This window comes from Cinclus cinclus, unplaced genomic scaffold (assembly GCF_963662255.1).
Source record: "Cinclus cinclus unplaced genomic scaffold, bCinCin1.1 SCAFFOLD_32, whole genome shotgun sequence".
In the NCBI taxonomy this organism is placed as follows: Eukaryota; Metazoa; Chordata; class Aves; order Passeriformes; family Cinclidae; genus Cinclus; species Cinclus cinclus.
In genome coordinates, this window is record NW_026912098.1 from 3,269,562 (window position 1) to 3,340,261 (window position 70,700).

A 70,700-nucleotide genomic window follows, 5' to 3' on the forward strand; every position below is an offset into this window, starting at 1 on the left:
TTTGCTCTGGCCCCAGACTCTGTCCAGGACGGGCTCTGTTCTCTGTAGCTTTAAATTAACTAAAGGATCTCCCATTTTTTATTTTTTTTTTCTGGAGATCTCCTTTCTTTGAAGATTCCTTCTGCTCCCTTCTCTAGAGCTGCAGCAGCAATATCTGTGTGCAGAGGTGGGGGCAGGTCAGGGGTGGCACAGCAGCTCGGCTCCTGATGGCCACACCATTCCTCATACATTAATATTTTTACAACAACAAAAAAAACTTTACACTGCTCTTAAAAAAAACCAACTATATATATATACAAATCATACCAAAATTACACAAAATACCATAACAAAACTACAAAAAAATTCAAAAAAACAAATCCCAAAAAACCCAACAAAATTAATATAAATCATAGTTTAACCATTCCCCATAACCATACCCCACCCTCTTATCATCTCTTACCAAACTAATAATATTACTAATTTTAAATTATCATTTAAACCATATATTCTTAACAAAATAATTACTATTCTAAAAATCCACCTAAAAACTACCCATTTAATACTCACCCAAACTAAATATAAACCAACAAAAAACCCCCAATCTTAACTAAAACTCGAATTCTAGATCATCAAAAATTACAACAGTTCAATAAACAAAATAAAAATAATAAAACGAAGTACAGTCAATATTTATTCACCAAACCTAATTAACAACAACCAAAAAGCCCAAAATATACATTTCCCAAAATTTAACTACAAATATAAAACCTAACTACAAACATGAAATCTAACTACAACCATCCAATATAATAAAAAAAAATTAAAAATCCTAAAAATTATATAAGAAATATATAAAAATTCATCAAAACACCAAAATAATAAAAAGCCTTCATCTTCACAACGACTAGAAAACAAAAAAAAAAAACCCTAACAACACACCACATATACACAAAACACAAGAAAAAAGATACATGACACAAAAAATTAAAAAATATATAAATCAAAACTATCAAATAAAAAATCATGAACCATTAATAAAACAAAAATTCCCCAATCACCCAACACTCTTTTACTTACTACCACTTATTAAATAAATTATACTAAATCTAATCAAATTTATTTCTATCAATTCCAATAACTCACTTATAACACAGGCCAGGTGCCATTGCCCACCTGGGCACACTGCTGGCTCATGTCCACCCTGCTGTCCATCACTGCCCCCAGGTCCCTTTCTGCCTGGCCCCTCTCCAGCCACTCTGTCCCCAGCCTGGAGCACTGCAGGGGTTGTTGTGGTCAAGGGGCAGGACCCAGCTCTTGGTCTTGTTAAACCTCACCCTGTTGGATTTGGGCCCTGGATCCAGCCTGTCCAGGTCCCTCTGCAGAGCTCTCCTACCCTCCAGCACATCCACACTCACACCCAGCTTGGTGCCATCTGCACATTTGCTGATGGTGCACTGTGCTCCCTTCTCCACATCATCAATAAAGATGTTAAACAGGACTGGGCCCACACTGATCCCTGCAGGACACCACTGCACACACGCTGCATGTGGCACCATTCCCCACCACTCTCTGGGCCCCGATGTCCATCCAGTTCTTAGCCCAGGGAGGGGTGAACCGCTCCAAGCCACAGGCTTCAGCTTTTCCAGGGAATGCTGTGGGATATGCTGTCAAAGGCTAAAGTTCAAGTAGACAACATCCCCAGCCCTCCCTGTATCCACCAGGCCCTGTCAGAAAACTCCTGGTGGGCAGGAGCTGGGCAGGAGGCAGCCGTGTGCCCTGGCAGCGAGGCAGGGCAGGAGCACCCAGGGCTGTGGGACCAGGACATCAAGGACATGGATTATCCAGGGCACTGGGGCCTGGTTTGGGTTGCCCAGGGCAGGAAAGATGTCTGGCAGCTGGAGCAGGGTGAGGGAAGGGCCTCCAAGGTGGGGCTGGAGCCCTTTGGCTGTGAGCAGAGGCTGAGGGAGCTGGGCTTGTCCAGCCCGGAGCAGGGAAGGCTGAGGGGCTCCTCATCCCAGCCTGGCAGTGCCAGCCAGGAGCTGATGGAGAACACAGAGCCAGGATCTTCACCGGGGGGCCTGGGGGGAGACAAAAGACAATGGGTGGAAAGGGGGAAAGAGGGGAGATCAGACAGGACATGTGGAAAACTCTTGTTCTCATGGGCTCAGACAGGTTCTGAAATGATGCTCTGGCTCTGTCTTTTGGGATTTCCAGTTTCAGACCAAATCCAGACTTGAACCACTTGGTCTGACCCAGTTTCTGCAGACTCGACAAAATATTTTCCATGCTAATCCCAATTTTGGAATGGGCCAGAGCAGATGTTTATGGGACAGGAACCCTCTGGGGATGTTGGGGACCTGCATGTTGCGAGGTGCGTGAGCACATGTCATTAGGAGGTGTATTTGAGTACTTGAAGAAATGTGAGAATTTTCCCACCAGGAGAGAAGAGAAATTTCCTGGAAGTGTACTGATGGCAAGAACAGAAATCCTGCTCTTTCCCTCTACTTGTGTTACACTGTACTGTCTATTATTTCATATCCCTCTTCATTTGGATGTTTCCACCACTCCTGTTTAAATGGCCGTGTCTGAGGATGTCTCTTCACTAGACCAGATGGTTCTATGGCCTTCCCATTGCCTCTGTGCCTCTGAGTCTCAGCAGTTCCTGACCCCCAAAGGACACAAACCTGATGAGCTCTGGTGCCCACTGCACTGGTGGCTCTTGCACCTCCCTCCACAGGCACAGCAGAGCTCCCTTGTCCCACAAAGTCCCTGGCAATGCAGGGATGAAGGAAACAGGACAGGCTGTGGGGATCAGGGGCAGGGCACGGCCAGGGATTTGGGGTGGTTGTGAGCCCAGGGCAGGAGCCGGCCCTTGGCCTTGCTGAAGCTCATCCAATTGTCCTGGGCCCATGGCTCCAGCCTGGCCAGATCCCTGTGCAGAGCTTGCTGCCCTGCAGCACAGCCACACTCCCAGCCAGCTTGGGCTCCCCTGGACACTGACTCAGGGTGCCCTCCATGGCCTGGTCCACATCAGCAAGGAACACATTGAACTGCCCTGGCCCCAGTCCTGAGCCCTGGGGACACCCCTGCATGTGGCTCCATTGCCCAGCACTCCTTGGGCTGCACTTGTGTTTGCCATGGAGCTGGGCCTGCCTTGGCTTCTGTTTGCTGACCCCAAATGAACATCCCTCTGTGTCTGGGGCAGCTCCTTCTCCAAGGAAAGCAGCTGGGACTTGGTGCCAAGGAGCTGAAAGCTGCAGGCACAGCCTGGACTGGAGGAAGCTCAGATTTGCACTGGGCTGCTCTGAGTGCCAGGGCTTGGATGAGGGAAATGGTGGGATGGGGGTAGGGGCAGAGTGTGATTGATTGTCAGCCATAAAGGGTCTGGATGTTCATATCTGTTCAGAGTGCATGAGGAGGTGCTGGGGATCAATATCAACTGGAGATTGCTGATATCAGTTTATAAATATGAAAATAAAAAATATGAAAAATTATCTTCTCTCTTTTTATTTTGAAATGAAATCTATTTTGATTTGAGTGAAAGCTTAGACAAGTCCTGGCTCATGCTCCCATTTTTGGCAGTAGCTCTGTTTCAGGATACCTGATCCCCAAATTCCTCTTGCTCACAAGTTCTGGAGAATGGAAATTTATTAACAGACAAGAGACTTTAAAAGGACTACTTACTGCCCAGGATAAACAAAAGAAGTTCAGTTAGATACAAACCCAGTGCACAATAAAGTTACCTATATTACAGCCAGTGAAGAAATAGCAGAGATCAGGAGTCAATGTAACTTACCACTGAACTGATGAGGGAGTGCACATGGAGCCCTTTCACTCAGCTTCCAGAAAAGGAACCACAAAGATTCATCCAGACTTGGGAGTGAAGCCCTACCTGTTTCCAGGGACTATGCTCAAGAGTTTTGTATAGTGAAAATTTTGTTCATATTTAATAGTTTTTAAAGTGAAGTGTGTGTCACTGAGAAATTCAAGGCTTATCTCCCTTCAGTCTGCTCTCAAGGCAGGATGTTCATGGTCAGCTGGGAATTCCACCTCCCTGGCACCAGAGATAACTCAGCACAGGACAGATGTCCAGCCTGGGTTATGTCAGCAATTGCTGAGAGGGGGAAGATGCCCTGAGTGATGGCCCAGCTGATGGACAGAACAGATGAGCTGTGCTGTGCCACAGGGGAAGTCCTGCTGCAGGAACCTCATGGAACCAGGGGGCTGTTGTGACATTGTGATGGCTCCTGGAACCAAGGAGAGAGACCATGGTGACACCAATGAACCTCCTGGAACCAGGGAGAGAGACCATGGTGACACCAATGAACCTCCTGGAACCAAGGAGTTCAAAGGTCTCAAACATTCTTTCCAGGGTTCTGCCTTGGGGAAGGGGAACCTCCTTGGTGGCACCTTGGGCTGGCACACACCTGAGGAGTGACTCTGTTTTTATATCTGGAAAGTTAGGAATTCTACGTTCTTCTAAAAAAAGTAAAGGAAAATCCTGTCTCTGTCTGAGTGCAGCCAGTTCTGCAAGCAAAGCTGGTCGCAGATGAGGGAGGACAGACAGGATGGAGTTGGGGAATATGGAGCAAGGTTGTCCACACTGGGTCAGACCTCAAGTCACAGCTCCTCTGAGCAGGCCAGACCTCCTGAGGAGAGACCCTGGATCAATATCAGTCACAGAGTGCTGCAGTCAACTCTGCTCTAAACAGAGCAGTATTAAAAACCATTCATTCAAAATAGGAATGGATATTTCTTAGAAGCTCTTTGAAATATTTCTCCCTAAGTGGATTTGAAAACCTTCCTGATGAACTGCACCAGGCCAGAGGGAAATCAAGGCAGAGCCATGGTTTGTCAGGAGTTCCTTGATCACAATGAGCTCCGTGGTGCATTTGGTGCTGCGCCCTTGAACCTCAGAGCCTGACAGGACATTGCACAAACCTTTCTAGGAGTCCAAGTCAGAATAAATGCCAAGAAAATAATGCTAAAAAAAAAATAATGCCAGAAAAAAACCCCAAAGTGTCTCAAAGCATTAATGGGTCCCACAAAGGTCTATCTCTAACACAGGATCCTCATGGACACCTTGGAAGGGAGAACTGGAGGCCATGATTCTCCAAAAACCTCCCAGACTCAGAGAAGAAAGGACAAAGGAAATTACCTCAAAAAAATGAAGTACCTTCAAGCATTAATGAGCGCCACTGAGTGTTGTTACTGAGAAAGGCTCTCAAGAGACTAATTACAGCAGAGAATTGGAGGCCATGATTGCACAAAGCTCTCAGAGACTCCAAGGCAAGAACAAAACCCCAAGTTCATGGAAAAACCTGCAGTCCCTGGGAGCATGAAGGAGCCCCCAGGGCCATTCCTGACCAAGGCTCCCCAGGGACTGGTCCCAGCAGATCCCTGAGGACACTGGCATGTGGGGGGATGATGAAGGCGGGACAAGGGCTGACATGCTGTTGGGTTGGTCAAATGATCAACAGCAGTCCTTGGTTACAATTGTGGTGCTGGACTCTGGTGGATCCATCTCCTCTCAGCAGTACCTGGTGGTTTTTAAGGGAAACATGGGAGGATAATCACCCTCCACCTGAACAAGTTTAAAGCCTAGAGAAACTCTGAACTGGTCAGAATGCTGGACCATCTTCCTGCTCCCTCCACTCATCACTCTGCCTCACAGAACATGCTCTGGTCTCCCTGAGGGGAGCAGAACTGGTGAGATTTCAGATATCCAGAAATACCAGGAGAGATATGGGGGAAGTTTACAAATCTACTCTTAAACTCTTAAAATGTAAATTGTGTCTATGTGTGTGTTAGAGGAGAGGATGTCAGGGAAATGGTTTCGATTTCAGTTACAGGTGTGTCCTCTATCTCTTCACTGTCCCTTTCTCCATGACAGAACCCAATGCCCAGAGTGCAGAAATGTCCAACAGCAGCTCCATCAGGCACTTCCTCCTGCTGGCATTGGCAGACACGCGGCAGCTGCAGCTCCTGCACTTCTGCCTCTTCCTGGGCATCTCCCTGGCTGCCCTCCTGGCCAACGGCCTCATCATCAGCGCCGTAGCCTGCGGCCACCACCTGCACACCCCCATGTTCTTCTTCCTGCTCAACCTGGCCCTCACTGACCTGGGCTCCATCTGCACCACTGTCCCCAAAGCCATGCACAATTCCCTCTGGCACACCAACAACATCTCCTACTCTGCATGTGCTGCTCAGCTGTTTCTGGTTTTCTTCTTTCTTGGAACAGAATTTTCCCTCCTGACCATCATGTGCTACGACCGCTACGTGTCCATCTGCAAACCCCTGCACTACGGGACCCTCCTGGGCAGCAGAGCTTGTGCCCACATGGCAGCAGCTGCCTGGGCCAGTGCCTTTCTCAATGCTCTGCTGCACACAGCCAATACATTTTCCCTGCCGCTGTGCCATGGCAATGCCCTGGGCCAGTTCTTCTGTGAAATCCCACAGATCCTCAAGCTCTCCTGCTCACACTCCTACCTCAGGGAACTTGGGCTCATTGCTGTTAGTCTATATTTGGTGTTTTGCTGTTTTGTGTTCATTGTTTTCTCCTATGTGCAGATCTTCAGGGTTGTGCTGAGGATCCCCTCTGAGCAGGGAAGGCACAAGGCCTTTTCCACCTGCCTCCCTCACCTGGCTGTGATCTCCCTTTTTGTTATTACTGCCACATTTACCCACATGAAGCCCCCCTCCATCTCCTCCCCAACCCTAGACATGGTGGTTTCTGTTCTGTACTCAGTGGTGCCTCCAGCCACGAACCCCCTCATCTACAGCCTGAGGAACCAGGAGCTCAAGGCTGCAGTGTGGACACTGATGACTAGATGGCGTATGAAACAGTAAGCTTCTTGGCACTTTCTGCTAATCACTTGCAATAAAAATCATATTTCATACTTCTTGCGGGTTTCATATTGGGCAATCTTTGTGTTTATTTTATAGTTGCAATATAGTCCACAAAGAAAAGCCATTCTCTCTGCAATTTCTCATTTTGATTCTCTCCACCTTCATTGTGGCCCACAGACCACATCAATGAGGGCAAGCACTTTTGGTGGTTTTAAACGAACTAATGGATCTCTCTCCCAGCAGAGTTTTCAACAGAGATCCCCCTTTTGTTCCCTTCTCTGGAGCTGCAGCAGCAATGTCTGTGCGCAGAGCTGGGGCAGATCAGTGCTGACACAGCAGCTGTGCCCAGCAGCAGCAGCAGCAGCACTTGGTGTTGCCAGTGCTGCTCCCGTGCCACTGCCCCGCTGCCCTCCTGCCCCTGGTGTTGCTGCAGGGCCTGAGTGCTCTCGGGGCCAGGCACAGCCCTGGGGGTGGCAGTGCCAGGGCTGCAGCAGGGACAGGCCATGGGCACTGCTGGGGCAGCGCTGACACCTCAGGGCAGGGCCTGGGGGCTGGAGGCTCCTTGCCCAGGCTCTCTCCAGAACACCTGGCCAGGCCAACGCTGAGCACAGAAAAGCCCCGGGAGCAGCCCCAGGCTGGCCGTGGGCAGGCTGGGCCCAAACAGCATGGCTGGTGCTCTGCAAGGTCCCTGCAAGGGGAGAGCCTGGCAAGGAGCAGCAGAGCAGGGGCTGATCCATCCCCAGTGCGCTGGACACCCCAGGGCAGCGTCCCAGAGCGTCCTCGTGCACCTGCCAACAACATCCCCCCTCTGCAGCCCTGGCCTCTCCCCCAGCTCACACAGGTGCCCCATCCTTGCAGGCACACACACGGCAGCACTGGCTCAGGAGCCCCTGTTTGCATTGCACAGAGCAGGCGTCAGCACCGCCATGGTGCTGCTGTGGGCAGAGGGACCTGAGGGAGCACAAATGCCATCAGCCCCTGGGGCCAGCAAGGGCTGCGGGACCAGAGGGAAACCACTCAGGTTTGTCGTGGCCTCTGAAGTCAGCCAGAAAGTTTGTTCCCATGAGCTGTGACTTTCCTGTCCCACTGCAGACGTTGCTGCTCAGAGCCAGGGCTGCCTGGCAGCCACCCCCAAACTGCCCTGAGCATTTCCTTTGCTTCACATTTCCTTTCTTTAGTCTTTCCTTATCCAGATTTCTTCCTCTTGCCCTCCCTGTGCCGGCCCATGCAATCAGTCCATCCCTGTTTGCCCTTTCCTCTCTGGCCCCACTCCCCATTTCAGTTCCTGAGCTAGCTCAATAGGAACATCCCTTAAGGAGCAGAATCAACCTCCAAGTGCTTCAGGAATTGTCTGCAGGGTCCTGCAGTGCCTGGTGCTGCTCTTTCCAGAGGCACCCCAGGCGAGGGGGGCACATCTGGGCTGGTGTGTCTGGCTGTGGGGCTCCCTGTTGTGGGCAATGAGGAGGGGCTGGAGAGGCTCTGCAGGACTGACAGGATGGGCTTTGGGGGCTGTGAGGAGAAGCTGAGGGACCTGAGCTGCTGCACCTTCTGAGGAGGAGGCCCAGGGCTCATCCTGCAACTGCTGCAGGGGTGGTTTCAGACAATCACAGAATGAGGAAGGCTGGAAAAGACCTTGGAGATCATCAAGTCCAACCTGTTCCCTGACACCGCCTTGTCTCCTCTGAGCCTCCTGTTGTCCAGGATAAAGGATAGCAGCTCCTTCAGCTGCTCCTCCCAGGACTTGTGTTCCAGAGCCCTCACCAGCCTTGTTGCCCCCCTCTGTTACTGCTCCAGCCCCTCCATGTCCTTCCTATAGTGGGGGGCTCAGAACTGGACACAGCACTCCAGGTGCTGCCCAACCAGTGCTGAGTACAGGTGAAGAATCACTGTCCTACTCCTGCTGGCTAGGAGCAGGGCAGTGCCAACATTCCCCCCTCTGGGACACCACAGCTGTGGCAGACCCAACATTCCATCCCTGGAAATGCTCCATGAGAAGCTTCCAGTCAACGCAACTGACTGGCCACTGAGCACCCCCAGCCTGGCCTGATGTGGATTCCTCTGCACGCAGCTCAGGCAAGATCCCCTTGGAGAACTTCACTTTTCCACAGACAAGTGCCCCCAGGTCCCTTTCTGCCTGGCCCTCTCCAGCCACTCTGTCCCCAGCCTGGAGCACTGCAGGGGTTGTTGTGGTCAAGGTGCAGGGCTCTGCACTTGCTCTTGTTAAACCACACCTTGTTGGATTTGGGCCCTGGATCCAGCCTGTCCAGGTCCCTCTGCAGAGCTCTCCCACCCTCCAGCACATCCACACTCACATCCAGCTTGGTGCCATCTGCACATTTGCTGATGGTGCACTCAGTGCCCTCATCCAGATCATCAATGCACATATTGAAATCCACGCTGGCTGGCTCTGATCCCTCAGCCATCCTGGAGGTGCCCTGTGATGGCACTCAAGGTGATCTGTTCCATCACCTCACCAGGCACCCAGCTCAGGCTGACAGGCCTGGAGTTCCCCAGATCCTCCTTCCAGCCCTTCCTGTGGATGGGGTCACATTGGCACCTCCAGTCCTCTGGGACCTCCCTGCTGAGCCAGGACTGATGAGAAATGATGGACAGCAGCTTGGGGAGCTCATTCACCAGCTGCCTCATCCCCCTAGCATGGATCCCATCTGCTCCCAGAGACACCTGTGAGCATCTGAGTGGCTCAGCAGGTCCCCAGCTGCTTCCTCCTGGATTACAGGGCTCTGTTCTGCTCCCTGTCCCCATCCACCAGCTCAGGAGAGCACTGGTCCTGAGAACAACCTGTCTTATTGTTGAAAACTGAGGCAACAAAGGTGTCAAGTACTTCAAACCTTTCCTCATCTTCAGTTTGTATATTCACCACTGTAGCCAATAAGGAGATAAGGTTCTCCTTGTCCCTTCTTTTGCTGTTAATGTATTTATAAAAATATTTTACATTATTTTTCACTGCCCTTAGCAGGTTAAGCTCTACTGGAGCTTTCACCTCTCTGCTTTTCTTTCTGCATGACCTAAAGACATCTTTAAACACTACATGAGCTTCCTTCCCCTCTGTCCAAAAGTGACGCACCTTCTTTTTCCCCTGAGTTCCTGGAAAAAGCTCCATGCCCAACCAGGCCACTCATTTCCCTAACTAGCTCACATTTTGAAAGACAGGGACGGTGTGCTCCTGCTCCTTCAATATTTCTTCCTTGAATTGTGGCCATCCTTCCTGGACCACTTTTTTCGTAAGAACCGTTCCCCTTAAAAAATCAGTACCTGAATTTTTTACTCCCAAAATCTGCATCCTGAACAGGCTAAAGGCTGTTCTCAATAATTCCTCTGTAAAAGTTTTGTTGATGTCCCTCTTTCTTTCACAGAGTATTTAAAAACTCAATAATTCCATGCTCCCTGTACCCCAAACAGACTCTCACCACCACATCACATAACCTCCCACCAGCCCTTCTCCCTTTGTGAACAGCAGCAGACAGAGCTTTCCTTGGCAGAGGGAAGAGAAGGAATCCTCCCCAAAGTGCAGCCTGGAAGGTTCACCCTGGAGCTGAGGGAACACAGAAGTCCCTCCCAGGACAGAATGTCGGTGGCCGAGGTGTCCCAGCGTGAGGCCGGGCCACGGCACGGCTCTGTGTGCCAGGAGCCGGCAGCGCCGGGTGCAGGGAGCCCAGGGAGGGCACAGAAATGCTGGGCTGAGAAATGCTGGGGGGGACAGCGAGATGGGCGAGCGCAGCCGGCCAGGGCAGAGGAGCAGCACGCACAGGGGGCACAGGCTGCAGGAGAGATGGCCGAGGGCTGGGCAGGGCTGGCAGGGCCAGAGGCACCCAGGCCTTTGTCCCCTGGGCTCAGGCAGGGCCTCTGCAGGCCCCACAGAAGGAACTTTCCTGGCAGGGGCCGCACTTTGCTTCTGCCTCGGCCCTCCCTGAGGAGGCTGGCAGGGCTTGCAGGCTGATGCCATTTGCCCTTGCTGCCCCTGCCATCCCACTGCCCCAGCAACAGCCCCGAGCCACCCGTGAGGGACAGGCCCTGCTGTCCCAGGCCTGGGCTCAGCCTTGGCCTTTCTGCTTCCTCCAGCCAGCCCAGGCCTTGCTCAGCATTGCAGTTCCCTGCTCACAGCCTTTGGCTCCTGCAATCCTGCCCTCAAGGATCTGCTCTCCCCAGGCCCTGGGGAGCCTTGGGCACTCCCTGCCCTCACTCATGGCGGCCACTGATGCTCCAAGGCACTTGCAGTTTTGCTGCTGACTCCTGCAGCAGCTTCTTCAACCTTCTCTCAGTGCCTCAGGCTCCTGCCATCAGCCCCAAATCCCCAAATCTGGGCATCATTAAAATACACAAAGGCCTTGGGAGCTCTTTGTCTTCCTTCCATTGTCTTCAAGTCTCCAGGGCTTGTGCAGCTGCTTGCAGTCACTTTGGAGTTCTGTTAAGGAGGGGGATTTCAAAGTGCACCTCATGATTTTTGGTTTTAATCAAGGGCATATTATTTTTATTTTTCAGTTCATAGCAGAGGTGACTGAAACATTTCCCAGGTGATCCTGATTCTGAATGTCTCCCTAGGAGTTCTGGGCACAGAGAAGAATGATCCCTTTCAGGGCTGACCCTGTTTGGACAACCTGCTCCTCACCTCCACCCTCACCGTGTCTGACATTGCCCACCTGGGACTGATATCCTGAAACATAAAGTAATCCCTCTATATTTATTATATTAAATAAAGTAAATAATTAAATTATAAATATTTTCCTCTATAAAAGGAAATTTTATTAATTTTATAAAATTAAAAATAATTAAATCTAATAAAAATAATTTTTCTAAGAAGTCATACTATTTTTATCACCTAGTTTTTTTTGTATTTATATTAAAATATATCCATTTTCAGCAACCAGAGATATTACCAGTCACAGACTGTAAGTAACACAATTCCCTTAATTATTGGCTCTTGAGATCTCCCTCCTTATGCTAATTAGTCTTTTTATCAGTCTTTTTGTAAACCTTTTTACAATTTTGTCATTCAAGGCAAATTGAGCCACTCTGGGGTCCATGGAGACATTTCTGGGTTACATTTGGGATGATTTGGGTCTATGGAAGCAATTCAGAGATAACTTGAGGGTCTGGAGGACAATTCAGGGAGCCGGGTGGGCACTGGGCAGGGCACTGAGGGATTCTGACGGACACCTCGGCGTCCGGGGGAGCTCTTGGGGGTCCAGGGGGAAAACTTGGAGGTCAGGGAGGGGAATGTGGAGCCCTTCGGGGTCCGGGCGGGCACTTGGGGGGCTCGAACGGGGCTCTCTGGGGCGCGGGGCATCATGGGAGTTGTAGGCGCGGGCAGAATACAGTTCAAAGGAGCCGTGGAGCATCACGGGAGTTGAAGGCGCAGCTGCAATGTCTCTCTGTCGGGCGCGGTGCATGACGGGAGATGACGTCACGGCTGCAATAGCACTCTACGGGAACAGCCGGGCATGATGGGAGCTGTAGTCCCGGAAGTTGCTCGGATGGAGCATTTGGGGTCCGGGAAGGCTCCTGGGGGACGCTTTTGAGTCCGAGCTGTGACTTGAGGTGCTCAGGGTGGAACGTGTACGGTTCGGGAGCATTTGGGGGGAGCTTGGGGAGTTCCAACGGGGCCCTTTAGGGCGCGGTGCACGGCAGGAGTTTTAAGCGGGAACCTGTGTTATGAGGTGCTGCGGGGCCGCGGGAGGTGACAGATGAATTCACAAAAGTGATTGTAACGGGAATCTGTGGGGCTGGGAGCATTCAGGGAATCCGGAGCCGCTTTGGGGTGCTTCTGAGAGGATGGAGAGGGGGCACTTCGGGATCCTGGAGAGTGTGGGGGACGCTTATGGGACATGAGGGGAGGGGGGCAGATAGCGGAGTTCTGTGGAGCGCGGGGCATGATGGACGTTGTAGTCCCAGCTCCAATGGGGCTCTATCGGGCCGCGGTGCATGATGGGAGTTAGAGGCCATAAGGAAAGATGGCGCCGTCGCCAGGCACCGCCCCCAGTCCCCGATCCCCGGCGCTGATTGGCTGCGGACAGTGATGGGCGGGAGCGGGAGCAGCCCATTGAACCCCTCCAGTCCCTCCCAGTACAGCCCAGTTCATCCCTAGCAGAGTTCAATACAACCCCAGCGCCCCTCCAGGCGCTCTCAATACACCTGAGATCATTTGTATTCTCTTCCAGTTCTCCCCAGTGTCATCCATAGTGCGCCCCAGTGTCCCCCATCATCCCCACACTATTCAGAGTGTTCCCAGTTTGTCTCAGTATAACCCAGTATCACTCAACGTATTCAATCTTTGCTCCAGTATTCCCCAGTATCTGTCCCAGTATGTCCCAGTGTGTCTCTGTGTACACCCACAGTCCATCCCAGTACACCCAGATTCCCCCTCAACATTCACAGTGTTCCCCAGTATGTCCCAGTCCTCCCCAATATTTCCAAGAAAATTTGAGCTTCTCATGGTTTCCATGGCACCCAAACCCAGCAGTGGGGTCAGTGCAGTGTCCATGGCCACAGCCCCTGGCAGTGCCCAGTGCAGGTTGGGATGATGATCCACCCTCACAGCTGGCCCAGGGCAGCTCTGCAGTGGTTTTGGTGGCACCCTGGGCTGGCACACACCTGAGGAGTGTGTCTGTTTGCAGTGGGGGAAATGAGGAGTTCCATAAGTAGAGTTGAAGCTTTCTTCATGAAGTGCAGCAGACCAGTGGGAAATCAAGGCAGAGCTGTGGTTTGTTAGGAAACCTCTCAAGAACTCCAAGCCAGAATCAAAGTCCAAAGTTTCTTTCACTTTTAATGGGTCCCACTGAGGGACACAACTGAGAAAGTGTGCCCAGGTTGCAGTCAGAGTAGGAAATTGGAGGCAGTGATGACAGGAGGGGACAAAGAGAAGCCAAGTCTTGGTGGCCTGGGGCACAGCAGGGTCTGTGCCACCAAGGGCTGTGAGCAGACACCTTGTCCTGAGCCACTGGGGCCTCCTGGCACAGCCCCAGCAAGGCTGGGCACTGTCAGCCCTTGTCCTGCCCTCAGCATCCCCCCACATGCCAGTGGCCTCAGGGATCTGCTGGGTCCAGTCCCTGGGGAGCCTTGGTCAGGAATGGCCCTGGGGGCTCCTTCATGCTCCCAGGGACTGCAGGTTTTTCCATGGACTTTGGGGTTTTGCTTTTGCCTTGGAGTCTCTGAGAGCTTTGTGCAATCATGGCCTCCCATTCTCTGCTTTAATTAATCTCTTGAGAGCCTTTCTCAGTAACAACACTCAGTGGGGCTCATGGGATCTTTAAGGTACTTCAATTTTTGAGGTGCTTTCCTTTGTCCTTTCATCTCTCAGTCTCTGAGATGTTTTTGGACATTTGCGGCCCCCAGTTCTCTCCTCGAAGGAGTCAAAGAGAATCCTGTTAGGGATGGACCTCAGTGGAACCCATTAAGGCTTTGAGACACTTTGGGTTTTTCTTCTGACTCTCACTCTTGGAAAGATAACTGCAATCTCCTGTCAGGCCCTGAGGTTCAAGGGCTCAGCACCAAATGCACCACGGGGCTCATTGGGATCAAGCAAGTCCTGACAAACCACGGCTCTGCCTTGATTTCCCTCTGGTCTGGTGCAGTTCATCAGGAAGGTTTTCAAATGCACTTAGGGAGAAATATTTCAAAGAGCTTTTAAGAAATATCCATTCCTATTTTGAATGAATGGTTTTTAATACTGCTCTGTTTAGAGCAGAGTTGACTGCAGCACTCTGTGACTGATATTGATCCAGGGTCTCTCTTCAGGAGCTCTGGCCTCCTCAGAGGAGCTGTGACTTGAAGTCTGACCCAGTGTGGATAACCTTGCTCCATATTCCCCAACTCCATCCTGTCTGTCCTCCCTCATCTGGGACCAGCTTTGCTTGCAGAACTGGCTGCACTCAGACAGAGACAGGATTTTCCTTTACTTTTTTTAGAAGAATCTAGAATTCCTAACTTTCCAGATATAAAAACAGAGTCACTCCTCAGGTGTGTGCCAGCCCAAGGTGCCACCAAGGAGGTTCCCCCTTCCCCAAGGCAGAAACCTGGAAAGAATGTTTGAGACCTTTGAACTCCTTGGTTCCCTGAGGCCTTGCAGTGTCACAAAGGTCCCTTGGTTCCATGAGGTTCATTGGTGTCACCATGGTCTCTCTCCTTGGTTCCAGTAGGTTCATTGGTGTCACCATGGTCTCTCTCCTTGGCTCCAGGACCCATCACAATGTCACAACGGCCCCCTGGTTCCATGAGGTTCCTGCAGCAGGACTTCCCCTGTGGCACAGCAGAGCTCATCTGTTCTGTCCATCAGCTGGGCCATCACTCAGGGCATCTTCCCCCTCTCAGCAATTGCTGAGATAACCCAGGCTGGACATCTGTCCTGTGCTGAGTTATCTCTGGTGCCAGGGAGGTGGAATTCCCAGCTGTCCATGAACATCCTGCCTTGAGAGCAGACTGAAGGGAGGGAGATAAGCCTTGAATTTCTGAGTGACACACACTTCACTTTACAAACTATAAAATATACACAGAACTTTCTCCATACAAAACTCTTCTGCATAGTCCCTGGAAACTGGCAGGGCTTCACTCCCAAGTCTGGATGCATCTTCGTGGTTCCTTTTCTGGAAGCTGAGTGAAAGGGCTCCATGTGCACTCCCTCATCAGTTCAGTGGTAAGTTCCATTGACTCCTGATCTCTGCTATTTCTTCACTGGCTGTAATATAGGTAACTTTGTTGTGCACTGCGTTTGTATCTACCTGTACTTCTTTGGTTTATCCTTTGCACTAAGTATTTGATTTAAAGTCTCTTGTCTGTTAATCTTGAGTCCATTCAAAATATATAATTCATTTTATACTAGACATAATTTGCCATTAGAAGGAACTTGTGAGCAAAGGCAATTTGGGGTTCAGGTACTTGAATCAGAGCTACTTCCAGAAACCTGAGCATAAGGCAGAACTTGTCTAAGCTTTCACTGAATTTGTAACATGTCATTTAAAAACAATGAGCAAGAATATATCGTTTTCCCATTTATTCTTTTCCAGGTTATAGATGGATATTGCCAATCTCCAGCTGATATTGATCCCCAGCACCTCCTCATGCTCTCTGACCCTTTATGGCTGACAATCAATCACACTCTGTCCCTACCCCCACCCCACCATTTCCCTCATCCAAGCCCTGGCACTCAGAGCAGCCCAGTGCAAATCTGAGCTTCCTCCAGTCCAGGCTGTGCCTGCAGCTTTCAGCTCCTTGGCACCAAGTCCCAGCTGCTTTCCTTGGAGAAGGAGCTGCCCCAGACACAGAGGGATGTTCATTTGGGGTCAGCAAACAGAAGCAAAGGCAGGCCCAGCTCCATGGCAAACACAAGTGCAGCCCAAGGAGTGCTGGGCAATGGAGCCACATGCAGGGGTGTCCCCAGGGCTCAGGACTGGGGCCAGGGCAGTTCAATGTGTTCCTTGCTGATCTGCACCAGGCCATGGAGGGCACCCTGAGTCAGTGTCCAGGGGAGCCCAAGCTGGCTGGGAGTGTGGCTGTGCTGCAGGGCAGCAAGCTCTGCACAGGGATCTGGCCAGGCTGGAGCCATGGGCCCAGGACAATTGGATGAGCTTCAGCAAGGCCAAGGGCCGGCTCCTGCCCTGGGCTCACAACCACCCCAAATCCCTGGCCGTGCCCTGCCCCTGATCCCCACAGCCTGTCCTGTTTCCTTCATCCCTGCCTTGCCAGGGACTTTGAGGGACAAGGGAGCTCTGCTGTGCCTGTGGAGGGAGGTGCAAGAGGCCCCAGTGCAGTGGGCACCAGAGCTCATCAGGTTTGTGTCCTTTGGGGGTCAGGAACTGCAGAGACTCAGAGGCACAGAAAGGTTTCCCTTGAGGGCCAATATAAGAAACATAGCAATGATATAATTTATTAAACATCAAAATTCATCCCTCAGCTCTGTGCAATGTCAAAGCAGTATCTGATGTGTCCACCATGCTCAAGGAATTTCAATGCAGGGACAGTTTTTGACAAAGATTAGAAAGGGTGGTTCTATGACGAATGAAAATATTACTAAGATGCTGATTGGTGTGGAATGACCAGAGAAAAACTGCAGGGGGAAATCTGGGAGCAATGGGAAGCACATGGAATCATCTGGTCTAGTGAGGAGATGTCCTTAGACGAGGCCATTTAAACAGGAGAGCTGGAAATTCCCAAATGACGAGGGACATAAAATTAAGGAGAGTAGAGTGGTTACACCAGTAGAGGGGAAGAGCAGGATTTCTTCTCCTGTCATCAGTGAAGTTCTAGGAATTTTTTTTCTCTTCTGGTGGGAAAACTTGGATGTTTCTTCAAGTACTGAAATGCCCCAACTAATGAGATGTGCTTATGAACCTCATAAGCATCAGGTCCCCTACAGCCCCAGAGGGTTCCTGTCCCATAAACATCTGCTCTGGCCCATTCCAAAATTGAGAGAAGCATTATCCTGGGAATATCAGGGAGCCGAGGTTGGAAGGGACCTCAGCAAGTCTGCAGCCCAAGCTGTCACAAACTGGGTAAGACCAAGTGGTTCAAGGCATGATTTGGTCTGAATTTGCAAATCCCAAAGGACAGAGACAAGGCAGCATCTCAGAACCTGTGTGAGCCCATGGGAACAAAGCTTTTCCACATGTCCTGTCTGAGCTCCCCTTATTCCCCTTGCCTGGGATAAGATCTGGCTTGACATCTGGGCTCAGAGAGTGGTGGGGAATGGTGCCACATCCAGTATGTTTGCAGGGGTGTCCCCCCAGGATCAGTCTGAGCCCAGTGCTGTTTAACATCTTTATTGATGATTTTGAGAAGGGAACCTAGTCTACCATCAGCAAATGTGCAGATGGCACCAAGCTGGGTGTGAGTGTGGATGTGCTGGAGGGCAGGAGAGCTCTGCAGAGGGACCTGGACAGGCTGGATCCAGGGAACAAATCCAACAGGGTGAGGTTTAACAAGACCAAGAGCTGGGTCCTGCACCTTGACCACAACAACCCCTGCAGTGCTCCAGGATGGGGACAGAGTGGCTGGAGAGGGGCCAGGCAGAAAGGGACCTGGGGGCAGTGATGGACAGCAGGGTGGACATGAGCCAGCAGTGTGCCCAGGTGGGCAATGGCACCTGGCCTGGATCAGGAATGGTGTGGCCAGCTGTGCCATCACTGATCTGTCCCTAGCTCTGCACACAGACATTGCTGCTGCAGCTCCAGGGAAGGGAACACAAGGGGCATCTGTAATGAAAAGGCTTTTGGGATAGGCTTTATTTAATTTAAAATGATCAAGAGCTCAGCTCTGAAGTCACACAATCCATAGGTCACAGTAAATTTGGAGGGGAAATTAAAGGGAGAGATGGCAGAAATATTTGGCATAGTTCATGAACAATATTAAAAAATTAAAACAAAGGGATAAAAACCCTCAGATCAAGAGAATTGTCAAAGAAGACTTTTAGTACAAGAGACACACAGTAATTGGCAACCACTTAAAAATTTCTGAAATCCTCCAGTCATCAGTGTCCACACGGCAGCCTTGAGCTCCTGGTTCCTCAGGCTGTAGATGAGGGGGTTCAGGGCTGGAGGCACCACTGAGTACAGAACTGACAGGGCCAGATCCAGGGATGGGGAGGAGATGGAGGGGGGCTTCAGGTAGGCAAATACACCAGTGCTGACAAACAAGCAGAGCACAGCCAGGTGAGGGAGGCAGGTGGAAAAGGCTTTGTGCCGTCCCTGCTCAGAGGGGATCCTCAGCACAGCCCTGAAGATCTGCACATAGGAGAAAACAATGAACAAAAAACAACCAAGTCCTAAACAGGCACTAACTGCAATGAGCCCAAGTTCCCTGAGGTAGGAGTGTGAGCAGGAGAGTTTGAGGATCTGTGGGATTTCACAGAAGAACTGGCCCAGGGCATTGCCCTGGCACAGGGGCAGGGAAAATGTATTGGCTGTGTGCAGCAGGGAATAGAGAAAGGCACTGGCCCAGGCAGCTGCTGCCATGTGGGCACAAGCTCTGCTGCCCAGGAGGGTCCCGTAGTGCAGGGGTTTGCAGATGGACACGTAGCGGTCGTAGCACATGATGGTCAGGAGGGAAAACTCTGCTGACATGAAGAATGTAAAGAAAAACACCTGAGCAGCACATGCAGAGTAGGAGATGTTGTTGGTGTGCCAGAGGGAATTGTGCATGGCTTTGGGGACAGTGGTGCAGATGGAGCCCAGGTCAGTGAGGGCCAGGTTGAGCAGGAAGAAGAACATGGGGGTGTGCAGGTGGTGGCCGCAGGCTACGGCGCTGATGATGAGGCCGTTGGCCAGGAGGGCAGCCAGGGAGATGCCCAGGAAGAGGCAGAAGTGCAGGAGCTGCAGCTGCCGCGTGTCTGCCAATGCCAGCAGGAGGAAGTGCCTGATGGAGCTGCTGTTGGACATTTGCTGTGTCTTGGCATGGGGACCTGTAAAATAAAAAGAAATCATGGAATAGTTTGGTTTGGAGATGACTTGAAATATCCCAGCCCAGCTTGGTGTCACTTTCCCCCCACTGCCTGCCCAGGGCTCTGCTGCCTGGAGCTCTCCCTGCCAGCTGCTGCTTCCCTGTGCCCAGGGCTGGGCCCTGCCAGTGCTGCCAGAGCCCAGCCCAGCCCTGGGGGCTCAGCTCTGCCCTGCAGACCCCTCCCAGCACAGGGCACTGCCAGGGCCAACTCTGCCTCTGCAGGCTCTGATGGCAAAGTCAGAGCAACCCTGAGGAGGCTGGAAAAGCAACACTGATGCTGCCTGTAAGGGACCCTGTGCTGATTTCCTTCTTTGCCTGGTTTATTCAGAAATGAGAGAAATTGTTTTTATGGTTCTCAACCTGAACAGACATGTGAATATCAATGTTCACTTTTCCATCTAGGTGACCCTGAGCAGTAGATTATAAAATCAGGATTTTCCCTTTTATGCAGCCCCTGACTTGGTGTGCTCCCTTTATAATCTATTTGGAAATGTTCTGTAGTTAAATGTCGTGCTGGGATCAGTCCTGATCAATGCACCATCCACACCACAAAAGGAGAACACTTCCAAGTCTCAGCAGCTGTCTCCCTCCACCCAGACCTTGTCCCCCAGTGCTGTCAGCAGCTCCCAGGGCTGGCTGAGAGCTGTCCCTGGCAGGCAGCAGAGTCCCTGCCCAGCACAGCACCCTGGGCTGCAGGACCCTGCTCTGCAGGACAGCCCTGGGCACCCCTGGCTGCTCTACAGGAGAGAGAATCAGAGAATGTACTCACAGAGTCTGTGGGCATTGGGATGTTCCAGCTTTAGGAGATCCCTGCAGGAGCTGCAGCTGCATTGTCCTGCAGCCAGAGGCTTCCTGTGTCCAGGGCTGGGAGTGATTCTGCCCCAGGCACTTGTGAGCTTCTTCCCAGCCCTGACTGATTGAAGCTCTCTGTGCCTCTGTGCTGTGCCTGGGGTGGCTGCAGGCAGTGCCCTCAGCCCTGCTGGGCTGGGAGAAGAGCTGCAAAACAGCAGAAAGTTCTTTTTGAAGATCTTCTTGTTTGCCAGGATCTCCCTCTGTGCCATGAGACACAGCACAGGGAGGTTTATTACCCTATTTGGGGTTTGTTATTGTTTAATTAAGACTCAGTCCCAGAGAAAATGTTTTCAAAAAAATACATCCCATGCACTCAAAGTGAGATTTAAAGTTGGAAGTTTTTTTTAACTTTTAATGGATTCCACTGAGGAATATGACTGTGAAAGTTTCCCCAGTTTCCAGGTACAGCAGAACACTGGAGGCAGTGATGACAGGTGGGGACAAAAAGAGAAAGGTGTCTGTGATGCTGATCGAACCTGGATGTGTCTCAGCAATGCCAAGGGCCAAGGGCTGAGCCCCAGCCCCTGGCAAGGCAGATCCTGTCCCTCCCTCCTTGCTCAGGGCTCTTCCCGGGGCACTGGGCTCTGGGGATGTGCAATGCCAAGGGCAGCACCATGGGGCGGCCCCTGCCAGGCTGCTGAGCAGGGACAAGGAGGCAATGAGGCCCCAGCACAGCAAGGCTCACTTGTCCCCTGCTGGCCAAGGGCCCAGGGCCAGCAGCCATGGCCAAAGTGCTGCAGCACTTGGCTCTGGCAGGGCCTTTCAGCTGCTGCCCATCCCTGTGCCCTCTGCAGCCCAGGCTGTCCTACGGTGTCCATGGCCTGCCCCTCTGTCCCTGCAGGCTGTCCTCATCCCCCGGCTGCCCCACCTGGCTGGCCCCTTCCTTTGCTGACAGCTCTGCGTCCTGCCTGCCTCTGCCTGCACACACAAAGCCTTGGGCTGCTCCAGATTCCTTCTGGGGGACGTGCTGCACTCAGCCCTACTCTGGGAGGGAAATTCTTTTCTCCTTGGGTCCTGTCTGGGCTCTCCTCTGTTCTTCTCAGTTTCAACTCCATCGTGCATAGAGCTCCTTTGTCTCTATATTGTGGTCATGTGCCCAAAGCCTCCAAAACCAACCTTGGGTGATTTCTGGGCCCTCTTAGAGGTGTTTGCAATTGAAAACATTCTGTTCATAGTCTACTGAAAAAAACAGAGGACCAAGGCAGCCAGATCTCTCTGTTCTGCCTAATATTTTCTAGGAGCTATGCTTGGATACATGGAATTTTGGAGGCCAATTTTAGCCATTGCCTCTGGACAAGAAGCTAGGTTTTTTTCCATAGAAAGGAAGGAAGTATGCACCAGTGTTTCAGGGGCGAATGAGCATTCACCACCGGAGGCCAAGCCCAGCTGGAGCGGTCTGGTCTTGTATCTTTTGCCTTAGAGTAACCCTTTTATATATGGAAGTATTAGGGGGAGCTCCAGTTTCAGCTATGGGTTACAGGAAACGCAGATGGTTCTTTTCCATAGGAAGGAAATCACAAAGTCTCAGTGCTCCAGGGCAGATGAGAGGCAGCCCTTGACATGCTAAATTCAGCCAGACCTGCCAGGTAATCTGTGGGAGTCCCAGTCACCAGAGCTATTCCATGACACCTTGGTTCCATGGGACCCCACAGTGTCACAGTGGTCTCCATGATTCCATGGGGCCTTGCAATGCCACAATGTTCTCCATGGATCCACAGTGCCCTGCAGGATCACAGTTCCCCTTTGGCTGCACGAGGCCCTGTAATGCAACAATGGCTTCTTGGTTCCACACAGCCCTGCTGCTTCACACCAGCCCTTGGCACCATGCAGCCCAGCAGTGCCTCAGTGATGAACTTGGTTCCAAGGGATTTTGATGGTGTCACAAAGTGTCATTTCACAAGTCCTGAATGTATCACATTTGTCTCCATGGTTCCATGGGACCCCTCAATATCACAATGGTCTGCACAGAAAGGAAACCACAGAGCCCCAGTGTTTCAGGGACTGATAAACTGCAGTCAGCAGAGGCCAAGACCAGACAGACCTATCTGTGCTAGCAGCATTTTTGTGGGAGAAATCCTTGAGGATAGGAATCTGGGAGGAAAAGTTCCCATTTTGGCCATCGTGCTTGTACAGGAGGGATGGTTCTTTTCCTTAGGAAGGAAAGCACTGAGCCACAGGGTTTGAAGGAAGGTGAGAGCTGGCTCTAAGGAAGACAAGGACAGCCAGACGTGTGGGTAATGGCAGCTTTTATATGGTAGCAATCCCTGGATATTGGGAATTCTGGAAGTGGAATCTCATTTTGGCCATGGATTCTTGAATAGGAAGGACAGTCCTTTTCCATTTGAAGGAAATCCCAGAGCCCCAGTGTTTCAGGGCAACATGAGAAGAGACCCTTGACCAGCCAAGGACAGTTGGACCAGTCAGGTCAATCCAACCAGACCTGTTCCCTGTTCCCTTGGATTCACGGGGCCCTGCAGTGTCACAGAGGTCTCCTTGGTGCCTTGTGCCACCAAAAGGAACCCTTGGTTCCATGGGGACTCACAGTGTCACAAGGTTCTCCTTGGTTCCATGAATCCCTTCAGAGCCCCTCGATTCAACGAGGCCTCAAAGTCTCCTCATGGCCTCCAGGATTCCATGAGGCCCCAGTGTCACAATGGACTTTTGGTTCCATGGGGTCCCACACTGTTCCATGAATCCTTAGTTCCATGGGGCCCTGCAGTGTCACAATGGACTCCTTGGTTTCGTGGGGCTGCAAAGTGTCACAGTGGCCCCTTGGTTCAGTGACAACTGTGATGCCTTAAGCTTTCAGCCTTGACATTTTTCAAATCCTGTACTGCATCAGTGCATATCTCTAAATGCCATAGAAAATGTCAGTTTACCATCTTCACATTTTGATCAGGGAAAAAATTCCTCCTGGCCTGAAACTCAAGGACACCCTACAGCCGCAGGGTCTGAAAATATACATAAACGTGAATTTGGGGGAGCAAACTGGGGTAACATGGCTTCATTACCTGAAGCTGCAAAGGGAGAATTAACCACTGATATTGAGACAGACCAAACTTACATTTTTTTTAAAATTTAATGTGGACCATCATTTTTGTATGTAGGCGCTGGCCAAGAATTGTGCCCAGACAAAAGTATCCAGGACACAACTGTTTGGCTGCCTTGCCCTCTGTTGATTTGGTTAGATTATGAGAAGAATGTTTTAATTTGCCAGCAACTTTGAGAGGGCCCAAAAATCTCTCAAGATGGTGTTTGGAGGCTACAAGCAAACGACCACTATATAGGGACAAAGGAGCTTTGTGCCCAGAGGAGTGGAGACTGAAGAGAGCAGAGGAGAGCACAGACAGGACACGAGGAGAAAGGAATTTCCATCCCATGGCAGGGCTGGGGCCTCATTGCCTCCTTGTCCCTGCTCAGCAGCCTGGCAGGGGCCGCCCCATGGTGCTGCCCTTGGCATTGCACATCCCCAGAGCCCAGTGCCCTGGGAAGAGCCCTGAGCAAGGAGGGAGGGACAGGATCTGCCTGGCCAGGGGCTGGGGCTCAGCCCTTGGCCCTTGGCATTGCTGAGACACATCCAGGTTTGCTCAGCATCACAGACACCTTTCCCTTGTTTGTCACCTCCTGTCATCACTGTGCCACCAGTGTTCTGCTCTAACTGGAACCTGGGACACTTAGTGGGGTCCCTCAGTGGCATCCATTAAAACTTCAAGAAACTTTGGAGTTTGAATATGACTTTGAGCTCTTGACAAGTTTTCTTTCAGCTCCCTCTCAGGGTCTGATGTCCAGGGACTCAGCACTGTTGAAATCTCCCAGCTCTACAGAGATGGGACAACTGTGAGGCATTTTTTTGCAAGATATTATTACATTACCAGTCTTGTAAAGAGTGAAACAAAAGTAATGTAAAAGTAAATGCCAGTCAATCAGAAGCCAACTTATTTCCTGGTTACAAGAACTTATAAATATTTTTCAGCCTACTGGCTTTTGGCACTCTGTGGTGCTAATATTTCTAACACCAATCACCTATTATTTTATCCCGTGTAGTCTTGCCACAATGCATCTTTCACAGTTCTAATTCTCCAAAATATCTGGTCTTTTTGCAAGCCCATCATTTGAGACTTGTTCAATCTCTCTCTCTTCAATGTCTTTTCTATTCCATGGCCTTTCTAAGTCAGCACACCTTATCTCAGAGTTTGCATACACATGTACAAGACTGTGGGAGCTTTCAGTCACACTTTGAGAATCCTTTACAAATCCATTTCTCACACATATCAATTACACAATGCTGTGATCACCTCTGCTCTAGAGAGAACTCCATTGAAATTCAGCCTTGAAAATTGTAATGGAGATTTCTAAGAAGGTCTTTGACATATTTCTCCATAACTGGAGTTGAAATCCTTCCTGATGAACTGTACCACAACAGAGGGACATCAAGGCAGAACTGTGGTTTGATAGGAAACCTCTCAAGAATTCAGTCATAATCAAATTCCAAAGTTTCTGATACTGTTCATGTGTTCCACTGAGGGACACAACTGAGAAAGTGTGCCCAGGTTCCAGTCAGAGCAGGAAATTGGAGGCAGAGATGACAGGTGGTGTGGGAAATGCAGGCATGGAGAGCTCCCAGGGCCTTGTGCATACAGGCTGAGAGATAGAGATGGATCCAAGGCTTGACCTAAGACCTTGAAGAAGAATTGGAGAGTTAGAGCATAAAAATTAAAATCGACATAAAACAAGAATATAAGTCTGTAGTTTACATAGAAATATGTTTTAAGCAAACAGAGATATCTATTATGTGAGCAAAGCAGTATGTTACGTAAGATAGTAAAATATTTTAAAATTTAGGAATGGAATCTATTATAAATTTAGTTAGAAGTTAAAGATGTACAAGTTAAAGTTTGTTATATGTTATATGATTGGTTGAGAAATGACGCATTGTGGCAGAGCCATGGGAAGCAAAGCAATTAATGATTGGTGTAAAAAGATGCTAGCAAACTTGTAGAGATATTGTATTGGCTAAAAAACTGACATAAGGCATTGTAACTGAGAATTGGGCATCCTCTGATATTATGGCCTTGGATGTGTTACATTTAATATCTCAGCATTCAATGAGATGGATGCAATCAACCCATAAACCACCTTTTACAGTGTCTCTCAGTTGCCCTGTCCTTTGTAATATTAATCTCCTGATTGGTATTTTCTAAACATCTGGAATACTCTTTAAAATCAATAGGGGTGTAGGAACACCAGGTCTACCCCATTGAAGTCAATGAGGATTTAGGGAAACCAGGTCTACCAGTTAAAATCAGTGGTGATTTTGCAGAAAATTGGAGCTCAAATGGAGAAATATGTGTAAATTACAGAGAAATCATGGGCTGAATTCTGGGAATTTCTGCTCCAGGAAAGTGGTGCTGATGATCTGGAAGTCCTGGATGAATTCCTGAAAGCTACTCCCGGATCCCTGATCCCACAGCTGCAGCCTGTGCTGGAGCTGTTCCTCCAGGTAAGCCCAAAAATCTCCATTTTCAGCCCAAAATGTGGAAATTCTGAGCCCAAATTTGGGATTTTTAGCACCAAAAAATTTTGGGACATAGGGTCTGTGATTTGAAGTCAATGGATATTGAGGAACACCAGGTCTTCCTCATTGAAATCATTTGGGAATTTTTGGACACCGAGTCTATCCATTAATAGAGCTTGATTGGGAAGGATTACTGGCTTAACTGGGAGTACTGGGAGTGTCTAAGGGGTCCACTGGAGTTCCTGGGCGTACTGGGGCAAAAGTGGCACCACTGGTAGGAATTGGTAGAGATAAATGGGGATAAAGTGGGCCCCATTGAAATCCATCAGAATTTAGGGATATCAGATATAGCCAATAAAGTCATAGGGAATTTTAGCGACACCAGGTCTACCCAGTCAAAGCAATGAGGATTTTTGGGATGCCAGTTTTAGGGGGCCCAAGAGATTTTAGGTGATCCAGGTGTCCAAGGGGTACCAAGGTGTATCCAGCTGATTTTTGGGGCACCTAGGTGGGTTTTGGTGGTACTCAGGTGTAGCCAGGTGATTTCTGGGGCCTATCCAGGTGATGTTTGTGGCACCCAAGCATCCTGACTCACCCTGATGGGCCTGGAGAGGATGATGGACCTGGTTGTGTCCTCCTGGTCAACTTGGACACAGATGACCCTTGGCAGTGGGGGGGGAGAGGGGGGGTGTCAGGGGCACCCCCAACATTCAGGGGATACCCCCAAACTCCAGGTGAGAGCCCCAGGGGTGGGAGGGAGCCCCAAGTGATCTCAGGAGAGGATGCAGTGCAGGTACACTCAGGTGCTTTGTTCTGTGGGGTTGATGAAGACGGTGTTCTGCACAAGCTCCAGTTCTGGAATGGGCAGGGAGGGCACCCCAAAATCCCAGGGGGGCAGCAGGGTCACCCAAAGTGATGTGCAGAAAAACTCTATAACCCACAAGGTAGGTTAGAGATATGTATTTTATTTAGTACTGAGGTACATGAGGGATAGCTCCTCCAAAAACATGCACAGCTTCAGTGACCTGCGCCTCTCCTTTCATTCTCTACAAACTGGGATTGCACAATACACCTCATACACATTCATTTCCTAACTCTGCCTGTCCCTGCTTTGTATTAATATTAGCTTTAAGCATCTTTGTGACTGCGCACTGCTCCTTGTTGGTCACTCAGGTGGTCATCTAGGGGTCCTTGGGATGAAGTAAACAGTCTTCCTCTCAGCTGAACTTTTCACCTTGCCTTCTTTGCACAGGAAAATTAGTATTTGATCTCTTTCCAGACCTTGATACCAGTTTTTCTGGCTCAAGGGTCTGAAGAATCCCCCTTATCTCGAAGGGGCCTTGCTCTTTCACACTGTTTGCACATTCTTGCTTCTGTATCTTATCTTGTAGCCTTGCTCTCTTCTCCAGTTCCTTCAAAGACAAAGAATGTGAAGCATTCATAGAATCTTGTCATCCTCCTTCTAGTTAAAGCATCCTCCTGTATTTTTGCCCTTAACTCTTTAATTTAAATTTTAATTCCCCCCGTTTCAGTTTCACAACAGCTCCTTGGTTCTATGGCCCTACAGCTTCATCTTTAATTCTTGGTTCCATAGGAGTCCTGTGTATCACAAGCATCCCCCTGATTCCATGAGGCACCAGAGTGTCACAATGGTCTCTTTGGTTCCATGAGGATCCATAGTGTCTCCATGGTGACCTTGGATCTGCTGCTGTCCTTGTCACAACTGACCCATGGTTCCATGAGGTTCTGCAGTGTCACCATGGTCACTGTAAGAGGCTGGATGAGATCCATGTCCCCAGACACCTCGGGATGAGCTGTCAATCAAATGGAGCAAATGCATACGTGCAACACGCTTTTAGAATCACATGTCCACAGAGGGTTATGTGTCATCCCCTGACATCCCCAGCCCTCTCTAAACCCAAATGAGTGTTAAGGAGTCTTTTTCTAGTATGTTTTATGAGAGGCACTGAGAGAAGGTTGAAGAAGCTGCTGCAGGAGTCAGCAGCAAAACTGCAAGTGCCTTGGAGCATCAGTGGCCGCCATGAGTGAGGGCAGGGAGTGCCCAAGGCTCCCCAGGGCCTGGGGAGAGCAGATCCTTGAGGGCAGGATTGCAGGAGCCAAAGGCTGTGAGCAGGGAACTGCAATGCTGAGCAAGGCCTGGGCTGGCTGGAGGAAGCAGAAAGGCCAAGGCTGAGCCCAGGCCTGGGACAGCAGGGCCTGTCCCTCACGGGTGGCTCGGGGCTGTTGCTGGGGCAGTGGGATGGCAGGGGCAGCAAGGACAAATGGCATCAGCCTGTGGGACACTCCACATGCTCATGGAACCAAGGCACAGGGTGACACTGTGGGGCCTCATGGAAACAAGAGGCCATGGTGAGCCTGCAGGGCTGTAACACCCCAGAACAATGAAATGCTGGGGGTAACCAAAGGTTCCTTTACTCAAGCTTGGTGCACAAGAGCAACCCCAGCCAGATATTTTCAAGAGCTCAAAATGACACAAAATTTTACTTACAAAATATAGAGTATCAAGGAACTTTGGAAAAGGGTTTAATATAGCATCCAAGCCAAAATAAAGGTCTTATCATAACAGTAACTTCATTAACTTTGCCTTTTTAATCTAGAAACCTCTAAATATTTAATTTGATGAGGTAGCCAAACTGTTCCATATAAAGAACATTAGAATTAGAGGAAAGAGAGAGAGACCGAAGGACAGAAGCTCTCTAGAAAGTCACACACACATGGCTACCAACTCCTAGGGTTCCAGTGTGGGTGAGACACAGACCCCAGGAGAAGGCAGGGTACGCACCATGGGATGAGCTCCTGCTCTGTGTTTTCAGCCCCTGGCCCTTTGTGGGCCTCCCCCCAGGTGGGACTTGGGATGGCTCGGGCAATGAGAGCCTGGGTCAGCACCAGCCCACTGTGGGACTGACTGACAGCTCATCCCGAGGTGTCTGGGGATATGGATCTCATCCAGCCTCTGACAGCGACCATGGTGACACTGCGGAACCTCATGGAACCATGAGTCAGTTGTGACAAGGACAGCAGCAGATCCAAGGACACCATGGAGACACTATGGATCCTCATGGAACCAAGGGGCCATTGTGACAGTGTGGGAACGTGTCTCCTCACAGAACTCAGGAGTCCATGGTGACTGATAAGGAAGATGCCTTTACAGACAATTCAGTCACTGAACATATGGCTTCACAAGGCTACAGGTGTGGTCAGTGGGGTGTGGTCAGTGGGTGTGGTCATTGGGATGTGGTCAGTGAGGGGTGGTCTCTTGGTGCGGTCTGTGTGGGCAGTGGATATGGTCATTGGGGGAGGTCAGTGGGTGCAGCCAGTTGCGGTGGTCATTAGGATATGGGCACTGTTTTTTTGGTATGGATGGAGTCAGTGAGTGTGGTCAGTGTGGGTGTCAGTGATTCTGGTCAGTGCAGGTGGTCAGTGGGGGTATGGTCAGTTTGGGGGTCATTGGGGTGTGGTCAGTTTCTGTGGTCAGTAGGTGTGGACTGTGGTTGTGGTCAGTAGGTGTGGTCAGTTGGGTGTGGTCAGTAGATGTGGGTAGTGGGGGTGGTCCGTGGCAGAATTTGGTGGGCTGTGGTCAGTGAGTGTGGTCAGTGGGGTGGGGGCATTGCTGTCTTGGCAATAGGTGTGTTCACTGGGTGTGGTCAGTGGTTATGGTCAGTGGGTGTGGTCATTGTACATGGTCAGTGTGGTGTGATCAGAGGGGGTGGTCATTGGGTTGGTCATTGGGGTTTGGTCAGTGGGTGTGGGGAGTGGATGTGGGTTGTGGGTGTGGTCCCTGGGTGTATCATCAGTTGGGAGGTCTTTTGGGTGTGGTCAAGGGGTGTGGCCAGTGGGGTTTGGTCAAGGGGGAGTGGTCAGTGGATGTGGTCATTGGGGTGTGGTCAGTGAGTGTGGACATTGGTTTCTTGATATGGGTGTGGTCAGTGGCTGTGGTCACTGGCTAAGGACAATGGAGCTGTTCAGTAGGGGTATGGTCAGTTTAGGGGTCATTGGGGTGTGGTCAGTGGGTGTGGTCAGTGGGGTGTGGGCATTGGTTTTTTGGATATGGGTGTGGTCAGTGGGTGTGATCAGTGGTTATGGTTGGGGGCTGTTAGCTGGGGTATGGTCAGCTGGGAGTTCTTTGGGCTGTGGTCAGTGGGTGTGATCACTGTGTGTGGGCAGTGGGTGTGGGCAGTTGGAAGGTCTCTGGGGGTGGTCACTGGTGTGGGCTGTGGTCATTGGTGTGGTCATTTGGGTGTGGTCATTTGGGTGTGATCATTTGGGTAGTCATTGGGTGTGGTCAGTTGGTTGCTGGGGGGTCGTGAGTGGCTTTGGGCAGTGAGAGGGTGGTCAGTGGGTGTGGTAAATGGGGTGGCCAGTGCAGTGTGGTCAGTTGTTGGTGTGGTCAGTGGAGGTGGTCTGTGAGCTGTGAGGAGTGGTGATTGGGGCTGGTCAGTGGCTTTGCTCAGTGGCTGTGTGTAGTGGCTAACAGCTGGCCTTGAGGCCTTACAGTTATAATTAATCCTGACTGTAATTTTATAACTGAAATGTTAGTAATTACTGTCACATGAACATGAAGTTTTGTGTCATCCCTTCTGTCTCCACTGCCATGAGTGATCAGCAATAACCTGACCATGGGGACAGCGGTGGAGATGGAACCCCAGCAGGGGAAGGTGACTGGGAAGAGTTGCCAGCAGCTGAGATCTGTGGAGGTCTGGACCTTGTGAATGGAAAAACCTGCTGGGGATCCTTGAAAACAGAAGACTCTTATAAAAAGAAGAAGCGGCTGGAGATATGGGAACGTGATTTTCCCCAGGAGAAAGAGAAGGTGCTCAGAGCCATGCACTGGACACAGCCATGAGAGCCCAGCAGAGATGCCATGGGCACCACCCACCAGGGAAGCAGCAAGGAGAGTGAGTGCACCCTCGGGAACGCAGCATGGGAGGAGAGGCAGGAAGTGCAGGAAGCCGAGGGAGGGATGGTTGATATCCAGGACCCCTATCCTTTCCTTGCCACCCTGCTGCATTGACAGCGGAGCTCCCACAGCACTGCTATTGGCATCCCCTGTATCGTGTGTGGGTTTGACCACACTGCGAGTGCCCGAGCTGCTGCCATCACCATTGGGTGAGCAAGTGCAGCCCAGAGAGGACTGAGCCCCGGCCATGGGGGAAGGTGCTTGGCCAAGGCCAAAGGAGGCTCCCTGTGTGCCCTGCTGCCCTCTCCCTGAGCTCCTGAGAGCTCTGCAGCCCCTCCTGCCATCCCATCTGCCCAGGCCAGCACAACAGCCCCGGCCTTGGGGCCCTCCAGAGCTGCTCCTGCTCCAGGCCCAGGGCCCATCCCAAAGCTGGGGCAGCCACAAAGCTGGGCTCATTTCTGCTCATTCCTGCTCTGATGAGGATGGATCCTCAATGATTTAGAGGTTGCTGAAGAATTTTACTACTCCAGAAGCCTCTTCTTTATGGAGTTCAGAACCTCAGAGACAAAAGCTCATAAACATTTGTTCAAAACAGATGAAGAAAAAAGCATAAGTGAATAAGTGGGAATAAGTTAAGTTATCAAATCCTCTGTTATTAATTAGATACGTTTCAGAAGTGTATTCCAAGAGAATATACTATATTGACAACAATGCAGAGAGAAGTATTTTGTCCTGTTAGGTTTTCTTTTCCTGTTTCTTGGTTGACATCAGCAATGTCCAATTAATATTGACCCCCAGAACCGTCTAGTGCAGTCTGAAGAGATATGAAAATCAAGACCCTTCATGGCTGACAATCAGTCACGCTTTGTCCCCACACCCTTCCTACCATTTCCGTCATCCAGCTCCAGTGATTCCTATGGATCAGGAATGGTGTGTCCAGCAGGAGCAGGGCAGTAATCCTTCCCCTTTGTTTGGCATTGCTTAGGCAGTACCCTGAGTGCTGTGTCCAGTTCTGGGCCCCCCAATTTAGGGAGGACATGGAGGAGCTGGAGTGTGTCCAGAGAAGGCGACAAGGCTGGCGAGGGGTCTTGAACACAGTTCCTCTTAGGAGTGGCTGATGGAGCTGAGGATGTTTATCCTGGAGAAGAAGAGGCTCAAGGGAGACCTCATCACTCTCTACAAATCCCTGACAGAAGGGAGCAGCCAGGTGGGGGTCAGGCTCTTCTCCCAGGGAGCAAAGACATGAGAAGAGGATGCAGCCTTAAAGCTGCACTAAGGGAGATTTAGGCTGGACATTAGGAAATATTCTTCACAACATTGGTGACTGGAAGGTCATTGGAATGGGCTGTCCAGAGAGGTAGGTGCGTCACCATTCCTAGAAGAGTTTCAGGAAAGACTGGATGTGGCACTGAGTGCCATGGTCTGGGTGACAAGGTGGTGTTGGGTCACAGGTTGGACTTGATGCTCTCTAAGGTCTTTTCCAGCCTGGGTGATTCTGGGATGATTGTGACACTGCAGGGCCCTGGGGAAGCAAGGGGCCATTGTGACACTGCAGGGCCTGGTGGAACTGAGAGGACCAGAGTGACACTGTGTACGACATGGCACCATAGAGCCAAGGGGCCATTGTGACACTGTGGGGATAAATGGAATCAAGGAGTCCATGGTGACAGTCTGGGTCCTCGTGGAACCACAGAGGTCACTGTGACACTGCAGGGCCTTGTGGAACCATGCAGAGCATTGTGACAGAGCAGGGCCTCGTGTAATGATGGGGCCATTGTGACACTGTAGTGCCCCATGGAACCAAGGGGCCAGGTCTGCTCGACAGGGACTCTTAGAATGAAGGAAACATGTATGACATTGTGGTGCCTCTTGAGACCAAGAGGCCATTGTGACACTGGGAGGCCTCATGGAATCATGGAGACAATTGTGAGACTTCAGGGACTCATAGAACTGTGGTGGTACCAAGTTTTCTGGCAGTGTTCATGTGCAAGAGAGTAGGAGGGCTCTGCAGAGGGACCTGGACAGGCTAGATCCAGGGCTCAAATCCAACAAGGTGACATTTAACGAGACCAAGAATGGGGACCTGCTCTTTGACCACAACAACCTCTGCAGTGCTACAGGCTGGGGACAGAGTGGTTGGAAATGGTCCAGGCAGAAAGTGACCTGGGGGCAGTGATGGACAGCAGGCTGGGCATGAGCCAGCAGTGTGCCCAGGTGGGCAAGAAGGCCATTGGCACCTGGGCCTGGATCAGGAATGGTGTGGCCAGCAGGAGCAGGGCAGTGATTCCTCCCCTGTGCTCTGCACAGCACCTTGAGTGCTGTGTCCAGTTCTGGGCCCCCCAATTTAGGAAGGACATGGAGGGGCTGGGTTGTGTCCAGAGAAGAGCAACAAGGCTGGTGAGCAGTCTAGAATACAAGTCCTGTGAGGAGGGGCTGGGAGAACTGGGATTGTTTATCCTGGACAAAAGGAAGCTCAGGGAGACAAGGCAGTGTCAGGGCACAGGTTGGACTTGATGATCTCCAAGGTCTTTTCCAGCCTTCCTCGTTCTGTGATTCTCTGACACCACCCCTTGAGCAGTTCAGGATGAGCCCTGGGCCTCCTCCTCAGAAGGTGCAGCAGCCCAGGTCCCTCAGCTTCTCCTCACAGCCCCCAAAGCCCATCCTGTCAGTCCTGCAGAGCCTCTCCAGCCCCTCCTCATTGCCCACAACAGGGAGCCCCACAGCCAGACACACCAGCCCAGATGTGCCCCCCTGGCCTGGGGTGCCTCTGGCAAGGGAGCGGCACCAGGCACTGCAGGACCCTGCAGACAATTCCTGAAGCACTTGGAGGATGATCCTGCTCCCCAAGGGACATTCCCAATGTGCCAGATCAGGAAGTGAAATGGGGAGTGGGGACAGAGAGGAAAGGGATGGGTGGTTTACAGGGGAGGTTACAGGGAAGCGCAACAGGAAGAAATCTGGATCAGGAAAGAGTAAAGAAAGCAAAGATGAAGCAAAGGAAATGCTCAGAGCAGTGTGGGGGTGGCTGCCAGGCAGCCCTGAGCTCTGAGCAGCAACGTCTGCAATGGGACAGGAAAGTCACAGCTCATGGGAACAAACTTTCTGTCTGATTTCAGAGGCCACGACAAACCTGAGTGGTTTCCCTCTGGTCCCGCAGCCCTTGCTGGCCCCAGGGGCTGATGGCATTTGTGCTCCCTCAGGTCCCTCTGCCCACAGCAGCACCATGGCGGTGCTGACGCCTGCTCTGTGCAATGCAAACAGGGGCTCCTGAGGCAGTGCTGCCGTGTGTGTGCCTGCAAGGATGGGGCACCTGTGTGAGCTGGGGGAGAGGCCAGGGCTGCAGAGGGGGGATGTTGTTGGCAGGTGCACGAGAACGCTCTGGGACGCTGCCCTGGGGTGTCCAGCGCACTGGGGATGGATCAGCCCCTGCTCTGCTGCTCCTTGCCAGGCTCTCCCCTTGCAGGGACCTTGCAGAGCACCAGCCATGCTGTTTGGGCCCAGCCTGCCCACGGCCAGCCTGGGGCTGCTCCCGGGGCTTTTCTGTGCTCAGCGTTGGCCTGGCCAGGTGTTCTGGAGAGAGCCTGGGCAAGGAGCCTCCAGCCCCCAGGCCCTGCCCTGAGGTGTCAGCGCTGCCCCAGCAGTGCCCATGGCCTATCCCTGCTGCAGCCCTGGCACTGCCACCCCCAGGGCTGTGCCCGGCCCCGAGAGCACTCAGGCCCTGCAGCAACACCAGGGGCAGGAGGGCAGCGGGGCAGTGGCACGGGAGCAGCACTGGCAACACCAAGTGCTGCTGCTGCTGCTGCTGGGCACAGCTGCTGTGCCAGCACTGATCTGCCCCAGCTCTGCACACAGACATTGCTGCTGCAGCTCCAGGGAAGGGAACAAAATGGGCATCTATGGAGGAAACTTTGCTGCTAGAGAGATCCTTTAGTTCATTAGAGACACTTAGAGCACAGCTACTCACTGACACACTCTGTGGCCACTGTGAAGGTGGAGAGAAACAAAATTATAACCTGCACAATCTACAAATTTCCTTTGTGGACAATAGAAAAAAACAAAGGAAGAAAATTCCACAACCAAACTAACAAGAAGTATTCAAAATTACTTTTATTACAAGTGATTTGTGAAAATTGGCCCCCCGTTCAATGTTTATGAAATCCTCGTGCCAGCAATCTCCACACTGCAGCTTTGAGCTCCTGGTTCCTCAAGCTGTAGATGAAGGGGTTCAGGGCTGGAGGCACCACTGAGTACAGAACTGACAGGGACAGGTCCAGGGTTGGGGAGGAAATGGAAGGGGACTTCAAGTAGGCAAAAAACCCAGTGCTGAGGAAAAGAGAGGCCACGGCCAGGTGAGGGAGGCAGGTGGAAAAGGCTTTGTGCCGTCCCTGCTCAGAGGGGATTCTCAGCACAGCCCTGAAGATCTGCACATAGGAGAAAACAATGAACAAAAAACAACTAAAATACAGAAATGCACTTAGCACAATGATCCCAAGTTCCCTGAGGTAGGATTTGGAGCAGGAGAGCTTGAGGATCTGTGGGATTTCACAGAAGAACTGGCCCAGGGCATTGCCATGGCACAGGGGCAGGGAAAATGTATTGGCTGTGTGCAGCAGAGCATGGAGAAAGGCACTGGCCCAGGCAGCTGCTGCCATGTGGGCACAAGCTCTGCTGCCCAGGAGGGTCCCGTAGTGCAGGGGTTTGCAGATGGACACGTAGCGGTCGTAGCACATGATGGTCAGGAGGGACAACTCTGCTGAGATGAAGAACACAAAGAAAAACACCTGAGCAGCACATGCAGAGTAGGAGATGTTGTTGGTGTGCCAGAGGGAATTGTGCATGGCTTTGGGGACAGTGGTGCAGATGGAGCCCAGGTCAGTGAGGGCCAGGTTGAGCAGGAAGAAGAACATGGGGGTGTGCAGGTGGTGGCCGCAGGCTACGGCGCTGATGATGAGGCCGTTGGCCAGGAGGGCAGCCAGGGAGATGCCCAGGAAGAGGCAGAAGTGCAGGAGCTGCAGCTGCCGCGTGTCTGCCAATGCCAGCAGGAGGAAGTGCCTGATGGAGCTGCTGTTGGACATTTGGCCCCTCTTGGCATGAAAATCTTTTACAGGACAAGAAGTAAGAGATAAGTTAGGTGGGACTTGTATAACACAAAATCAAAGCCATTTCCAAAATCAAAGACATTCCTGCTTTCAAATAGAAAACTCTTTGTCTTTCAGGAAATGCTCCCTCAGGGCTGAGTGGGAGGTGTGTTTTGTGGAGACCACAGCTGCAGTGATGGGAAGGACATCATCTCAGGTCCTCATGTCAATTCAGGTCTTCTCTGCACGGGTGGGAGGGGACAGGGACCAGACCTACTGTTCAATATTTTCTGTGGAAATCCTTTCCTATGAACAGGAACCCCTCATCATCTTCACTCCTGCTGTGTAGGAATGGGAATGGTAAAACCTGTCAACATTTTCTACATTTTTTAAAAAGGTATTGTTCATTTTTCTTGCTGACTTCTTTTAGGTGTCAGAAACCCTCAGCATTTCTGCTGCTGGCAGGGATAACAGAGCACCTTCTGTGGGGCAAAGTGATGAGAGGAGAGGGAACTGGGCCCGGGGCTGCAGAGCTGCCCCACGGCTCTGCTGCAGCTCTGCCTGCACAGGAGGGGCTTCACGCCTTGGAGCCCCAGCCCTGAGGGCAGAGGCTTGGCTGGGGGACAGGAGGGAGGGGGCTTCTTCAGACCGAGGGGCTGCACTGGGTGAGGGGTTTCCTATGGAGATCTCTAAACTTTCCCTGCCACAACATTTTTGGTTTTTGTTTTCTCTCCTTCCCTGAACTTCTCTCTGCTTCCTGGAGATTTTCCTCCTGGAGTTGTTTCCCTCTGCCAGCACTCACACACCCCAAATCTCTGTGCACTCTCCTTGTCCCTACAGAACTCTGCCTGTTTTCAGGGCACTGGCTGGGGGCAGGTTCTGTTTGCAGCTTGGAGAAAGGACAGGTCAGACTGAGCCTGATGGGTCCAGCACAGGGGATGCTGGTGCTGTCCAAGGGCAGAGTGGCTGAAACCTCTTTAGAAAACTACCATTGACTTACAGAGCACCCAGGGCTACAATTCAGGTCTCTCAGATACAAAATTAATAATTTTATAATATTTTATCTTTTCCATTTCACGGGAGAAGGAATTTGGAAACAATCTCAGGAAATTCCCCATCTTTATAGAAATCTTCTTGAAAATATCCTGGAAGTGAGCTGAAGCTCTTGGCTTCTTCTCCTCTACAGCGGACATACTCTGAGTTGTACTTACAGATTTGTTTTCAGTGGGATCTTCCAGCTTTAGGAGATCACTGCAGGAGCTGCAGCTGCATTGTCCTGCAGCCAGAGGCTTCCTGAGTCCAGGGCTGGGAGTGATTCTGCCCCAGGCACTTGGGAGCATCTTCCCAGCCCTGACTGATAGAAGCTCTCTGTGCCTCTGTGCTGTGCCCAGGGTGGCTGCAGGCAGTGCCCTCAGCCCTGCTGTGCTGGGAGAAGAGCTGCTCCTTAGCCAAAATGTCATTTTGAAGCTCTTCTTGGTTTCCATGGGCTCCTTCTGTGCCAGGAGCCTGGCTCATCTCAGCAGAACAGACACAGCACAAGGACTTTAATGACCCTCTCAGGGCTTTGGTGTTGTTTACATCAGACATTACACCCTGAAAGAGTGTTCAAAAAACTTCTCAAGAACTGAGAATGAGATTTAAAGTTCAAAGTTTTCTAAAGTTGTAATGGGTCCCACTGAGGGCCACAACTGAGAAAGTGTCCCTAGGTTCCAGTTAGAGCAGAATATTGGTGACACTGAAGACAGGTGGGGACAAACAAGGGAAAGGTGTCTCCAACGCTGCACAAACCTGGATGTGTTTCATGAATGCAAAGGGCCAAACCCCATGAAACAAAGGGGCCATTCTGGTTGTGCCAGGCCTCATGGAACCAAGGGGTCACTTGTGCCTGCTTGGGCTTCATGGAAACAAAGTTCCATTGTGACATTGTGGAGTGTCATGGAACAACAGAGACTATTGTGACTCTTTGGGACCCGCTGGATCCTAGGGGCTGTTGTGGCACTGCAGGGCCCCGTTCAACCAAGGGGCCATTTTAGCACAGCAGGGCCTGATGGAATCAAGGGGAGCACAGTGACAGTGTGGAGCTCCATGGAACAAAGGGGCCATTCTGACACCGTGGAACCAAGGAGACCTTTGTTACGGTTCAGGGCCTCATGGAACCATGGAGGCCATTGTGACACTGCAGAGCCCAATGGAACCATGGAGACCATGATGACACTTGGAGGCCACGTGGAACTAAAGGACCATTGTGGCACTGCAGGGCCTCATGGAACCAAGGGCACAAGAGTGACAGTGTGAGCTCCAAGGGACCAAGGGGACATTCTCACACTGCAGAACCAAGGAGAGCATTGTGACACTGTGGAGCATCAGGGAGCCCAGGGTCCAGTGTGACACAGCAGGGCCTCATGAATCCATGGAGGCCATTTTTACAATTTGAGGTTTTGTGAAGCCAAAGGGCCGTTGTGCCATTTTAGGGCATTTTGGAACCAAGGGGACCATATTGACACTGTGGGGATCAATGGAACCAAGTGGCCATTGTGACACTGTGGGATATCATGGAATCATCAATGGTCTGTTTTGACATTGAAGGGCCTTCTGGAACCATGGAGTCTATTGTGACACTATAGGTGATGCCTGTTGGGTAGTGCAAAGCCTCCCAGAGTCTTCAACTAAGATGAAACATGGTCATGAGTTTTTCAGACAGATATAAGTTTTGACACATTGAAATATCAGAGGTTATTCCTCCAATTACAACTTCAGTAATGAAGCTGTTAGAAAAGGCCAGGAGACAAGCTCCTTTTTAAAGGTCTTTTTTAAAGGTCAGCTCTGGGTGGGGAGCCTGAGGGGTCACACACACCTCTGCTGCACCTGCTGGACAATGCTGAGGAGGCAAATGCACAGCTCTGTCTCTTGGCAGAGCTGGGGCTTCCGTCCTCGCAAGAGTCCCTAGGAAGACACCTGTGGGATGGTGGTCTAGGGGTGTTATTCTGGATGGGTGCTGTTAAAGTTATGTGACAAGGTGGAAACCAGCTCTGCTTGACGATTTGATGTTCTTTACTGTTTTGATGGCTCAGGAATGTTATTTTCAGTCTTTAGTTTTACACCAGCTCATTGTCTTTGGGGGTCTTTTGTTCTGCAGGATGCTGGATGTCTCTAATTTGCATATAGCCTTGGGCGCGCAGTCTCTTGGGAGCAGTGAACTGATACCGGATGGAATGGGGCACAGGTACAGAGCAGGTGATGGGAAGGGATACAAATACAGGATCAGCAGAACACGTCTGAACTTACCAAGGGATATTAACACTTAACAATGACAACAAAAGGTAAGATTTAGCATTTTACAACTTAATATTCAATAGCAAGCTAACACTTTAATTAAGAGCTTATTAACACTTGATATTCAAAAGTAAACTGACACCTTAATCAAGAGTTCATGACATTGGGGTTTTAGTCTTTACAAAGCTATATTCCCCCAGTTTGCTCCCCCCCACAATTCCTTTTTGCTTTTACTTTTCAGAGTCTGAGGCTCTAGTGTGTTCTTGATTTTCAGAGGAAATGTTTAGTCTGACCAAAATGTGAAGACCTTTAACTAACGCTTTGTGTGGAGTTCAGAGGAATGCCCAAATTCAGTAGAGGACCTGAAAAATATAAAGGCTAAAATCTTAAGGCATCACAGGCCTCACTGAACCAAGGGGCCACTGTGAAACTTGGCAGCCTCATGGAACCAAGGAGTCCATTGTGACACTGCAAGGCCTCATGGAAGCAAGGAACCAATGTGACACTATGGGGTCTTGTCGTGCTAAGAAGTGATTGTGTCACTTCGTGGAACCATGGAACCAAGGAGTCCATTGTGACACTACAGGGCCCCATGGAACTAAGGATTCATGGAACAGTATAGGAGCCTGTGGAACCCAAGGTCCATTTAACATTGAGGGGCCTCATGGAATCCTGGAGCCATGAGGACACTTTGAGGCCTCGTTGAATCAAGGGGCTCCTCATGACCTCATGGAACCAAGGAGACCATTGTGACACTGTGAGTCCTCATGGAACCAAGGGGCCATTTGGATCCTGCAGTATCAGTGAGAACCCTGTGACACTACAAGGCCTCATGGAAACAAGGGACCAGTGTGACACAACCACTGTGACACTGCAGGGCCCCCATGGATCCAAGGGAACAGGGAACAGGTCTGGTTGGATTGGCCTGACTGGTCCAACTGCCCTTGGCTTGTCAAGGGTCACTTTTCATGTGCCCTTGCTCTAATGAGGCACTGACCTTTCCTTCAAATGGAAAAGAACTGTCCTTATCCTCCAGGTACCCATTACTGAAACAGGATTCCCCTTCAAAAATTTGCAATATCCAGGGATTGCTCCTAGACAAAAGTTGCCATAACCAACAAGCCTGGCTGGCCTTGACTTCCTGAGGGTTGGCTCTCACCGGCCTTCAAGCACTGGGGCTCAGTGCTTGCCTTCCTATGGGAAAGAGCTGTCCCTCTTGTACAACCAGGGAAAAAACTGGCATTTCTCCTCCAAAATTCCCTGTTTGCAAGGGTTTCTCTGAGACCAAAGCTGCCAGGACATACTTCTCTGCCTGGCCTTGATCTGTGGTGGTCACCTCTAATCTGACCTGAGACACTGGGGTTCCACTGGACCAGATTGGTCCATCCAACCTGGCCTTGGACACCTCCAGAAGTGGGGAGTCTGCAGCCTCTCTGGGTAACCTGTGCCAGGGCCTCACCACCCTCACTGGGAAGATTTCTTCCCAATAGCCCATCTAAACCTGCACTCCTTCACCTCATGGCCGTTCCCCCTTGGCCTGTCACTCCAGGCCTTTGTCCAGAGTCCCTCTCCAACTCTCTCAAAGCCCCTTTAGGTCTGGAATGGGCTCTAATGTCTCCCTGAGCCTTCTTGTGCACAGGCTGAACAGCTCCAGCTCTCTCAGCCTGGCTGCAGAGCAGAGGGGTTCCAGCCCTGCAAATGTCCATTGTGACACTGCAGGGCTTCATGGAACCCAGGGTGCATTATCCCACTGGGGAACCAAGGAGACCCTTGTGACACTGGGGTGCCCCATGGAAACAAGTGGCCATTGTGACACAGCAGGGCCCTGTGGAACCAAGGATAGCATTGTGACAGTGGGAAAACAAGGAGAGAACCTCAAGTGCTGTGTCCACTTTTAGGACCCCCAATTTTGGATGGACATGGAGGGGCTGGAGTGTGCCCAGAGAAGGGTGACAAGGGTGATGAGGGGTCTGGAACACAAGTCCTGTGAGGAGCAGTTGAGGGAGCTGGGGTCATTTATCCTGGAGTAGAGGAGGTTCAGGGGAGACCTCATCACTCACTACAACATGACAGGAGGGAACAGCCAGGTGGGTGTCAGGCTGTTTTCCCAGGGAACAGAGACAGGAGCAGATGATGTAATCTTAAAGCTGCACAAAGGGTGATTTAGGCTGGACATTAGGAAATATTCTTCACAAAAAGGGTGATTGGAAGGGCATTGGAAATGGCTGCCCATGGAGGTGGGTGAGTCACCATCCCTGGAAGTGTTTAAGGAAAGACTGGATGTGGCACTGAGTGCCATGGTCTGGGTGACAAGGTGGTGTTGGGTCACAGGTTGGAGTTGATGCTCTCAAAGGTCTTCTCCAGCCTGGGTGATTCTGGGATGATTGTGACACTTCAGGGCCCTGGGGAAGCAAGGGGCCATTGTGACACTGTGGGGATAAATGGAAGGAAGGAGCCCATGGTGACAGTCTGGGTCCTCGTGGAACCACAGAAGCCCCTGTGACACTGCAGGGCCTTGTGGAACCAAGGGGCCATTGTGACACTGTGGAACCAAGGAGAGCCTTGTGGGAGCCTGGGGCCCAATGGAACCAAGGGGCCATTGTTCCATGGCAAGGACTCTTGGAACTAAGGGAACAACTGTGACACTGTGGAGCCCCATGGAACCAAGGGTCCCTTGTGACACTGCAGGATCTTGTGTAAGCAGGGCTCCATTGTGACACTGCAGCACCCAGGAATTCATGGTGGCACTCGGAGGCCTCATGGAGCCAAGAGGTCACTTTGACACTGCAGGGCCTTGTGGAACCATGCAGAGCATTGTGACAGAGCAGGACCTTGTAATGATGGGGCCATTGTGACACTGCAGGGCCCCCTGGAACCAAGGGGCCAGTGCTGCTCCTCAGGGACTCATGGAATGAAGGAAACATGTTTGACAGTGTGGTACTCTCAGGGACTTAGAGGCCATTGTGGCACTGTGGAATCAAATAGAGCATTGCTGCACTGTGAGACCTCATGCGAGCAAAGCACCATTTTGACACAGCAGGGCCCAAGGATCCAAGGGACTTTGTGACACCAAGGGGTCCTATGGAACCAAAGGCACATTGTGACACTGGGAAGCTCCGTGGAATCATCGACACCAATGTGACACTCCAGGGCCTCATGGAATCTTGGTGACACCAAGCTGGGTGTGAATGTGGATGTGCTGGAGGGTAGGAAGGCACTGCAGAAGGACCTGGACAGGCCGGATCCAGTGCCCAAATCCAACAAGGTGAGGTTTAACAAGACCAGGTGCTGGGTCCTGCGCTTTGACCACAAGAACCCCTGCAGTGCTCCAGGCTGGGGACAGAGTGGATGGACAGGGGCCAGGCAGAAAAGGACCTGGCGGCACTGATGGACAACAGGGTGGACATGTGTGGAGGAGTTTTTGGCCAGTGAGGCCGCAGAGAGTTTGCTTTGCAGTGTTGGGTAAATTGGGCTGTTTTAGTGCTAGCAAAGGCATGCTGACCTTGGACTAAGAGATAAACAGGTGGCAAGAGTGAGAAAGCAAGCCAGGATGTGCTAATCACAAGAGCAAGAAAGTAGAACATAAACATAAAATGCTGTAACCAATTAGTAGGGTAGTTGCAGGGTATGAACAGTTATTTGTAGCCAATAAATATGAGTATTAGGCATGTGAGCACATGCACTTATGTCAGAACTTTATAAAAGACAACAGCTTGTATAATAAAGTGGAGCATTCACCATAACTCTATGAGTGTTGCGGTTCTGACTCTGGTCACTCCTCGTAACAAGTGGCCCCTGAACAGGGACCTTCGATTCGACCCATTGTGGGAGGTAAGTGAGCAGGCAAGCTCCGAGAAACAGCACTCGGAGGGCAAATGACCACTGTACGCAGGCATACGCAGTGGCTCCGTGCCTGGGCTGACCCTATAGAGGAGAGCTCGCTGTCCCAATTCATTAATTACATTCTTCCCTCGCTGAATTCCTCCATAACAAGTGGTGTCCGAACAGGGACGCAGCGTGGTGGGACGCGGTTTTTGCTATCAATGCATAGGCGTTGATGCGAACTGGCTAATCGTGCCACGGCGTGTGGTGAGGCAAAGCAGAAAGAGGAGCGAGGGACCGTCCCTAGAGGAGGTAGGAAGAATCGAGCGCTCTCTTCCCGGTCCTGATTAAAGACAAGCATGGAAAGTGAATGTGCTGCTGTGGTGAAGCTACTGCTTAGTATACTTGCTAAGCGAGAGGAATCAGTAGCGGAGAAGACCCTCACCAAATTATTGAAGTGGGCACGAGAACACGGGTTTCTCGCTAGCCCGCCGCTTGTGTTTCAAGCAGAGGCTTGGCGTGCTCTAGGTGATAACATGCAGGACATGACAATCATGAGCAATGATAGAGAAATTAAAGACTTCCCTACCACCTGGTGCACGGTTATTAACACCTTAAATGAAATGAAAGCGGAGGTAAAGATAGTTGTTGCTGCTGTTGAGTCTCCTGCCCCACCAGGGGGAGCAGCGAAACCCCGATTGCCAGTTTAAGGGCTCAGACTTTTAAACGCCTTTTTGGGACAACATGGGCAGCTCATCCCGAGGTGTCTCGGGACATGGATCTCATCCAGCCTCTGACAGCGACCATGGTGACACTGCAGAACCTCATGGAACCATGGGTCAATTGTGACAAAGACAGCAGCAGATCCAAGGACACCATGGAGACGCTATGGATTCTCATGGAACCAAAGAGACCATTGTGACACTCTTGTGCCTCATGGAATCAAGGGGACCCTTGTGAAACTCAGGACCCCTATGGAACCCAGGGTCAAGGATGAAGCTGTGGGGCTCTGTAGAACCAAGGAGCCATTGTGACACTGAAACAGGGGGAATTAAAATAAACATTTCATGGTAAAAATACAGGAGGATGCTTTGACTTGAAAGAGGCTAACAAGATTCTATGAACACTTCACATTCTCTGTCTTTGCAGGAACAGGAGAAGAGAGCAAGGCTACAAGTTAAGACAGAGGAGCAAGAATGTGCAAACAAGGTGGAAGATCGAGTTGCCTTCCAGATAAGTGAGACCTTAGACCTTAGAGCCTTAGACCCCTGAGCCAGCAAAGACTGGTACCAAGGTCTGGAAAGACCCCAAAGACTAATACACACACGCACAAAGAAGGGTTTACTTCATCCTAAGGACCCCCAGACGACCACCAGAGCGACCAACAAGGAGCAGTGGGCAGTTGCAAAATGGTGTGGAGCTAATATTTATACAAAGCATAGACAGGTGGAGTTATGAATTGAATGTGTATTAGGTGTACTGTGCAGTGCTAATGTGTAGAGAATAAAAGGAGAGGCACAGGTCACTGAAGGTGTGCGCGTTTTTGGAGCAGCTATCCCACATGCACCTCAGCACTATATAAAATACATACCCAGAACTTCCTTTGTGGCTTATAGAGTTTTTACACACATGAATTTGGTTGACCTCACTTCCCCCCTGAGATTTTGGGGTGCCCCCTTTGCCCCTGCGAGAGCTGGAGCTGGTGCAGAATGCCGTCTTCACCGACCCCACAGACCAAAGCGCCTGAGTGTACCTGCACTGCATCCTCTCCCGAGGTAACTCGGGGCTCCCTCCCACCCCAGAGGCCTTCACCTGGAGTTTTGGGGGACCCCCTGAATGTTAGGGTGCCCTCTGACAGGCCCCCAACACCAAGGGTCATCTGTGTCCACATCAACTGCCACAATGCAGTGGTGGCTGTGATCTTTTCCCAGCCCATCAAGGTGAATCGGGACACCTAGGGGCATCAAAAATCTCCTGGATCCCCCCAAAAATCACCTGGATACATCTGGGTACCCCTTGGACACCTGGATTACAGAAAAACCCTGGGGCCTCCTAAAACAGGTATCCCAAAATCCTCATTGCTTTTTCTGGGTAGACCTGGTTTCTCTACATTCCCATTGACTTCAACGTGGTAGACCAGGTGTCCTGACAGTCCTTTATTTCAGTGGGGTAGACATGATGTTGTTCAATTTTCATTCACCTCAAATGGCAGACTTGATGTCCCAAAATATTTGCTGCTAAAAACCCCAATTTTCTGATAGCAATTCCCACACTTTAGGCTGAAAATGGAAATTTTCCCACTTACCTGGAGGAACAGCTTCAGCATGAGCCACAGGTGTGGCATCAGGCATTTGGGACTGGCTTCCAGGAATTCATCCACAACTTCCAAAGCATCAGCACTGTCAACCTGGAGCAGAAATTCCCAGAATTCAGCCCAAGATGTCTCCCAAATTTACCCAAATTTACCCATTTTAGCAGCAAGTTTTGGCAAAATCCCCTTTGACTTCAATGGATAGACCTGGTGTCCCTAAATCCCATTGACTTGAATTGGGTACATTTGGTGTCCCTAAATCCCTATTGATTTTAATGGGGTAGATTTGGTGTCTTGAAATCCTTATTGATTTCAATCAGCACATCTGATGGACAAATAATCCCTACCAGGAGATGATTACTATAAATGATGGGGCAAGAGAGAGACATTGCAAAACATGATTTATTGCCTCGTGGCAGCAGTCTCAAAGAAGGCTGAGACACAAAAAGTCTTAGCTCCAATGCCATAATATCAGGAGCTGCTTCATTCTTAGTTATAATGACTTATGTAAGCTTTTAGCCAATCCAATACTTCTAGGAACTTTGCTACTGTCTTTTTACACCAGTCATTATTTGCTTTGCTTCCCATGGCTCTGCTGCAACGCATCATTTTTCAACCAATCATATAACACTTCACACACTTATACTGATACACCTTAAACTTCTAGCTACCTTTATTACAGCTTCTACTGCTAAACTTGAAAATCTTTTAAGATCTCACTTAACATAATGCTTTGCTTACATAATACATATCTGTTTGCTTAAAACATATTTCTACTTAAATTGCAAACTTATATTCTTGATTCATGTCTATTTTACTTTCAGCACTCTAGTACTTCAAGCTTACTCCAAGGTCTTAGGTCAAACCTTGGATCCATCTCTATCTCTCAGCCTGTATGAACAAGGCCCTGAGAGCTCTCCATGCCTGTATTTCCCACACAACTTGATATTTCTGCATCCAATTTCCTGCTCTGACTGGAACCTGAAGACACTTTCTCAGTTGTGTCCCTCAGTGGGACCCATGAACGATATCAGAGACTTTGGAGTTTGATTATGACTGAATTTTTGAGAGGTTTCCTATGAAACCATGGTTCTGTCTTGATTTCCCTCTGGTGTGGTGCCATTCATCGGGAAGGATTTCAACTCCAGTTATGGAGAAATGTGTCAAAGAGATTCTCAGAAATCTCCATCCCTATTTAAAAGTGTGTATTTTATTACTGTTCTCTCTAGAGCTGACATGATTGCAGCATTGTGTGATTGATATTTGTGAGAAATGGATTTGTAAAGGAATGGACATGGAATGGGTGGGGATGGTTTGGCCTCCTGGGGGCCACCTGCACAGTCCAGCTGATCCTGGCATGTCATGGGCTGCCTCTCATCAGCCCCTGGAACACTGGGGCTCTGGGCTTTCCTTCCTGTGGAGCAGAACCATCCCCTTTTCCAGCTGCCCGGGGCTGGAATTGGCAATCCCCATGAAAAGTTCTTCATATACAAGGGTTGCTCCCAGCCAAAATCTTCCAGGACAGACAGCTCAGGCTGGCCTTGGCCTCCTGAGGGCTGTCTCCCATCTACCACCACACACTGGGACTCAGTGCTTTCCTTCCAGTGGAAAAGAACTGCCCTCCTTACCAAGCTGCCAATGCCCAAATCTGGGATTCCACCTCCAAAATTTCATCTGTCCAAGAACTGGGACTAGACAAAAGTAGCCAGGACAGACAGGTTTGGTTGCCTTGTTCTCTGGTGATTTCCTTAGACTATGAGCAGAATATTTTCATTTGCCAACAACATGGAGAGGGCCCAGAGATCACCAGGCAACAACTGACAGAATGAGAGGACACAGCCTCAAATTGTTTAAAGGGAACAATTGGCTGGATACTAGGAAAAGAGTTTTTCACGGAAAGAGTGATAAAAGTACTGGAATGGTCTGCCTGGAGAGGTGGTGGAGTCAACACCCATGGATGTGTTAAGAAAAAAGTCTGAATATGGCACTTGTGACTATGGTCAAGTTGAGGTGTTAGGGCATGGGTTGGATTTGATGTTCTTGAAGGTCTCTTCCAACCCACTCATTCTGTGAGTTTTGTGAATTCTAAGAATTCAGTGAATCTCCCAAGTTTGGGTTTGGAGGCTGCAAGAACATGACCAAAGTATAAGGACAAAGGAGCTCTGTGTTCAGTGGAGTGGAGAATGAGGACAGAAGAGAGCCCAGGGAGGGATTGAAGGGAGGTTTCATAGATAGGGGATCCTTTGGACATAGTTGAAAACAGCCTGAGAAAAAAAGAAAGAATTGATGCCAAGAGCAGATGGGATGGTCCAGACTGGACCCAAGGTTAAAGAAATTTCACTCACAGGGCAGGGCTGTAGTGAAACCTGGCATCCAGAAGGAGTCTGGAGCAGCCCAAGGCTTTGTGTGTGCAGGCAGAGGCAGGCAGGACGCAGAGCTGTCAGCAAAGGAAGGGGCCAGCCAGGTGGGGCAGCCGGGGGATGAGGACAGCCTGCAGGGACAGAGGGGCAGGCCATGGACACCGTAGGACAGCCTGGGCTGCAGAGGGCACAGGGATGGGCAGCAGCTGAAAGGCCCTGCCAGAGCCAAGTGCTGCAGCACTTTGGCCATGGCTGCTGGCCCTGGGCCCTTGGCCAGCAGGGGACAAGTGAGCCTTGCTGTGCTGGGGCCTCATTGCCTCCTTGTCCCTGCTCAGCAGCCTGGCAGGGGCCGCCCCATGGTGCTGCCCTTGGCATTGCACATCCCCAGAGCCCAGTGCCCCGGGAAGAGCCCTGAGCAAGGAGGGAGGGACAGGATCTGCCTTGCCAGGGGCTGGGGCTCAGCCCTTGGCCCTTGGCATTGCTGAGACACATCCAGGTTTGCTCAGCATCAGAGACACCCTTCCCTTGTTTGTCCCCACCTGTCATCGCTGCCACCAGTGTTCTGCTCTAACTGGAACCTGGGACACTTACTCAGTTGTGTTCCTTACTGGAATCTATTAAAACTTGAAGAAACTTTGCAGTTTGAATATGACTTTGAGTTTTTGTGAAGATTTTAAGCACAGTATGGGGGACCGTGTCTGATGTAAACAGCATCCAAGCCTCAAGAGGGTCATTAAAGTCCTTGTGCTGTGTCTCTGCTAGTGAGCTGGGCTGGGCTCCTGGCACAGAGGCAGCTCTTGGCAACCATGAAAAGCTTCAAAAAGACCTTTCTGCTGATTTGCAGCTCTTCTCCCAGCCCAGCAGGGCTGAGGGCATGGCCTGCAGCCATCCCAGGCACAGCACAGAGAGCTTCAATCAGTCAGGGCTGGGAAGATGCTCCCAAGTGCCTGGGGCAGAATCACTCCCAGCCCTGGACACAGGAAGCCTCTGGCTGCAGGACAATGCAGCTGCAGCTCATGCAGGGATCTCCTAAAGCTGGAACATCCCAACGCCCACAGACTCTGTGAGTACATTCTCTGATTCTCTCTCCTGTAGAGCAGCCAGGGGTGCCCAGGGCTGTCCTGCAGAGCAGGGTCCTGCAGCCCAGGGTGCTGTGCTGGGCAGGGACTCTGCTGCCTGCCAGGGACAGCTCTCAGCCAGCCCTGGGAGCTGCTGACAGCACTGGGGGACAAGGTCTGTGTGGAGGGAGACAGCTGCTGAGACTTGGAAGTGTTCTCCTTGTGTGGTGAGGATGGTGCAATGATCAGGACTGCTCCCAGCACGACATTCAACTACAGAACATTTCCAAATAGATTATACAGGGAGCACAGCAAGTCAGGGGCTGCATAAAAGGGAAAATCCTGATTTTATAATGTACTGCTCAGGGTTGCCTAGATGGAAAATTGAACATTGATATTCATATGTGTGTTCAGGTTGAGAACAATAAAAACAATTTCTCTTAGGTCTGAATAAACCAGGAAAAGAAATAAATCAGCAGAGGGTCCCTTACAGGCATCATCAGTGTCACTTTTCCAACCTCCTCAGGGTTGCTCTGACATTGCCATCAGAGCCTGCAGAGGCAGAGCTGGCCCTGGCAGTGCCCTGTGCTGGGAGGGGTCTGCAGGGCAGAGCTGAGCCCCCAGGGCTGGGCTGGGCTCTGGCAGCACTGGCAGGGCCCAGCCCTGGGCACAGGGAAGCAGCAGCTGGCAGGGAGAGCTCCAGGCAGCAGAGCCCTGGGCAGGCAGAGGGGGGAAAGTGACACCAAGCTGGGCTGGGATATTTCAAGTCCTCCCAAAATTGAACTATTCCATGATTTCTTATTATTTTACAGGTCCACATGCCAAGACACCAAAAATGTCCAACAGCAGCTCCATCAGGCACTTCCTCCTGCTGGCATTGGCAGACACGCGGCAGCTGCAGCTCCTGCACTTCTGCCTCTTCCTGGGCATCTCCCTGGCTGCCCTCCTGGCCAACGGCCTCATCATCAGCGCCGTAGCCTGCGGCCACCACCTGCACACCCCCATGTTCTTCTTCCTGCTCAACCTGGCCCTCACTGACCTGGGCTCCATCTGCACCACTGTCCCCAAAGCCATGCACAATTCCCTCTGGCACACCAACAACATCTCCTACTCTGCATGTGCTGCTCAGGTGTTTTTCTTTGCATTCTTCATGTCAGCAGAGTTTTCCCTCCTGACCATCATGTGCTACGACCGCTACGTGTCCATCTGCAAACCCCTGCACTACGGGACCCTCCTGGGCAGCAGAGCTTGTGCCCACATGGCAGCAGCTGCCTGGGCCAGTGCCTTTCTCAATGCTCTGCTGCACACAGCCAATACATTTTCCCTGCCCTTGTGCCATGGCAATGCCCTGGGCCAGTTCTTCTGTGAAATCCCCCAGATCCTCAAACTCTCCTGCTCACACTCCTACCTCAGGGAACTTGGGCTCATTGCTGTAAGTAGTTGTTTGGTGTTTGGTTGCTTTGTGTTCATTGTTTTCTCCTATGTGCAGATCTTCAGGGCTGTGCTGAGGATCCCCTCTGAGCAGGGAAGGCACAAAGCCTTTTCCACCTGCCTCCCTCACCTGGCCGTGGTCTCTCTGTTCATCTGCACAGCAGTGTTTGCCTACCTGAAGCCCCCCTCCATCTCTTCCCCATCCCTGGATCTGTCCCTGTCAGTTCTGTACTCAGTGGTGCCTCCAGCCCTGAACCCCCTCATCTACAGGCTGAGGAACCAGGAGCTCAAGGCTGCACTGTGGACACTGATGACTGGACAATTTAAGAAGCATTAAAGTTGTAGCAAATTTTTGCATAGCTCATGTAATAAAAGTAATCTTTGCTAGTTCTCTTTGGATTTTTTTCCCCTGTTTTTTATCTGTGTTTTCAGTTTTTAATATTGTCTATAAACCAAGCCCATTGTTTCTGCCATCTCTCCTTTTTTCCTCTCCACATTTACTGTGACACACAGATTGTGTCAATGCAGAGCTGTGCTCTTCATCATTTTAAATGAAATATAGGATATGCAAAAAGTCTTTTCATGGCAGATGCTCCTTGTATTCCCTCCTCTGGAGCAGAAGCAGCAATGTCTGTGTGCAGAGCTGGGGACAGATCAGTGATGGCACAGCTGGCCACACCATTCCTGATCCAGGCCATGTGCCATTGCCCACCTGGGCACACTGCTGGCTCATGTCCACCCTGCTGTCCATCACTGCCCCAGGTCCCTTTCTGCCTGGCCCCTCTCCAGCCACTCTGTCCCCAGCCTGGAGCACTGCAGGGGTTGTTGTGGTCAAAGTGCAGGACCCAGCTCTTGGTCTTGTTAAACCTCATCCTGTTGGATTTGGGCCCTGGATCCAGCCTGTCCAGGTCCCTCTGCAGAGCTTGCTGCCCTGCAGCACAGCCACACTCCCAGCCAGCTTGGGCTCCCCTGGACACTGACTCAGGGTGCCCTCCATGGCCTGGTCCACATCAGCAAGGAACACATTGAACTGCCCTGGCCCCAGTCCTGAGCCCTGGGGACACCCCTGCATGTGGCTCCATTGCCCAGCACTCCTTGGGCTGCACTTGTGTTTGCCATGGAGCTGGGCCTGCCTTGGCTTCTGTTTGCTGACCCCAAATGAACATCCCTCTGTGTCTGGGGCAGCTCCTTCTCCAAGGAAAGCAGCTGGGACTTGGTGCCAAGGAGCTGAAAGCTGCAGGCACAGCCTGGACTGGAGGAAGCTCAGATTTGCACTGGGCTGCTCTGAGTGCCAGGGCTTGGATGAGGGAAATGGTGGGGTGGGGGCAGGGACAGAGTGTGATTGATTGTCAGCCATAAAGGGTCTTGATGTTCATATCTGTTCAGAGTGCGTGAGGTGATGCTGGGGATCAATATAAACTGGAGACTGGTCAGATCAATCTATAAACAGGAAAAGAATAAATGGGAAAAAAATTTCTAGTTCATTGTTTTAAATGAAATATGTTAAAACTTTAGTGAAAACTTAGACAAGTCCTGCCTTATGCTCAGGTTTGTGGCAGTACCTCTGTTTCAGGATACCTGAACTCCAAACTCCCTTTGCTCACAAGTTCTTTAGAATGGCAAATTATGTCTAATATAAAATGAAATATTTATTTTGAATGGACTCAAGATTAACAGACAAGAGACTTTAGGTAACATACGTAGTGCGCAGCATAAACAGAACTACAAAGACACTGCACAATAAAGTTACCTATATTACAGCTAGTGAAGAAATAGCAGAGACCAGGAGTCAATGTAACTTACCACGGAACTGATGAGGGAGTGCACATGGAGCCCTTTCACTCAACTTCCAGAAAAGGAACCATGAAGATTCATCCAGATTTGGGAGTGAAGCCCTACCTGCTTCCAGGGACTATGCAGAAGAGTTTTGTATGGTGAAAGTTTTGTGTATATTTTATAGTTTGTACAGTGAAGTGTGTGTCACTCAGAAATTCAAGGCTTATCTCCCTCCCTTCAGTCTGCTCTCAAGGCAGGATGTTCATGGTCAGCTGGGAATTCCACCTCCCTGGCACCAGAGATAACTCAGCACAGGACAGATGTCCAGCCTGGGTTATGTCAGCAATTGCTGAGAGGGGGAAGATGCCCTGAGTGATGGCCCAGCTGATGGACAGAACAGATGAGCTGTGCTGTGCCACAGGGGAAGTCCTGCTGCAGGAACCTCCTGGAACCAGGGGGCTGTTGTGACATTGTGATGGCTCCTGGAACCAAGGAGAGAGACCATGGTGACACCAGTGAACCTCCTGGAACCAGGGAGAGAGACCATGGTGACACCAATGAACCTCCTGGAACCAAGGGACCTTTGTGACACTGCAAGGCCTCAGGGAACCAAGGAGTTCAAAGGTCTCAAACATTCTTTCCAGGGTTCTGCCTTAGGGAAGGGGAACCTCCTTGGTGGCACCTTGGGCTGGCACACACCTGAGGATTGTGTCTGTTTTTAATGGTGAAAGTTAGGAATTCTAGATTCTTCTAAAAAATTAAAGGAAAATCCTGTCTCTGTCTGAGTGCAGCCAGTTCTCCAAGCAAAGCAGATCCCAGATGAGGGAGGACAGACAGGATGGAGTTGGGGAATATGGAGCAAGGTTGTCCACACGGGGTCAGACCTCAAGTCACAGCTCCTCTGAGCAGGACTGACCTCCTGAGGAGAGACCCTGGATCAACATCAGTCACAGAGAGCTGCAGTCAACTCTGCTCTAAACAGAGCAGTATTAAAAACCATTCATTCAAAATAGGAATGGATATTTCTTAGAAGCTCTTTGAAATATTTCTCCCTAAGTGGATTTGAAAACCTTCCTGAAGAACTGCACCAGACCAGAGGGAAATCAAGGCAGAGCCGTGGTTTGTCAGGACTTGCTTGATCCCAGTGAGCCCCGTGGTGCATTTGGTGCTGAGCCCTTGAACCTCAGGGCCTGAGAGGAGATTGCAGTTATCCTTCCAACACTGAGAGTCAGAAGAAAAACCCAAAGTGTCTCAAAGCATTAATGGGTTCCACTGAGGTCCATCCCCAACACAGGATTCTCTTTGACTCCTTCGAGGAGAGAATTGGGGGCCACGAATGTCCAAAAACATCTGAGAGACTGAGAGATGAAAGGACAAAGGAAAGCACCTCAAAAATTGAAGTACCTTAAAGATCCCATGAGCCCCACTGAGTGTTGTCACTGAGAAAGGCTCTCAAAGAGACTAATTAAAGCAGAAAATGGGAGGCCATGATTGCAAGAACTTCTCAGAGACTCCAAGGCAAAAGCAAAACCCAAAGTCCATGGAAAACCCTGCAGTCCCTGGGAGCATGAAGGAGCCCCCAGGGCCATTCCTGACCAAGGCTCCCCAGGGACTGGTCCCAGCAGATCCCTGAGGCCACTGGCATGTGGGGGGATGCTGAGGGCAGGACAAGGGCTGACAGTGCCCAGCCTTGCTGGGACTGTGCCAGGAGGCCCCAGTGGCTCAGGACAAGGTGTCTGCTCACAGCCCTTGGTGGCACAGACCCTGCTGTGCCCCAGGCCACCAAGACTTGGCTTCTCTTTGTCCCCTCCTGTCATCACTGCCTCCAATTTCCTGCTCTGACTGCAACCTGGGCACACTTTCTCAGTTGTGTCCCTCAGTGGGATCCATTAAAAGGAAAAGAAACTTTGGAATTTGATTGTGACTTGGAGCTCTCGAGAGGTTTCCTAACAAACCACAGCTCTGCCTTGATTTCCCTCTGGTCTGGTGCAGTTGATGAGCAAAGTTTCAACTTCAGTTAAGGACAAATATTACAAGAAGAACTTCTAAGAAATGTAACCACATTCCTATTTTAAATGGTGTCCTTTTTATTACTGTTCTCTATAGAGCAGAGGTGATTGCAGCATTCAGTGACCGATACTGATCCAGGGTCACTCCTCAGGAGATCTGGCAAAGGGGTTTTCCTTTTTTCTTGAAGCAATCTTCTAATTTCCCCCACTGCAAACAGACACACTCCTCAGGTGTGTGCCAGCCCAAGGTGCCACCAAAACCACTGCAGAGCTGCCCTGGGCCAGCTGTGAGGGTGGATCATCATCCCAACCTGCACTGGGCACTGCCAGGGGCTGTGGCCATGGACACTGCACTGACCCCACTGCTGGGTTTGGGTGCCACGGCAACCGTGAGAAGTTCAGTATTCCTTGGAAACCCTGGGGAGGACTGGGACATACTGGGGAACACTGGCAATGCTGAGGGGGAAACTGGGTGGACTGGGATGGACTGGGGGCTTACACAGAGACACACTGGGACATACCGGGACATACTGGGACTGATACTGGGCAATACTGGAACTAATTTTGAATACTTTGATCAATTCTGGGGTATACTGGGACAAACTGGAGCACAAGTGCACAAGTGCAGCCCAAGGAGTGCTGGGCAATGGAGCCACATGCAGGGGTGTCCCCAGGGCTCAGGACTGGGGCCAGGGCAGTTCAAGGTGTTCCTTGCTGATGTGGACCAGGCCATGGAGGGCACCCTGAGTCAGTGTCCAGGGGAGCCCAAGCTGGCTGGGAGTGTGGCTGTGCTGCAGGGCAGCAAGCTCTGCACAGGGATCTGGCCAGGCTGGAGCCATGGGCCCAGGACAATTGGATGAGCTTCAGCAAGGCCAAGGGCCGGCTCCTGCCCTGGGCTCACAACCACCCCAAATCCCTGGCCGTGCCCTGTCGGAAGAAACACGGGAGACGAGTCTCAAGCTATCATGATCAACAAGCCTCGTTTATTATGCGCTAGATAATTACTTTTATACATGCAATAATTAGCTCATACATATTGCAAACTTACAGCTCTTCATTGGTTATATAGTTCATGATGCATATGACCTTCGCAGCAAGCCTTGCAGTTGCTAGTTCCTCTATTTTAGATACTTTTCTGCACTCCTTCTGCTTTCAACAACCTTGTTTTTGTATAATATCTGTGCTCAAGGATACCGTGTCCCTGCAGGCAGTCACGTAGGCCACAGCTACACTTTGACTGGCCTGATTGTATCGTGGCCTTTGCAACGCAGCCATTCTTCTGTTATGCTCTCCACACTGCCCCGTTTTCTTTTTGTGCTAGTAGGGATGTATTCCCTTTTTGATTTATAGCTCGCATTATTGCGCTTTGCCAGCATTTAAAAAGGCATGGCACTATAATAAGCACACTAAAAATTACAATCCCGATTGTAATTAAATGTTGCAATACGGACGACAGCCAGGGACTTAAACTAAGACTTTTTATCCAGTCTTCAAGCCCAAACCCAGAGTTTTGTTGTAAGGGTGTGGTTAGTGTATGTAATTGCTGCAATTGTGCGTGTATGGAAACAGAGTGGTCTGATAAATTCATGCAACACATACCTTCAAAGTCTTCACACCCGTGGCCTTGGGCTAATAACAAAAAGTCGATGGCGGCTCGATTCTGTAAGGTAGCGTGTCTCACTGAATCAATGTCTGTTAACAATTGTGACAGTGCAATCGATGTGGCATTAGTTTGTTTTGCAAGCCAGCATCCTAGTTTTCTTAAGGTGGTTAAGGCTTGCGCGGTACCTATATTTGGGACCAATGATGCCCCAAAAATCTTTCCACGGGACCAGACGGTGGCTTTATCATCACATTCGGATGTGAAAGCATGCGCCATCCTTTTGCTTTTAAAATAGCTTTTATGTCGTTGTAAAATCATGGACGTATTTGGTGTAAGCAATGTTAGTCGCCCAAGTGTACAGGGTCCTCCTACTAATTTGGAGGGGATTCCTGCCCAGGCACGATCTCTGCATATAAGGAATACTCCTGGAGGCAAACTAACTGGCGAGTTAGAGGACAGCGACAAATTGCTAGTTGTATAATTGCACCACCTAGAGACGTTGCGGTATACCGGCTGGGTAGCGTTAACAACCATAGGAAATAAGAGATTGGCACCCTGTTTACCAGGGCCTGCGCGATACACACTTGTCCAATTAAATTGGACACATGCATCTGCTTTAATTGAGCCAAATATTTCAAGTTCCTGAGGTTCTAGCGGAGCCTGTGGAAAATGGGGTATAATCTTGTCCCAGCCGTCCACGTTGTTAGTGGGACTGCTGGCATTACAGGAGGATACTCCTTCTGGGCATGGCCATGAATTCAGTGGCACTCCTACCAGGCACGTTGAAAAGGGATTTCCCGGCGACAACAGTGCCAGGCATATAGCTTCTTACCCCATTTTTTGGCTAACGTCACCCATATGTTCTCTTTTGGCTGTGGAGGGACCCAAATAGCAGCGGAAGCATATAGGTAAAATGATGTTACAGTAGTTCACACTAGCTTTAACTCGCTTTCTCTCATTGCTGATCTTTCTTTCTATTCTTTTGTGCTTGCTTTTTAACTCTCAACCGCTGATATCTGTTACAGAGTGCTTCCCACTCTTGGGGGTGGACTACCCACTGTCGAGGGATTCTGTAATACACGTCACACTGCTTCTGTACTATGTGAGAGTTACGTATTGCTCTAGCCCTCTCTACTGAGCGTTGAAGCTCCCAACGGGCATATGCCAGAACTTTTTGCTCAGGGCTCTCATATAAGGGAACCGCTTGGTGGAAGGGTAATCCTGTGCTTTCCTCAAGTGCCTGTCGATGAGTCTTATTTCTCCAGGCTCCTCGACACGAAAAACACCACAATCTCCCACCTGTTGCCTGTTGATGTACCCAAGTGTCTTGACCACAACCCCCACAATGTATCAGCACCCATGCATGATGATATTGGTCCCCACAGTTTAAGCATCCATAAAGCCTTAACTCCTCGGCACAAAAATTGGCTAAGCAAGCAAGCAAATATGCTAATTGATCTGCTGTTCTAGGCTCTGTGATAGCTGGGCTAAGTATTGTCCACAAAAAGGGCCGATGTGGTCGAACCAGCAGCTCCAACTGCAGGGGTCGGTTCCTGACGGTCTCCACCTTGTGGTCGGTTCGCTGGCCTAGTCCAGTGCGCAGGGATCCACTCAGGCCCTGTAGGGGTGGAAACACAGAGATAACCCCTTCCCCAAAAGAGAACTTCAGCTGGACCTTGCCAGAGTCCTGTTTGGAGATATTTGTACTTGACCCACAACCCTGTTGATTTCTTCCTGTCATCGTCTGGCTCACGTATTTTATGCATGACAGCAGCCGGAACCTCTTCCTGCCCAAATACACACAAGTGGTTTAACACGAATAATGTCTTTTGAAGTCTTTCTTGTATGTCTAGGGTGTCCTTAAATTTGTCTAAATATCTTTTCAATGTGTTATGGGCCCTTTTTACTATTGCTTGCCCCCGAGGATTGTGCGGTATACCCGTGAGATGTTTGACTCCCCATTGACTCAGGAAGCTTTGAACCCTGCGGCTGACATAGGCGGGCCCGTTGTCCGTCTTTAACTGCTGGCAAACTCCCATGACTGCGGAACAGCTAGTCAGGTGTCTGACTACGTGAAGCCCCTTTTCACCCGGCTGTGCTGTAGCCCAAATAAAATGACTATATGTATCAATAGTAACATGTAGGTATTTCAGCCGACCAAAACTAGCTACATGGGTGACATCTGCCTGCCAGATTTCATTAATTACGGTCCCCCTTGGGTTGACCCCCATTCCCAAGCCCACGCCATTATTGTGATTGGCACAAACAGGGCAGCTCCTAACAATTGCTGCAGCCTCGGCTTGCGAGATGCGAAACTGTCTTTGCAAGCCTTTTGCATTTTGATGAAATATTGAGTGAGCTTCTCTGGCTAATGTAAATTGAGGCAGAGGTACTGTAATGGCCGCAGATACCAAGTCGTCAGCTTTTTTGTTTCCTTCTCCTAGGCCTACATTCCATTTATGACTCCTAATATGCAACACTGAATAGGCCTCTGTTCTGTTTCTCAGAGCACGCTTGAGCTGTAAAAACAGCTCATACAGCCTTTTGTTCTGCACATTCTTAATATCAGCATCCTCGATTCTGGCAGCAACCCCCACTACATAAAGTGAATCGGACACCACATTCAAAGGTTCAGTGATGTGAGTCACTGCCCATACGACAGCCAAAAGCTCCAATGTCTGCAAACTATCCTCGGGCATTGCTTCCAGGAGTTGCTGGTGCCATTTCTCTCCCTTTTCCCAGACAATCGCTGCTCTGCGCGTCCTTTTTCCCGCGTCGGTGAAGGCTGTAACAGCATTAGGGATGGGCTTTTCTTCTCTTAGTGGCTTGCCGATCCAACTCCATTCTCCTATCCATCGCAGTGCTCTAGGTGCCAGAGTCCCTGTCTCTATTCGTGCTCCTGCTCCCAGCAGTGCTTCTACAAGGTCAGTAGAGTTCAGCAGGTACCAATCCAATGTAGGTTTTTCGATGGGCAGATTAATCACTGCTGGTTCTAAGCCAGTAATCTCCAGGATTCGCATGCGACCTCTTTTTATTAAAATGGCAAGGTTTTCAATTTTTGTGGTTAATGTTTTTCGCTTCTGCAGTGGTGGCGAAATCCACTCTAGCACCCTCTCCCCCGTTTTCTTTTTACGTTGCGTAATAGCTCCAAGTAAGTGGGGTGCATTATGCCAAATGGTAAGGCATAGGGGTAGCTCCGGATCTAAGCGTGACACAAAACCTTCTGAAATGCAAGTGCCAATATGTTGTAATGCTTTTTGTTGTTCTAACGTGAGGCTCACAGGCGTACAGGGATCAGTTCCCTTTAGCAATGGTTGTAGCTTTTCCAGTAAATTATTTGGAATGCCTGTAACTGGTTTTAGCCATTGTAAGTCTCCCAAAAGTCTTTGAGCATCGTGTAAAGTTGCTATTGTAGTGGCAATTGACAACTTTTGTGGTTTGATTATTTGTTTAGTTATAGTCCAGCCTAAGTACTTCCACGGTGGGGTTTTTTGAACTTTTTCTGGAGCTATGATTAAGGAGGAATCTGCTAATGTTTTTCTGATTTTTTCTATTTGCTCTTTTGTAAAGTCCTCGGGTTGTGAAAACAAAATATCATCCATATAATGATAAATAATTGTGTCAGGCGGTTGTCGTCTTAAAGGTTGCAGTCCAGCATCAACATAAAGCTGACATATGGTGGGCGAGTTTCGCATGCCTTGTGGTAAAACAGTCCATTCAAACCTCTTATCTGGCTCTCCTCCGTTAATTGCTGGTAGTGTAAATGCAAAACGCTTGGTGTCGCTCGAGTGTAGTGGAATCGTGAAAAAACAGTCTTTTAAGTCAATGATGAGAATGGGCCAATTTTCAGGCAGTATGGTCGGATTAGGGAGACCCGGTTGAAGGGCCCCCATTGGCTCCATCTGGTCATTTACAGCTCTTAGGTCGTGGAGCAATCGATATTTCCCAGATTTCTTTTTATTACAAAAATAGGTGTGTTCCATGGGCTGGTAGACAATTTTAAATGTCCTTGTTGAAATTGTTTTTGTACCAGCTGATGTGCATGTTTTAGACTTTCCCTTTTTAAAGGCCATTGCTTTACCATCACAGGTTCGTTAGTGGTCCAGGTGAGTGGGAGCAGGAAAGTCCAAGCAATGGCAGCTACCCTAAAGGGTGTTCATTAGTGAGAACAAGTCCTAATTGTGACAATACATCACGCCCAATTAAACATTGTACTGTGGGAGGAAGCGTGGCTATTGAAAAAGATGCCATTGCTTGTTTACCTTCTATTTCTACGGTGAGGACGGGAGTGCGGTTAGCCAGTGTCATTCCTCCGATACCGGTTACGGTGGTTGTTGCAGCTTGTACCGGCCAGTTGGAAGACCATTCTCCTGGGGAAATAATACAGGAGTCTGCGCCTGTATCTAACAGTCCAATTAATTTAATGCTTTGGCCCTGGAAATGTAACTGACAAGGTCGCTTAGGGCGTGTTGACAGGTCTAATGTGAGCAATGTCAGTCCTCTGGTGGAGCCAAAACCTCCTTGTGCCCTGGGCTTTTGTTGTAAAGGAGTTATTTCTCTGGTTAATTGTGGGAGCGGTACCAATTGAGCCAACCTTTGCCCTTTGGTGATTTTTATTGGGGGATAGGGGGTATGGACCATGATCATGATTTCTCCTTCATAGTCCAAGTCTATAACGCCAGGTAAAACAAAAAGTCCCAACATTGACGCAGATGAGCGACCCAAAAGTAGTCCTCCCACCGGTTGTCCGTTTATTAAGATAGGTCCAAGGAGTCCTGTGGGAATTTTGTGTGGCATTGTGGTTAGGATTGTGATGTCTACTGAGGCTGCCACGTCCATGCCGAGGCTCCCGCTGGTGGCTGGCTGCAGTTGTTGGTTGGTCCTGACGGCATCGCAGCTGCAACTTGTGTCCCCACGCGGCCGCTGCTCGCGCTGTGTCTCGAGTTTCCCGACTTTCAACGACAAGCACTGGTGTTGTGCGTGTTGGGCTGGCACTTCCCACACCAGACTCTCGTCACAGCACACTCTTGTCGAATATGTCCACTACTGCTGCAGCGAAAACATTTTATCTTGCTGTTACCATTAGAGCGGGGGCGAGAGTTGACCACTGCCGCTTGGAGGGGTGCAAGAGCTGCCATGACTTGAGTCTGTGAAGATTTTGCCTGCTCTTGTAGCGCTTTTGCCTGTTCCTGCAACCCCTCTCCTATCTTTTGTAGGGCATTAACTAAAAAGACTTGCGAGCCTGAGGGGAGGGAGGCAGCCCTCTCTAGTAAATCTGCTATTTGCCAATCTCCTGGCATAGAACTTATAAGATTTCTAGTAGCTGTATTGCAATTTTGCATTACACACTGTTTCAATAGGGCTCCCTGCATATATTCTTGTACTCCGGCCTTTTCTATTGCCTCTATGACTTTATCCACAAAAGCTCCCAGTGGTTCTTCCCTTGCCTGTTTTATGCCCATATAAATAGGTACTCCTCCTGGACTTTTAATTTTGCTCATGGCCCTCCTTGCTACATTCATAGCTTCCCGACATTTATCTGGACCTATTAGCACCTGTGCTTCAACTCGCAAATAGGCCCCCAACCCCATTAATTCTTCCACTGTTAGGTCATGCAACGGGTCTCCTGGGGCTCTCTGTACAATGGCTGATGCCATGGCCTCTTGCTGCCAATGTGCATTGAACAGCATTAACTGATGAGGCGTATAAATCAATCGTGCCAGACCCCTTATATCCGAAGGTAACATAATATAGGAGTTAAAAAGATAGTCCAGCATTTGTCTAACGGGTTCACTAGTGACTCCATAACTTCCCACTGTGGCACGCAATTGTGCTAAAAGCTTCCAATCTAGCGTTGTAATAGTCGCCTGCAATCCTCCCTGAGGACTGGGAGTAAAAACAACTGGAAATGCAAGAGACTCGGTGGCAGCTTCGACAAGGTCAGAGTCTCCCTTTTCCACCCCCTGACGAGCTAACGCAGCCCACAGCTCGCGCCTCTCCCTTGCCATGGCCTCCGCGAGGTCAGATTTTGCCTCAGGGACAGGCTCAGGGCTCATTGGGGCTTGCGGCGCCTGACCTGGGTCTGCTGAATCTTCAACAGGAGGTGCAGACGGAGCTGGCGGCACTGAAGCCGGTAAATTAACACTGGTGAAAGTGGGAGGATTTGGAGCACTAGCATTCCATTGCGGGTATAAACTTTATTTCTCTCTTGGGCTGTCGCTACCTCCTGTGCCGCTCTTTTTTCCGCCTGACTCATCAAGAGTTCATTGTGTACTACCTTCCACAATTTGCTCATCTTTTTTGCTGGTTTATCATCTTCTAGCACTAATTCCCACAACTTATCTCCAAACTGTTTCCATTCTGACAATTCGTGCACAGTATGAGGGTTTATAAAATACCCATACGAATAAGCATACTGCAAAAGGGATGGGAGTTCCTTTGCTAAATCTATTCCTTTAATTTGCCTCTTTCTTAAGAAGGCTGTAAATAAATCATATGCCCCTTGCCTGTCCATACTCACGTCAGCGCTGTTGCAGCCCCTCCAGGCTTCGGCAGCACGTACCGGCCAAGCCCACCGCTGTGGTCGCTCAGGACATGGAGCACTTTCTTTTTTAGCTCTGTACTCGTCCCTCTAGCTGCAGGACCCGGACCCAACGTGTTCTCCGAAATCCGTGGCTTATCACATTTATCATGTCGGTGGTCACCATTTGTCGGAGGAGAACACGGGAGACGAGTCTCAAGCTATCATGATCAACAAGCCTCGTTTATTATGCGCTAGATAATTACTTTTATACATGCAATAATTAGCTCATACATATTGCAAACTTATAGCTCTTCATTGGTTATATAGTTCATGACGCATATGACCTTCGCAGTAAGCCTTGCAGTTGCTAGTTCCTCTATTTTAGATACTTTTCTGCACTCCTTCTGCTTTCAACAACCTTGTTTTTGTATAATATCTGTGCTCAAGGATACCGTGTCCCTGCAGGCAGTCACTTAGGCCACGGCTACACTTTGACTGGCCTGATTGTATCGTGGCCTTTGCAACGCAGCCATTCTTCTGTTATGCTCTCCACAGAGAAAAGCTCAACTGAGAGGGAGACATCATCACAAAGACCCTCAGATGACCACCAGAACAACCAGCAACGAGCAGTGTGCAATCACAAAGAGACATGGAGCTAATTTTAATACTAAGCAGGGACAAGTGGGGTTAGGAAACAAATATGTATTAGGTGCATTGTGCAATCACAGTTTCAGGAGAATAAAAAGAGAGGTACAGGTCACTGAAGGTGTCAGTGTTTTTGGAGGAGCTATCCACCATGCAACTCAGCACTGAATAAATACATGCCTGCTCTTATAACTTATTTTTTGTGGAGAGTTTCTCCATGCTTCATGTTGGCGAGCCAGCCAGGAGATCTGTGTCTGGCTCCAGAACCAGTGAAGGAACAGATTCTCTGGTGCATCCCAGGATCTTCCCTGGAGGGAACCTGAACCTTGTCTCGCTCACTGTGGGGACAGACAATGATCTGCTGGCATTGCAGATAAAATGGCATGTATTAAATATCAATAACAGGGCTGCTGGTAAGTTGTACAGAGACATCTGAAGTACAACACTGTCATGGTGGGTTTCTAGCAGCCAAACAAGGGGACCAGAGACAGAGGGAGAGGAGTTTATCCCCAGCTGATAGCGCGGCCAACAGAGGGGTCTCACTGAGCTGATAGAGCAGCCCACTAGTGACTCTGGGGTGAGTCGAGTGAACCCTTGATTTTTGCTGCTATTTTGTGTGACTGCTCAGTCTGGACACGTTGAGTTGTTGAGTGTGTCAGTGAGTGAATGAGTGGGTGAGATGTACCTCTGGTACAGAGCGAGCGTGCGGCTCTATCCGCGTTTTCAACCTCAGGTGACTGAGGCGGCCAAAGGAAAGGGAAGAGACCGGGGTCAGTGTGGGGTGAGTGCAAGTGTGGATGGAGGAGCGTTGTGCTTGGATGTGGAGTGGCTGGTGTCTGTTTTAACCATGGCTAGACCTAGACAAACAGAAGGAATCCCTCTCCCTCAGTGGTTTGGGCTGGATCCGTGGGAGTTCATAAATCCCGTGAATTATTGGATAGAAAGGGGAAACAATCAAGTTTATCTGGAAGGAATATGTAGAACTTGAGCAGGAAGAGTGGTACCTTTGTATTGGGAACAGTCTGCATTAGAACTGGACATTGAAGAGAGAAGAACTGCAATAGATTGTTCTGGCAGGTGTTAAGCAGCTTTTGGGCTTCTAGAGGTTGGCACAGTGCGTGGTTACTGTTACAGTGTAGGACTTGGGAAAAATATTGGTATTGTTCCTCTGATAAACAGCAAGCTCTATGCCCTCAGTGTAAATCAAGGCATCATAACTGAGCTAGTTTTGAACCTAAGATTCTCATGTTGATTTTTGGAAGATCACATTTAATACCTGCAACTTGGGAATGGGTATGGGACGAAGATTGAGAAAGGTCTGTGAGAAATTCTGAAGAGAGATTTAGGTGGAAACTGGACAGGACAAGAAGGAGGAGATAATGGGAACTGGACAAAATAAAGACATTCCTAAAGCCAGTCCACTGGGTGGACTTATTGCACAGGGTGTATTATTGCACACTAGAAAGACATTGCTGGACATTGGGGCTCAGAAAACAAGAGAGACCTTATTAGATTCTGCAAGGACTGGTGTCCTTGATAAAAATTAGATGATGGAGAGAAGTGGCCACCCAGTGGAACTTTGGACTATAACACACTATTACAGCTCATGCTATTTCTTAGGAGGGAAGGGAAGTGGACAGAGGTGTCATGTGCTGATATTTTTTGTCCCTTCAAAGTCACCCCAAATGGCAGAGGGATGTGTGGGCTCAGGGCTCCATCTGAGCCTCTGGTATTGGTCCTAGAGAAGGAGAATAAGACTAAGAGAGGAAAGCAGTGTTGTTCAGCCTGCAGTCCAGGGCAAAGATGTACAAAATTGGATGAGGTTTTCCAGACTGTGGCCCAGGAACAAGATCTGGCTGATGATTTTCTCATGACTCCCCTCATAAGACAGGAAAGGGATGAGGATGAGGATGCAGATTCAGAAGTACCATCAGCCCCAGCCCATTCATCCCCTCGAATCGCTCACCAGAGTAGACAACAGACACACATATGACAGGCACCTCTGTGAGAGGCAGTGGGACCAGAGGGAGGAACGGTATTGCTTAAAGTTCCCTTCTCCACCATCGACCTGAAGGCATGAGAAAAGGTTGCTAAAACTTACTGCAGCCATCCAGTTAAGATGTCTAAATGTCTGTGATATATAATAAAAGAACACAATGCATACTGGAGTGATATGCACTTATTATTGGATGCACTGACCAAGACTGAAAGTCAATAATTTATAAAAATGGCAGGGGATTTGGCAGAAGATTATTATAAAACACAACAATTAGATATGAAAGATTATTTCTCCCTCCAAAATCCACAGTGGGACCCAAACCAATCAGCAGAATTGAGAAAGTTGGAAAGCTATCAGAAATGGATCCCAAAGGGTATGGAAATGGCATTCCCAAACCTATAAATTGGTCAGAGTTCTATGAAATTAAGGAGAGGGCCTCTGAGTCACCATCCAAATTCCTTGATCGATTAAGGGATGGAATGTGCCACCACACATCACTGGACCCTGGGTCTGACACAGGGATACAGCAGCTGGTCAATTTATTCCTGGCGCAGTCTACGGGTGACATAAGACATAAACTTGAAAAGCTTTGGGGGAGGAGATGGGAGGAACTTAGAGACTCTGTGCATGAGGTGTGGAGAGTCTTTAGAAAGTGGGCAGAAGGATATAAAGAAGCAATGAGCAAGTTTGTAGCTGCTCTAAGTGAGAGGGAGAGAGGAAGAGGCAGACAGGGACCACCTAGACAAGGCCTGTCCTGGCTGGGCTGGGACCAGTGTGCGATCTGCAAGAAATATGGTCACTGGGAATATCAGTGCCCAGAATGAAGTTGGGGTGGCTTTCAGGAAAAGGGAGAACCAGGAAAAGGGAAAAGTGATTGCACATGTGAAAGAAGACTGAGGAGGACCAGTAGATCTAAACCCAGGAGATCCACTGGTTATAAAATTGAAGCTGGGGGGAAAGGGGAAAGAGGTGTAATTTCTGGTTGACACGGAGGCAGCGTATTAGGGTCTGAATAAAACTCTGGAACCTGTGGGGAAAGGATTATGTTACAGTAATAGGACCAACTGGCCAACCTGAAAAAGCATATTTTGGCAAATCATTAAAGTATAGGCTAGGAAAGCAATGGGGCATTCATAAATTTCTGTATCTGCCCAATTCCCTGGGACATCTTCTGGGGAGAGACTTGTTAGAACAATTACACGTGACCATTAAATTTAAAAATTAGGAGATTGTTTTGGAGGTAAATGATGAACAGTACATAGAGGCAATAAGTTTAATCTTAGTAGCCATTCAAATGGAGGGAGAAATTAGTGAAGAAATGATAAATCAAGTGTTCCCTGATGTGTGGGCTGCTAAGGTAACAGGGAGGGTGAAAAATGCAACTCCTATAGGAATTTAACTTAAGGAAGGAAAACAACCAGCAAGAATTAAGGAGTACCCCTTGAAAAGAGAGGACAGGTAAGGAATTACCCCGATAGTTGAAAACTTTTTGCAATTAAGGTTGTTACAAAAGAACGTCCCTCTGAGTTCAACACTCCCATCTTACCAGTCCAAAAACCTGATGGGCCATATCAGACAGTACAGCATCTAAGAGCTGTGAACAAAATATCTGCAGATCTCTATCCTGTGGGAGCAAACCCATAGGCTTTCCTAATGTGCTTAACACCAGAGTTGATTTTGTTTTACCATTTTAGACTTTAAAGATGCCTTCCTTTGCCTCCCTCTCCATGAGCACAGACAGAAATCTTTGTATTAGAATGGGAAAACCCTAAAAGCAAGTGCAAATGCCAGATAACATGGATGGTGTTGACTCAGGGATTTAAAAATTCTCCTCCATTGTTTGGAGAAAAAAATTGCCAAAGATCTGGAATCCTGGGAGGCTCCCCCAGTAAAAGGAAAACCACTGCAGTAAATGGATGAACTCCTCATAGCCACAAGGATGAAAGAGGCTTGTATTCCTTGGATGGTGAGCGTCCTAAACTTTCTAGGAGTTGAGGGATACAGGGTGTCAAAGAAAAAGGCCCAGGTAGGGAAGCAAAAGGTAATTTACCTGGGTTATGAAATTAGTGTGGGACAACGGACTGTAGGGCAAGATCACAAGGGAGCAATCTGCCAAACCCTGAAACCTCAGACAGTAAAGGAAGTGTGGACATTGTTAGGAATGACAGGGTGGTGCTGATTATGGCTTTATGACTACGGCGTACTTGTGAAAGCTCTGTATGCGCTCATTACAAATGGGGACAGAGAACTCCAGTGCACAAAAGAGGCCACCCTGGCCTTTCACCAGCTGAAGAATGCTCTCATGTCAGCTCCAGCTCTCGGATTCCCAGATGTGAGTGAACCATTGTTTTTGTTTCTCCATGAGAAGCAGGGAATTGCCCTGGGGATACTGGCCCAGGACCTGGGTCTGTACTGGAGAGCAGCTGCTCACTTCTCCAAGCAACTACACACAGCAGCCAAGGGATGGCTGGGAAGGCTCAGAGCCATTGCAGCAGTGGTGCTGAATATTCAAGAGGCATGCAAAGTCACCTTGTGCCAGAAAATGACTGCATTGGTGTCTCACACAGTGTGTGCAGTGCTGGAAGTAAAGGGCAGGCACTGGCTCTCCCCACAAAGGTTCCTGAAACACCAAACCATCATGGTAGAACAAGATGATGCAGAGATAATTGTGACTAACATTACCAACCCAGCTTCTTTCCTTAGTGGAAATCAAGGGGAGCCAGTACACCACGACTGCCTGGAGACTATCGAAGCCTCCTCCTCCAGCTGCCCAGATCTGAAGGACACCCCTTGGGATGATGCAGAAACCTGGTTCACTGATGGGACCAGCCACGTCATCAGTGGACAGCGACATGCTGGGTATGCAGTTACCACCTGCAAAGTGGAAATTGAATCTGGACCTTTACCAATAGGTACGTTGGCACAGAAAGATAACTACTCTAACCTGTGCTCTTGAGATCATGAAAGGAAAGAAAATAAACATTCATACAGACTGAAGATATGCATTTGGAGTTCTACATGCACATGGAGCCATCTGGAAAGAAAAGGGGACTGTTGAATTCAAAAGGGGAAAATATCAAACATGCACAGGAAATATTGCTGCTGGAAGCAGTTCAGCTACCTGAGCAGGTAGCAATGATGCACATTAAGGCACACCCGAAGGTGAGCTCAGAATTGGAGGAAAAAAATGAGCTGTCAGACAGAGAGGCAAAAAAGCAGCAAAAGGTGCGATGACGATGGAGGGAGCTTTAATTCCAGATGGACAGGTCTCCCTTTAAGGTAAGCCAAAATATTTGTTATGATTTAAAACGGTGTAACTGGAAATGGGCTAACTGCTTAGAAAGGACTGGTATTTGCAATAAAACATCTCTCCTTTGCACCTGCCTGGGGACTCTGTGTAACTGAGTAGAGACTCTTACCCACATCAGCACAAGGTTCTACTTTGACCAGGATGGGTGCCATGGCCCACAGGTGACACTGGGACATTGCCAGGCCTGGTATAAACAAGGCTCCATTATTGCACAGCAGGGCCTCATGGCACCCAGGAGAGCACTGTGGCACAAGGCAGTCTGGGGAAACCAAGTGTCCACTGCAAACACAGCGGGGCCTCATGGAAGCCAGGTGCCACTTGGATATTGCCAGGGCACGTGGAACTCAGTGTCCATTGTGACACAGCACAGTGGCCAAAGCTTTACCTTTACACTGATTCATGGATGGTAGCCAATGCTCTGTGGGGCTGGCTGGAAAGATGGAAAAAAGCTAACTGGCAACGTAGGGGAAAACCAATCTGGGCTGCTGATAAGTGGAAAGACATTGCCAGTCGGGTAGAGAAGCTACCCGTAAAGGTCCGTCATGTAGATGCCCATGTCCCCAAGAGTCGGGCTAATGAGGAGCACCAACACAATGAGCAAGTAGATCAGGCTGCAAGGATAGAGGTGTCACAGATAGACTTAGACTGGCAACACAAGGGAGAGTTGTTCCTGGCTCAATGGGCCCACGATGCCTCAGGTCACCAAGGCAGAGATGCTACATATAAGTGGGCACGAGACCGAGGGGTGGATCTCACCATGGACAGTATTTCCCAGGTTATCCATGACTGTGAGACGGGTGCTGCCATCAAGCAAGCCAAGCGAGTGAAGCCCCTCTGGTATGGGGGGCGGTGGTCCAAATATATATGGGGAAGACTGGCAGATGGGTTACATCACTCACGTGACATTTCAAGTCATCATGGAGGCAAGAGACCATTGTGACACTGTGGAACCCCTTAGAAACAAGGGACCAGTGTGACACCGCAAGCCCTCATGGAACCAAGGATCCAACATGACACAGCCATTGTGACACTGCAGGGTTCCTTGGAACAGGGAACAGGTCTGGTTGGCTTGGCCTGACAGGTCCAACTTCCTTTGCAATGTCAAGGCTCTCTTCTCATATGCCCCTGAAACACTGGGGCTCTGGGCTTTCCTTCAAATGGAAAGGAAAAGTACCTCTTGCACAGGCACCCATCAATATAATTGGTACTTTTCCTCCAAAATTCCTTACTGCAAGACTCTATCCCAGACAGAAGTTACCAGGACACACAGGTCCGGCTGGTCTTGGCCTCTGGCACTCACCTCTATTCTGTCCTGAAACACTGGGGCTCAGTGCTTTCCTTCCTATGGAAAAGAACCATCCTACTTCTCCAGGTGCCCATAGCCAAAATGGGGATTCTGCCTCCAAAACTCCTAGATCCAAAGATTGCTCCTACACAAAAGCTGCCATTACAGTCAGGTCTGGCTGGCCTTGGCCTCCTGAGGAACAACTTTCACCTGCCTTCCAAACCCAGGGGCTTTGTGCATCCCTTTCTATGGAAAAGAACTGGCCTTCTCCTCCAGCCAAAAAAGGGTGAAACTGGGGTTCCACATTAAAAAATTTCAAATATCCAAGGGTTATTTCCATACAAACCTGCCAGGACAGAGAGGTCTGTCATGCCTTGGCCTCTGCTGACTGCAGTTCATCAGCCCCTGAAACACTGGGGATCTGTGGTTTCCATCCTGTGCAGACCATTGTGACACTTTGGGACGCCATGGAACCAAAGGGCCATTGTGACACTGTAGGGCACCATGGATCCATGGAGACCATGGCAACAGTGTGGGGCCTCAAGGAACCAAGGGGATATGGAATGGGTGGGGATGGTTTGGCCTCCTGGGGGCCACCTGCACAGTCCAGCTGATCCTGGCATGTCATGGGCTGCCTCTCATCAGCCCCTGGAACACTGGGGCTCTGGGCTTTCCTTCCTGTGGAACAGAACCATCCCTTTTTCCAGGTGCCCAGGGCTGGAATTGGCAATCCCCATGAAAAGTTCTTCATATACAAGGGTTGCTCCCAGCCAAAATCTGCCAGGACAGACAGCTCAGGCTGGCCTTGGCCTCCTGAGGGCGTCTCCCATCTACCACCACACACTGGGACTCAGTGCTTTCCTTGCAGTGGAAAAGAACTGCCCTCCTTACCAAGCTGCCAATGCCCAAATCTGGGATTCTACCTCCAAAATTGCATCTGTCCAAGAACTGGGTCCAGACAAAAGTAGCCAGGACAGACAGGTTTGGCTGCCTTGTTCTCTGGTGATTTCCTTAGACTATGAGCACAATGTTTTCATTTGCCAACACCTTGGAGAGGGCCCAGAGATCACCAGGCAGCAACTGACAGAACAAGAGGACACAGTCTCAAATTGTGTAAAGGGAACAATTGGCTGGATACTAGGAAAAGAGTTTTTCACGGAAAGAGCGATAAAAGTACTGGAATGGTCTGCCTGGAGAGGTGGTGGAGTCACCATCCATGGATGTGTTAAACAAAAGTCTGAATATGGAACTTGTGACTATGGTCAAGTTGAGGTGTTAGGACATGGGTTGGATTAGATGTTCTTGAAGGTCTCTTCCAACCCACTCATTCTGCGAATTTTGTGAATTCTAAGAATTCAGTGAATCTCCCAAGTTTGGGTCTGGATGCTGCAAGAACATGACCAATGTATAAGGACAAAGGAGCTCTGTGTTCAGTGGAGTGGAGACTGAGGACAGAAGAGAGCGCAGGGAGGGATTGAAGGGAGGTTTCATAGATAGGGGATCCTTTGGACATAGTTGAAAACAGCCTGAGAAAAAAAGAAAGAATTGATGCCAAGAGCAGATGGGATGGTCCAGACTGGACCCAAGGTTAAAGAAATTTCACTCGCAGGGCAGGGCTGTAGTGAAACCTGGCATCCAGAAGGAGTCTGGAGCAGCC

General features: G+C 49.9%; 5 protein-coding genes across 5 annotated transcripts in view; 3 read left to right on the top strand and 2 right to left on the bottom strand.

The window, feature by feature from the left end:
• The window catches only part of LOC134057236 (olfactory receptor 14J1-like), a 2,358-nt gene extending 1,099 nt beyond the window's left edge, over window positions 1-1,259 (top strand). Inside the window, exon 1 of the mRNA XM_062514234.1 lies at window positions 1-1,259. This exon is cut by the window's left edge and continues 1,099 nt beyond it. The gene's annotated coding sequence lies outside the window, so the exon portion shown is untranslated.
• A 5,020-nt stretch (window positions 1,260-6,279) lies between these two features.
• On the top strand, window positions 6,280-6,738 carry LOC134057234 (olfactory receptor 14J1-like; the record flags this gene model as incomplete). The annotated part of the gene is made up of 1 exon (XM_062514232.1): window positions 6,280-6,738. A coding segment is annotated over one exon (459 nt), but the record flags the coding sequence as incomplete, so codon positions are not given.
• Window positions 6,739-18,233: 11,495 nt separating this feature from the next.
• Window positions 18,234-19,214, bottom strand: LOC134057329 (olfactory receptor 14A16-like). The gene has a single exon (XM_062514320.1). It carries the CDS (start codon window positions 19,212-19,214, stop codon window positions 18,234-18,236), a length of 981 nt encoding a protein of 326 aa, XP_062370304.1.
• Window positions 19,215-34,702: 15,488 nt separating this feature from the next.
• Window positions 34,703-35,647, bottom strand: LOC134057376 (olfactory receptor 14J1-like). The gene has a single exon (XM_062514365.1). The coding sequence runs from the start codon at window positions 35,633-35,635 to the stop codon at window positions 34,703-34,705; it is 933 nt and encodes a 310-aa protein (XP_062370349.1). The 5' UTR covers window positions 35,636-35,647.
• Window positions 35,648-49,498: 13,851 nt separating this feature from the next.
• On the top strand, window positions 49,499-55,762 carry LOC134057330 (olfactory receptor 14J1-like; the record flags this gene model as incomplete). The annotated part of the gene is made up of 2 exons (XM_062514321.1): window positions 49,499-50,140; window positions 55,679-55,762. Coding segments are annotated over 2 exons (726 nt in total), but the record flags the coding sequence as incomplete, so codon positions are not given.
• Between the last annotated feature and the right edge of the window lie 14,938 nt (window positions 55,763-70,700).

What these genes read in the sequence shown, in the direction of transcription:
- LOC134057329 (XM_062514320.1), bottom strand. Translation starts at nt 19,214, where the DNA reads ATGTCCAACAGCAGCTCCATCAGGCACTTCCTCCTGCTGGCATTGGCA.
- LOC134057376 (XM_062514365.1), bottom strand. Translation starts at nt 35,635, where the DNA reads ATGTCCAACAGCAGCTCCATCAGGCACTTCCTCCTGCTGGCATTGGCA.